This window comes from Elephas maximus, chromosome 11 (genome assembly GCF_024166365.1).
Source record: "Elephas maximus indicus isolate mEleMax1 chromosome 11, mEleMax1 primary haplotype, whole genome shotgun sequence".
Taxonomy (NCBI): Eukaryota; Metazoa; Chordata; class Mammalia; order Proboscidea; family Elephantidae; genus Elephas; species Elephas maximus.
Window position 1 is genome coordinate 93,972,492 of NC_064829.1, and position 72,089 is coordinate 94,044,580.

The following is a 72,089-nucleotide window of genomic DNA, read 5'->3' on the forward strand; positions in this document are numbered from 1 at the left end:
CTGTCCTATAATTTATGGCATGACATGAGGTTGTCCAGTAATTCCTGTGATAGGTGCCATTGTACTTTTGCTTCTGGCATAAAAGCAAATGTGTCTCTCTGTTGTCATCCTAAGGAGCCATTCTTACATTCATTAAGTTGAATTTATTTATGGAGTAGGTTCCTGTAGTATTATTTAATAAGTGCATTTATATTTATTAAAATATCTGAAACTGTATTCATAACTGATATTAGCATGTTGAGTAAATCTTTACATATAATTGAAAACCTATCACAACCAAAATTATGAAATAAAATATCACTCATACAAATGAAAATGATAGGGTGTGAAAACATCTTGATTATGTGGGTTATTTGAAGAACACAGCTAGCTAGACTGTTAGTAAATCATGGTAGTAAAGAGCACTATCTTTGTAACTACCCCAATGAAGGTCAAATCCCCAAAATTCCTCTAACCAGTATGTGAATTTAGACAAGTCACCTAACCCCTCTGTGCCTGTTTTCCTTATCTTTGTAATGAAAGTAATAGTAGTGTCTCTCAGATTTGTGAAGAATAAAGAAGTTATCACATGTACAGTCTTCATAGCAGTGATTCATACGTAACGACTACTCTTTAAAGGTTATGCATTCTACTCTTATAAACCTATTTTTTTTTAATATTACTTTATTGGGTTCCCATTCAACAATTTCTACACACGTTGTTCAGTGTCTTGCAAATGTCTTAGTGAAAGAAAAGCATTAAGGAAGTGTTTCAAAGTAGGAATTAATGATGGGTAGAGAATATTTAGAGAATATTGTTTAGAGAATATTGGATTTCCATTGACATGATTCATGTGGCCCATGTATTATCTTCCCATGCAGGACCTTCTGGCTCTGAAGACAACTATCAGTCATTGGGCACTGAGAGAATGTCCTCTAGGAATTTGACAGTAGCAATGATCTTCTTATCACAGACTACATTGGGATTCATGGGAAGTTTCTTTCTCCTTTACTGTTATGTATTTCTCCACTTCACTGGGTGCAGATTAAGGTCCAGAGACTTGATTCTCAGGCACCTGACTATAGCCAACTCTTTGGTCATCCTTTCTAAAGGAATTCCCCAGACGATGGCTGCCTTTGAATTGAAAGATTTCCTCAATGATTTTGGATGCAAACTTCTTTTCTATCTTCACAGAGTGGCCAGGGGTGTGTCCATTGGCACCACCTGCCACTTGAGTTTCTTCCAGGCCATCACCATCGGTCCCAGGAACTCCAGGAGGGCAGAGCTTAAGGTGAAAACTTCCAAGTACACAGACTTCTCCATATTCCTGTGCTGGATCGTCCATACACTGATTAATATTGTTATTCCTGTGTATGTGACTGGTGAATGGAACAACAAAAACATCACAAAGAAAAAAGATTTTGTATACTGTTATTCTGTACTTAATGAAAAAAATCACAGAATCACTCTATGCAGCATTGCTATCATTCCCTGATGTTGTGTGTTTGGGACTCATGACCTGGGCCAGCGCCTCCATGGTTTTCATTCTGTACAGACACAAGCAGCGGGTCCAACACATTCATGGGAACAACATCTCCCCCAGATCCTCCCCTGAGTCCAGAGCCATCCAAACCATCCTTGTTCTGGTGAGCACCTTTGTATCTCTTTACACCCTCTCTTCCATCTTTCAAGTTTGTTTAACTCTTTTCAGTAATCCTAGTTGGTGGCTGGTGAATATCTCTACACTATTCACTGCATATTTCCCAACTCTTAGTCCCTTTGTTCTCATGAGCTATGATTCTAGTGTCTTCAGACTCTGCTTTGCCTGAATTAGTTAGACAAAATCCCTCAGTTTTATCAGAAATATATAAATTGTACATTTATGCTCCATAATCAGTTTTTTGCGAACTCATCCTCCACAGGGAAAACCTGGTGTCATAGTGGTTAAGAGCTACGGCTCCTAACAAAAAGGTCTGCAATTGGGATCCACTAGGCCCTCCTTGGAAACCCTATGGGGCAGTTCCACTCTGTCCTGTACGGTCCCTATGAGTCGGAATCGACCCAAAAGCAATGGGTTTGGTTTTGGGTTATCCTCCACAGAATAATAAGCACAATTATGAAACATGACATTATAAGAGTGGTATGTACACAGACATACATACATTTGCATATACATAAATGTGTATATGTATACATGTATAAATATATACACATACATATGAATATGTATACTGTATTTTTATGCAAATAACAAGTGCTTTCTTCATTTGTTTGCTGGCCATGCCCTCTCCATGGGAGGAATTTTCCTAAGCGTGCTATGCTATTTTTTTTAAAAAATATGTGGAAAAGAATTGTCACGTTGGTACTTGTGGGAGTGCCTCCTGGGGGGAGGGCGCAGTTGGCAAACAAACGCAGAAGGTGAGCACTGTTTGCATAAAACATGGTATATGTTTATAAGTGTGTTTATAAGTGTGGGTGTGTACATATGCATGTGTGTGTGCAAGTGTGTATACTGTTAATAATTTTTATGGAAGCAAGAGTTAAAATGGCTTGCCTGGACCAAGAGACAAACAAAAATTACTCATAAAGTCATTTATAGGAGCCTGGGTAGTGCAATTTGCTGATAACCCAAAGGTTGGCAGATCGAACCCACCCAGCTGCTCCATGGAAGAAAGGCCTGGTGAACTGCTTCCATAAATATTACTGCCAAGAAAACCCTACGGAGGAGTTCTACTCTGCAACCCAGGAATGGCGTCACCATGAGTTGGAGGCAATGCCAGCTAACAACAACTAGGCCATTTACAAGAAACAGCAACTCTATGCAGAATCAAAACTTAGGCAAGTTTTCCTTATCAGCATGAGTTACCATGAGTTAGCGATACTCATCAGCATGAGTTAGCAACACTCATCCAAACAAGATACACCAGCTTAGCATTCAGTGACCAACTTTTCCAAAACAAAACGAAAGTTAAGTATGCTTAACCAATCAAAGCAAAGAGAAGGATACTTACTCATCTAAGCTTTAAAAAAGGGCATTGTAAGTGTAAACTTCAACCCCTCACCATTCTCAGTTTGGGGTACTCCTTATTCACAAACAGTTTTTTTTGCTCAATAAGCCCTGTTAACTCTAATGGACTTGATAAATTTTTTCTTTCAAAAAATACGTATATATATAGTCAATCAGATTTATGTTTCTTTTCTATCAGGTAATAATATTGGATAATATTATACATTGTTGTTGTTGTTGTTACATGCCATCGAGTAGGTTCCGACTCATAGCAACCCTATGCACAACAGAACGAAACACTGCCCAGTCCTGAGCCATCCTTACAATCCTTGTTATGCTTGAGCTCATTGTTGCAGCCACTGTGTCAATCCGCCTCGTTGAAGGTCTTCCTCTTTTCTGCTGACCCTGTACTTCGACAAACATGATGTCCTTCTCCAGGGACTCATCCCTCCTGACAACATGTCCAAAGTATGTAAGACGCAGTCTCGCCATCCTTGCCTCTTAAGGAGCATTCTGGCTGTACTTCTAAGACAGATTTTTTCGTTCTTTTGGCAGTCCACAGTATATTCAATATTTTTCACCAACACCACAATTCTAAGGCGTCAATTCTTCGGTCTTCCTTATTCATTGTCCAGCTTTCATATGCATATGATGCGATTGAAAATACCATGGCTTGGGTCAGGCGCACCTTACTCTTCAAGGTGACATCTTTGTTCTTCAACACTTTGAAGAGGCCCTTTGCAGCAGATTTACCCAACGCAATGTGTCTTTTGATTTCTTGACTGCTGCTTCCATGGGTGTTGATTGTGGATCCAAGTAAAATGAAATCCTTTACAACTTCAACATTTTCTCCATTTATCATGATGTTACTCATTGGTCCAGTTCTGAGGATTTTTGTTTTCTTTATGTTGAGGTGTAATCCATACTGAAGGCTGTGGTCTTTGATCTTCCTTAGTTAAGTGCTTCAAGTCCTCTTCACTTTCAGCAAGCAAGGTTGTGCATCTGCATAACGCAGGTCATTAATGAGTCTTCCTCCAATCCTAATGCCCCGTTCTTCTTCATATAGTCCAGCTTCTCGTATTATTTGTTCAGCATACAGATTGAATAGGTATGGTCAAAGAATAGAACACTGACACACACCTTTCCTGACTTTAAACCAATCAGTATTCCCTTGTTCTGTCGGAACAACTGCCTCTTCATCTATGTAAAGATTCCTCATGAGCACAATTATGTGTTCTGGAATTCCCATCCTTTGCAATGTTATCCATAGTTTATTATGATCCACACAGTCAAATGCCTTGCATAGTCAATAAAACACAGGGAAACATCCTTCTGGTATTTTCTGCTTTCAGCCAGGATCCATCTGACATCAGAAATGATATCTCTGGTTCCACGTCCTCTTCTGAAACTGGTCTGAATTTCTGGCAGTTCCCTGTCAATATACTGCTGCAGCCAGTTTTGAACGGTCTTCAGCAAAATTTTGCTTGTGTGTGATATTAATGATATTGTTCTATAATTTCCACATTCAGTTGGATCACCTTTCTTGGAAATAGGCATAAATATGGACCTCTTCCAGTCAGTTGGCCAGGAAGCTGTCTTCCATATTTCTTGGCACAGACGAGTGAGCACCTCCACCATTGCATCTATTTGTTGAAACATCTCAATTAATATTCCATTAGTTCCTGGAGTCTTGTTTTTTGCCAATGCCTTCAGAGCAGCTTGGACTTCTTCCTTCAGTACCACCAGTTCCTCATCATATGTCACCTCTTGAAGAAACATTAAAACACTTCTAATTCCAACAAGTACACAGTGCTTTAACCTTAATTTCTATTTTATCTAATATTTATATCACCATGCTAGTTGATGAATTGGTTAAAATTACATGAAAGATGTAGCATTCTGCTTCCATAAAGATTTACAGCCTTGGAAATCCTATGGGGCAGTTCTCCTCTGTCCTAGGGTTACTATGAGTCAGAATCCACTCGACGGCAGTGAGTTTGGTTTGGTTTCTGGTATATATTTGCTTATTTTATGTAAGTTAGATCATACGGTATTTGTCCTTTTGGGACTGATTTATTTCACTCAGCATGATGTTTTCAAGCTTCATCCATGTTGTGGCATGCGTCAGGACTTCTTTCTCTTTCCAGCTGTGTAATATTCCATTGCATGTATTTACCACATTTTGTTTATCCATTCATCTGTTGATTGACATTTTGGTTGTTTCCTCCTTTTGCCTATTTTTAAAAGTACTACAATAAACATTGGTGTACAGGTTTCTGCTTGCATTCTTTCATTTTTTATAGGTATTTATCTAGGATGGGTATTGCTGGGTGATATGGTAGTTCTACGTTCAACTTTTTGAGGAACTGCCAAATTGTTTTCCACAATAACTGTACCATTTTACATTCCCACAAGCAATGGGTGAAGGTTCCAGTTTCTTTTGGGGGAAACTTAATGCTTTTCTTTGTCCCCTGAAGCAAAGTCACTGGCTCTATGGAGTCTGCCACAGAGTGTCCACTAAATGCCTGGCTGTGTCTCATGAATGGTTCAATTAAGCTGAAGCCTATAATATACAGTAGGCTGGTGTGACTACTTTGCCTCATTGTCCTGCAGAACTGAAAGCAGAGATGGTTCCTACACTCAGTGGTAAGAACTTGGGGCTTGGGGTCCTTTTCCATGTTCTAGCTGTTTCATCTGCCATTTTTAATCAGACAATCCTATGGTCTACTATGCCAGGAATGACAAATTGAAGAAGGATGGTGTAGCATTCGTCATCAGAAAGAACATTTCAAGATCTTTCCTGAAGTACAACGCTGTCAGTGATAGGATAATATCCATATGCCTACAAGAAACACCAGTTAATACGACTATTACTCACATTCATGCATGAATTACTAAGGCCAAAGATAAGGGAATAGAGGATTTTTACCAACCTCTACAGTCTGAAATTGATCAAACACGCAATCAAGATGCATTGATAATTACCGGAAATTGGAATGCAAAGTTGGAAACAAAGAAGGCTTGTTAGTTGGAAAATATGGCCTTGGTGATAGAAACGACACCAGAGATTGCATGATAGGATTTTGCAAGACTAATGACTTCTCCGTTGCAAATATTTTTCTTCAACAATATAAACAGCAGCAGATGGGCCTTGCCAGATGGAATACACGGGAATCAAATCAACTACATCTGCAGAAAGAGACGATGAAAAAGTTCAATATCATCAGTCAGAACAAGGCCAGGGGCTGACTGCCGAACTGACCATCAATTGTTCATATGCAAGTTCAAGCCAAAGCATGACTTTGAGTATATCCCACCTGAATTTAGAGACCATCTCAAGAATAGATTTGATGCATTGAACACTGATGACCAAAGACCAGACGAGCCATGGAACAACATCAAGGACACTATACATGAAGAAATCAAGAGGTCATTAAAAAGACAGGAAAGAAAGAAAAGACCAAAATGGGCCACAGAAGAGACTCTGAAAGTTGCACTTGAACATGGAATAGCTAAAGGGAGCAGAACACATGATGAAAAATAGAGCTGAACAGCAGATTCCAAAGGGCATCAGGAGAAGAGAAAGTAATGTATAATGAAATGTGCAAAAACTAAAAGGGAAGAACATTCTCGACGTCTCTCAAGCCTAAAGAGCTGGAGAAAAAATTCAAGCCTCAAGTTACAATATTGAGTGATTCCAGGAGAGAATATTAAACAACACAGGAAGCATCAAAATAAGATGGAAGGATTACACAGAGTCACTGTACCAAAAAGAACTGGTAGACTTCCAACCATTTCAGGAGGCAGCATATGATCAAGAACCAACGGTCCTGAGGGAAGAAGTCCAAAGTGCATTGAAGACACTGGCAAAAAAACAAGACTCCAGGAAGTGACGGAATACCAACTGAGATGTTTCAACAAACAGATGCAGCACTGGAAGCACTCACTCATCTATGCCAAGAAATTTGGAAGACAGCTATCTGGCCAACCAACTGGAAAAAATCTGTATTTATTCCCATTCCCGAGAAAGGTGGTCCAACAAAATGTGTAAATTATCAAACAATATCATTAACACCACACACAAGTAAAATTTTGCTGAAGATCATTCCAAAGCAGCTGCAGCAGTACATTAGAACTGCCAGAAATTCAAGCCAGATTCTGAAGAGGACGTGGAACAAGGGATATCATTGCTGGTGTCAGATGGATCTTGGCAGAAAACATAAAACATCAAAACGATATCTACCTGTGTTTTATTGACCATGCAAAGGCATTCAACGGTGTGGATCATAACAGATCATGGATAACATTGCGAAGAATGGGAATTCCAGAACACTTCATTGTGCTCATGAGGAACCTGTCCTTAGCCCAAGAGGCGGTTGTTCAAACAGAACAATGGGATGCTGTGTGGTTTAAAGTCAAGAATGTGTGCATCAGAGTTGTATCCTTTCACCATATTTGTTCAATCTGTATGCTGAGCAAATAATCTGAGAAATGGGACCATATGAAGAAGAATGGGGCATCAGGATTGGAGGAAGACTCATTAACAACCTGTGTTAGGCAGATGACACAACTTTGCTTACTGAAAGTGAAGAGGACTTGAAGCACTTACTAATGAAGATCAAAGACCACAGCCTTCAGTGTGGATTACATCTCAACATAAAGGAAACAAAAATCCTCACAACTGTACCAATAAGCAACATAGTGGTAAAAGGAGAAGATACTGAAGTTGTAAAGGATTTCATTTTACTTGGATCCACAATCAATGACCACGGAAGCAGCAATCTGGTAATCAAATGACACATGCGTTGGGTAAATCTGTGAAAGTCTTCTTTAAAGTGTTAAACAGCAAAGATGTCACTTTGAGGACTAAGGTGCACCTGACCCAAGCTCTGGTGTTTTCAGTCACCTTATATACATACAAAAGCTGGACAATGAATAAGAAAGACCAAAGAAAACTTGGCTTTGAGTTATGGTGTTGGTGAAGAATATTGAATATATCATGGACTGCCAGAAGAACAAAAAAGTCTTTCTTGGAAGAAATACAGCCAGAGTACTCCTTGGAAGCAAGGATCGTCTCACATACTTTGGACAGGTTATCAGGAGGGACCAGTCCCTGGAGAAGGACATCATGCTTGGTAAAGTAGAGGGTCAGCGAAAAAGAGGAAGACCCTCAAAAAGATGGATTGGCACAGTGGATGCAACAATTGGCTCAAGCATAACAATTGTGAGGATGATGCAGATCTGGGCAGTGTTTTGTTCTGTTGTATATAGGATCTCTATGAGTAGGAACCAACATGATAGCACTTAACAACAACATAGAGGACACCCGTCACTGAGGCTGTAACTGTAGAAACAAATCTCAGCTGCTGATATAACTACCTGGACCACTCATGTAGAAGAGCATGGTGAGGCCCTCTTCTCTGAAGAGACTGACTGGCATCAAGCTGCTGGTTGATTCTGACTCCATTTCTGGTACAGAAGCTACCACTGCCTTCCAGAGCCAAGGTGGGGGTCTCCGTAAACACTTCCAAGTTTCTTATGAGTATCTATGAGGTGCAAATCTGTGTGTATTCAGGAAGGAGATGTGTTAATGAATGGAACCAATAAAAGAAGTACAATCCCAAATGTACAGATACGGCACCTGGAAAAGGGCCTTGTTTGCAATTACTGCTACCTAAAACCTCACTGCCACAGAGTTGATTCTGACTCATAAAGAAGTTTATTATTGTTGTAATTAGTATTATTTTACATTTCTTAATTTATAAACTTCCCAATATTATTGCTTGATGGATAACAAAATCTGACTGGTAGACACACACACATTTATACTGTACAAATTAATGCATTTGTGTGTGCAGGCCACCACCTTCTTGAAAAGTGACTATTTCACAATTGTGTTTCAAATCATGTGGGTTATGAGTAAACAACTAAATACTATGCAAAAATATATATTTTTAAGATTATGGTAACATGCATATTTCTGATAAGATTTGGGGATTTTGTCTTCCTTATTCAGGCAAATCTTAGCATAGATACACTGGAGTCAGAACTCATGAGAACAAAGGGGCTGACTGTTGGGAAACATGCAATGATTAATGCAGAAATATTCAAAAACCAACTGGGAGTATTGACCAAAACCAAGCAAATTCCAAGATGGAGGAAAACCCAAAGGTGTAAAATGATACAAAGGTGCTCACCATGACAAGGATGAACAAGGCACTGGTCTCAGGGGAGGATATAGGGGAGACACATGTCCTATGAATGTGTGGAACCCACTGCTTGTGTCTGTGTACAATGAAAACCATAGAGCTACTGGCTGAGACCATAAGTCCCAAACACAGGACATCAGGGAATTATGACAATGCTGCATAAGAGTGAGTGTGTAGTTTTGTCAAGAAGTACAGAAGAACAGTAACGAAATCCTTTTTTCTTTGTGATGTTTTTGTTGTTTGATCTACCAGTCACATAGATAGGAACTAGGATATTTACCAGCATGTGCAGGATCCACCAGAGAATATTGTAGATGCCAATATACTTGGGAGCTTTTCCTTTAAGCTCTGCCCACCTGGAGTTCCTAGGGCTGGTGGTGATGGCCTAGAAGATACTCAAGAGGAAGGTGGTATAAATGTATGCTCCCCTGCCATTCTGTGAACAAAGAAAATCAATTTGCATCCAAAGTCATTGGAGAAATCATTCAATCCAAAAGCTGCTATTGTCTGGGGGATTCCTATAAAGAGAATGACCAAGGAGTTGGCCACAGTCAGGTGCCTGAGAATCAAGTCTGTGGACTTTATCCTGCACCCAGTGAAGTAGAGGAAGAGATAATGGTAGAGAATACAGAAATTGTAGTCTGTGATAAGATCATCCCTGGAGGACATTCTCTCAGTTTCTGGTGACTGATATTTGTCTTCAGAGTCAGACAGTCCTGCATGGGAAGATGAGACATGGGCCACATGTATCATGTCCACTGAAATTCACTGTGCTCCATCTACCATTAATTCCCACTTAGAAACATTGACTTAAAAGTTTTTCTTTCATTAAGAGGTTTCTAAGAGTTGGATGTACAACTTTTAAAGAGTACTTGTTATGTAGTAATTACTGCCATGAAGACTGTACATGTGGTAACTTTCTTGTTCTTCACAAATCTACGAGGCAGTCACTACTATAATGTTCATTATAAAGATAAGGAGAACTCAAACACAGAGGTTAAGTGATTTGTCTTAATTTACATGCTGATTAGGGGCAGAGTGGGTCTTGAACTTGTTTGAGATGGTTAGAAAAAATAGTTCACTTTTCCACCATAAACCAAAACCAAACCCATTGCTGTCAAGTTGATTCTGGCTCAGGGCCACCATACTATACTAAAAATCTAGTTACCTATGTTCTTCAAAAAATTCAGATCTATTTTTAGTTTTGTTTTTACAGCTTGTCATTTTATTTTGGATGAGTGGTAGTTTATTTCATAATATTGGTTGTACCAACTTTCCACTTATGTGCAAAGATCTATTCAACATGTCAATATCAATTATGAATACAGTTTAAGATACTTTAATAAATGTAGATACACTTACTGCAGATACTACAGGAACCTACTCCATGACCAATTTGGATTTAGTGAGTGCAAGAGTGGCTCGGTGTTAGGATAGCAACAGAAAGACTCAGTTGTTTTTACACCAGAAACAAAAATACAGTGGCATCTATTGGACAATCTTATGTTATGCCCAAATTATGGGTCATGAAACAATACTGAGTGATAAAATAGTGTAGAGCAAAAACTAAATTATTACTCATTTCAGATCACCTATGTGTCTATTTATCAACACCTGAGTCAAGTAACACTATTAGCAATGAGACAAGATTGTGTAAAATATTTATGACACATATGTTAATTGGAATCTGTGAGGCATGAAATCTTGTGCATTTCATGCATTGAAATATTAGACTTTTTTGATTGATATTAGAATATATTTAAGCCACATAATAAATCACAAGACACATTTCATCCAGACAGCTGCTGTCTGAATCTCATAATTATAAAGTTACCTTTTCCTTAAATGCTGCTTCCATAGCTTCAAGAGGGAAAACCATTTCACCATAATCAACAGACCATGGATCTGCCTCCATTAATTGCATCATACCCTCAAAGTTAGAGAAAGCATTTTTATTCTAGCAATCGCCATTTGTATACATTGTTTCTTCACAGAATTAATTCTTATAGATTCACCCTGCTTTTATTTACAAATATGCAGATATTCTAGGCATAACTTTAGTGATCCTGGAAATTTTGTCTATGATTTCTGTAAGGTAGACTGAATAGCAGATTCATTTTAGAACTACATTCTTTAAGTACCTTAAAAATAATGTCTCATTATCACTTGGTTCAACACCAATAATCATTGCCATTGAGGATTATCTAAAATACATTAGGAGCAACCAGGGTCTCTTAATTAGCTCAGCTCATGCCTCAGGTGTTCTCTCTCCTTCTTGTGTGTCTTTGGCACTGGACCAGCTGCAAACCAAGAAGAGTCCTTTTTTCTGATACGTTCTCTTACCTTGAGTCCTGATAAACCTCATTTCCTTATACACTTCCTCCCAGATGGAATTAGAAGATACTCAACCAACTCCTTCCTGGTGCCAAGATGGCGGGCTCAGTGTCATGGTCATGATGGTCAGTACATGAGTGGGAAGGAAAAAGCCAGACCCTGAGATGTGGGTTTGTAATTCCGTGATCTCATCTTCCCAAAGAAATGCAATTATCATTTCAGTTGTAGCAGAAGTGTGACAGCAGACTTGGGGGGGTTGGAATATTTCTGAAAAACTTTTGCTCTAGTTGCTAATTACCAAAAACAATTTCAAGTTTCTCATTAGCATCTCTGTGGAGACCATTGATATATTTGGGAGAGGCTGTTTATTTTCCAGGATCCCTGGAGGCAGACAGAAGTCATGTTACTCAGTTCAAGAGCACTGAATGGCTGCCACAGTCCTACATACTTATTTTTTGTTGAATCAATAATGAACAGTGGTTCCTTTTGTAATTAAATAAATATAAAATTCAAATTAATCCTTTGATTTTTAGTTGGGACATGATTGAGAAAGGTCGTAACTTTGTTCATTGTAAATATACTTGTGGTGTAATATTGATACAAAATATTCATTGTCCAACATTTAACAGGAACTGTATGCTTCTTTATAACTTTCAGATATCCCTGTTAGATATGTGATCAAGGAATTATCACCAAAAGAGGACATTAGTGAAGGAGAATTATTCCAAATGGTGATGTCGGTAAGGCATGAAAGCATGGCATCAAAGTTTTTAACTTCAGAGAAGTATGAAAAAAATATGTAAGTTTGAGAGTCAAGGGGGGATATGATGAAAAAAATTAAAAAGCAGAGACCACAACCCATAACAAAAATCTCACTGGTAGAAAATAACAATCACATAGCATATTCTGGAGTAATCTCTCTCAAATCAGAGTGTTCCTGTGCAAAAAAATACATATCAATATTATAAACATGAAAAGCCATTTATAATGAATTTATTTAAGCTTAAAACTAACATAGAGTACAGAAGAGAGAAGCATATGAAATGTTTTGAAAATAGGATTGGATTATGGTTTTCATGAATTTTTTTCTCAGCCACAAAATTATTACCTCTTAAATGCTGCTCTCTACTCTGAATCTTATCAGTTTGGAAAGTTCTTGTTTCTGAGTGGCAGACCACCTGGAAAATGGTGACTAAAGTATCATCCTCACATAACAGGAAGTCCAGAAGCAGTAAAGAAAAAAATGTGATAAGTATCCTGGGACTTCATTAAAGATAGACTCTTTTTCTCTGCCTACTCTATCTCCATTAGCACGTACCACTCGTTTTCAATGTGGCAAGATGACTGCTTTATATCAAAGAAGAATGATGAGGGCAAATCCTTTTTCCATACTAGGCTTTGTTTACATTACACAGAAGCAAAAAAACCCAAGGACTTCCATATATTATTGGCTAGTTCTATACAAAAGGCTACACTAAATTTAATGAAAGATGACAGGTGTGAAATTACATATAAACACCTCTAGAGCAGAGGAAGGTAAACGAAAGACATCCATAAAACACCATGGAGACTAAACTAAAATAATCCCCATACCATATTTACAGATTATACCAACAGACTTTTTTCTTTATCCTGAGTGTATAATAAACCACATATACCATGGCTGTCTCCTGGGTGTTCAAAGTGAGAGACAAAAATTAGTAATAAAGCAATCCTCAGTATTTTCTAATGTACAGATATATTACTTTGCAGTTCTAGGTAACGGAATCTAAACAAATTAAAACAATTCTCCATGTCTTAATGTACTCAGATTCTATTAGAGGGAAAAAAAAAGAAATCCATTTTGGGATTTTTTTCATTTAATGCCATTCCACCTTAAAGTGGCAGAGATATGCAAAGGGATTTTTGTTGTGCAAAAGTCTCCCATCATATCCAAATGTATTTTCATATTAGACTACAACTGTTAGTAAAGTTACTATCGTAACTCAACGACTTTCATTCCTGGGAACACTACATTAAACACCACCAGTGAAGCAATAAAGATATCAAAAGGGTTTCTCCATGGGCTTGGAATATGTTCAGTTGAATGCATACTTAAAATTGTTAAAATGTTATTTTAGTTCCAAATAACTTGAAATAATTCTCTTGTTATAATTTTGAAATTTTTTTCCTTTTTATTCATTTCATTTTCCAAATGTAAAATATTTAAGTCTTAAAAATCAAAATTACATTAAAAACATACAGCTTTCAAATCTACCTTTTCTCCCTTTGTGTTTTCAAGAGGTAAACACTGGTTTTAGTTTCAGATTTATTCTGATTTATTACACCATATATGGAGTGCCTGAGTGGCACAATCAGTTATACACTAGACTACCAGCTGAAAGGTTGGCAGTTTGAACCCATCTAAAGATGCCTCAGAAGACAGGCCTGGTGATCTGCTTCCAAAAGGTCAGTCTTGAAAATCCGATGAAGCAGTTCTACTCTGCACACATGGGGTCACCATGAGTTGGAATCAACTTGATGGTAACTAAGAACAAGAATGCTTTATACAATATTCTCTACCTTACTTTTTCACATACAGTGGAGAGCAGTCCACATTAGAATGTAATTTCTTCATTCTTTTAACAGCTTCGTTGTACATAACCTTGTGTTAACCTTTTAAGGAAGGCACCTTGAATGATGGCAAGTCCATGTAACTAGTTTTGTCGAATGGGGTATGAGAGAAAGTAATTTCTCACTTACAGGCCAAACCATTTGAAGCCAAAGTGTGACCTCCCACTTTTGAGATGAAGAAACTATTAAAATGTAAGCATGTGCAATCCTGACTTCACATACAAAAAAAAAAAAAAAAACCGTTGCCAATGATTCCAACCCACAGCACCTACAGGACAGGGTAGAACTGCCTCGTAGGGTTTCCAAGGAGTGGCTGGCTGATTCAAACTGCTGACCATTTAGTTAGCAGGGAGCTCTCAACCACTGTACCACCTGGGCTCCAACTTTACTGCATGGTCATTAAACATCCTGCAACGTCACGCAAGTCAGAGTAGGCCAACTGAGAGAAAACAATTCACTTGTGTATAAAGTCTCTAGGATTGTTTTGTTTCCAGACCCCACAGTGCTTACTAGACATAGGTGGGAGGGAGGGGGAAAGGAAGACAGAATGCTTGAGAGACACTGTGCTTCTGTTAAAGGCAATGGAAAAACCTGGGATCAGGTAAGTGTGATGGTGGAACAACATGATGAACATACTTAATGTCACTGAAATGTACATGTGAAGATGGTGGAAATGGCAAATGTTTTGTAACCTGTATTTCTACGATAACAAGTAAATTCCAAATTTTTCTTCTAATAATTATGCTGACCAAAAACACCTTGAGATCCAGGGTACAATTTCCATTGCATTGATGAAAGCAAGAGATCATGATAATGACAATGGCAAGAAGGGGAGGAACTGGACAGATAATATGAAGGTAAAATAAATGCATTTTGCATCCCAAATCCCAGTATGAGATTTAAAGGTCTCCTTTCTCCGCATTACATGTTGTAGTTTATTATAACTCCCCTGTTCTTTAACTACAGATTTAATGGGACTTTCTTCATATTTATAGAACACCTGCTTTGTACCTGTGCTTGCCCTATGTCACAAGACCCAAAACAAGCTCTTATTTGTGTATCCTCTATTTTTCACTGGAGTAACATGGGAAAGAAATGTAAATTAAACATATAAATTGGGTTTAAAATGTGTGAAAAAAAAGTAATGGTGAGGACAATTTTTTTTTTTCAGTTTACTAGTTAAAAGAATGATGTAAACATATTACCATACCTCAAACTGACATTTTTATAGCCTTTGAAAAACTGCACTTCTAGTAAAATTAAATATTTCATCTGATAAACACTTCCACACATTCATTTTTGTGGAACTATTAAAGAATCCTAGGTAATTTATCTAAACATATTTGCCAAGCACTTGGAACAATCATATAGCGCAAAGATTGCTGTGGGGAGTAGGAAAGGCATGTTACTTGCATGAAGAAAAATTGTAATCTTTCTCCCGCACGAAGTCATGAGCTTCAAGACCCCTAAATTCAGTGTTGTGTTTTAAGTCTGTCTCCATTTTTTGACTTTGGGCTACTGGCAGCTTTTAAACCTCATCTCTCTTTCCCTTCTGCCTACATCTATGCAATTTGATTTAAAAAAAAAAAAAAAAAGCCTCCCTTATCACTTGGTAGAAAGTTCAAACCATGCACAAGTGCCCTTCATAGCACCCCACCCCCTACCAACCATAAAACCTCAAGCCATTTTGGTACCTTCTTGGGAAGGCTGCCCTGCTCTCAGTGTGTAATAAACATTCTCATGTCCCTTTGGTGTGTGGCACTACCAATCTCAACATCCAAACCAAATTTTGGCTGTAGGTCTATTAATAGGTTGAAATTGTGTGACCCCAAAAGATGTGCTCAATTTTTAACTGACAGTACCCATGAACATGATCCACTTGGAAAGAGGGTCACTGCAGATGTAATTAATATGGGGTTAAAAAAAAATTTTTTTTTAAATTAGGGTGGGCCCCAATCTTTCTTTGTGTGTCCTTAGGAGAGAGACAAGCAACGAGAGCACTACATGAAGATACAGATTGGAATGATGCATCTAAAAACCAAGGAATGTCAAAGGCCAAAATCAGAAACTTAGGAGTCATTGAACAGACTCTCCTGCAGAGTCCTCCAGAAGGAACCAACCCAGACAACACACCACGACATTTACAGTTTCCACACTGAGAATAAATTCTGCTGAGTTTGTGGTATTTTGTTATGGCAGCTCGAGGAATCTAAGTTCATCCTGTTATTCCACATTGGCAACCAAGGGAATTTAACAAAAAAATGGTTGGGAAGGTATGTTTGTAAAAGTCTGTATTAAAAACAAAAAAAAACTCTATCTTCTTAAGGGGAAACTGATGAACATGATCTTTTCATATTATTTCAGTGAGCACTCCAAGGAGACAAAATATTAATTTGTTATTCTAGGTATTTTCTTTTATTCCTAACAAGTTTCATATGCTTAATACATTTTTCACCTCATATAAATAAAGGCCAATGCAAGCCATGGTTTTATTTAGGCACAATAAAGGGCATATGGAAATATAATCATACAGTAAATATCCATGAATAGTGATGGAGGTTTTAGGAAGTCAGAGTAAGAAATTTTCCATTATGGAATTTGCATTATATCCACATAACTAACCAGAGGCAAAGTGCAGAGAGAATAACTCAAGTGTAAATTTTGGGTATATATTCCCAGAATTGTATGATTTTACCATGGAAATCATTGTTATATATGCCATTTCAACCTTGAGAGCCTAATGGTGCACTGTTAGTGTCTATTATGAAATAACCTACCGAAGTAAGATATGACTGTTGGTAAAAGGAACATAATCCATTCAGGGTAATAAAAAAATGATTAAATTTTATTAAACATGAAATCTATACATTCTGAATAAAACAGTACCAAAATGCAATGTCAGTGGTTAAACTGGAATCCTGCACATGCACAATTTTGGTTCTTTTGATTAAACTTTCCTCTCCGATAACTGTTCCCTCTTCAGTTTCCAAGAATAACATTTTTTCATTAATCTTTGCTATACAACAGCTATTGCAATTCAAGTGAATTCAAAATTCATTTCCCCTCCATTATTTGTACTGCATACAGAACATCCATCAATAGTTAGGGAGGTTTCAGGGAGTCAAGAGTAAGAAATTGCCCTGCTATGGAATTTTCATTATATCCACATAAATATCCAGAGGCAAAATGCAGAATGACTCAAGTGCAAACTCTGAAGATATATTCCCAGAATTGTGTATTGTATGAATTCATCATGGAAAATGTTATATATGTCACTTCAACATTGAAATGTTGTACATAGGGTCACTGTAAGTCAGAACTGACTCGATGGTACCTAACAACATTTCTACCACATAAGCAGTTCTTAGTAACCTATCACTCTCCTCCCATCAAAATCTGTTTCTCAATGTTCTGGTCTGCTCTATTTGTCAGCTGGTAGAGCACTTCTTTCCTATAACTCACAGTAGCCCTCTAGAGGTGTTCTTGGACACATTAATCATGATGAGACAAATCACAGCTTTTCATCTATTCTCCACCCCATTCCACTCTCATACAAACTTCCACCATATTGTATTTTAAAATCCAGTATCCTTGTTCTTCCAGGGAATATAGACATGAGTGAATTTCATCTAATGAAGTAGCCCCTTTCATCTCATTGACCCCTTCCTGAAGAGCATCACGGGTGACGCATGAAGGGTCAGTAGTGACAGCATGATATCAACACATTTCAAACCTCAGGTTGAAAGTCATGAATAATGTAGTCTTTTCAGGAAATCACAAATAGAAATATTTTACAAATTGAAGATAACTGGACCTTTCCACCATGTACTTCTTCCTTTGACACACATAATCTCATGAGTTTTAACAGATTTAGGAATTTAATTACAATGTAGAATGTAACATCTGAGGTTGATTAATCTTTGAGAACTAGAAACTTAGTTCCCCCTAGTATGAATTCATTGTGAAAACTGGTTACATAATTTACCACATTCAGTTGTAAGGTTATTCTCCTTTATGAATTCATGGTGAACCCTGAGGTCAGACCACCGTTTAAAGGCCTTGGCACCTTCATAAATATTCTTAAAGCTTCTCTCTAGTATGAATTTTCTCATTACCCCTAAAGTATGAATAGTCAAGAAAAGCCTTACCACATTCACTATACTTTTAAGATTTCTCTACAATATCAAATCTGTTGTTCCACATTGCCAGAACTTTGGATAAAAGCCAAGCCACACACGTTATTTTCATGTAGTTTCTCTCAAGGATATATGATCTGATACATTCACCGCATTAGTAAGGATTCTATCCACTATGAATTCTCTTATTCCACAGGTATTGATCTCTGGAAAAAAGCCCTGGCACACACCTTACATGTGTGGTTTCTTTCCAAGGTGTATATTCTGATGCCTGGTGAGTTGTAAGCTCCGATTAAATGATTTGCCACAGGCATTACACTTGAAAGGTTTCTCTCCAGTATGAATTCTCTCATGAGACCAAAGCTGAGAGCCTGTAAAAAAAGTCTGCCCACACTCATTACACTTGTAAGGTTTTTCTCCAGTATGAATTCTCAGATGATTTGCAAGTTGTGATTTCTGAATAAAGCCCTTGCCACATACATTACATTTATATGGTTTCTCTCCTGTATGGATTCTCTGATGTGTATTGAGAGTTGAGCCAAGGTTAAAGGCTTTGCCACACTCATTACATTTGTAAGGTTTCTCTCCAGTATGAATTATCTCATGATACCAAAGTTGATAGTGTGTAAAAAACATCTGGCCACATTCATTACATTTGTATGGTTTCTCCCCAGTATGAATTCTCTGATGCTGCACAAGGCTGGAACTATGTATAAAATCCTTACCACATTCATTACATTTGTAAGGTTTCTCCCCAGTATGAACTCTCTGATGTCGCACAAGTTTTGATTTTTGGATAAAAGCCTTGCCACACACACTACATTTGTGTGGTTTCTCTCCAGTATGGACCCTCTGATGTCTAGTGAGGTGCTGGCCACAGGTAAAGGCTTTGCCACATTCATTACATCTGTAAGGTTTCTCTCCAGTATGAATTCTCTGATGTTTGACAAAGCTTGATCTATAAATAAATGCCTTACCACATTCATTACATTTGTAAGGTTTCTCTCCAGTATGAATTCTCTGATGAATCACAAGGTGTGAATTTTGATTAAAGACTTTACCACATACATGACATTTATATGGTTTCTCACCAGTGTGAATTCTCTGATGTGTAGTGAGGTTTGGGCCACGATTAAAGGCTTTGCCACATTCATTACATTTGTAAGGTTTCTCCCCGGTATGAAGTCTCTCATGATCCCAAAGTTGTGAACGTCTGATAAAAGCCTGGCCACACTCATTACATTTGAAAGGTTTCTCTCCAGTATGAATTCTCTGATGATCCACAAGGCTCGAATTATGTATAAAAGCCTTACCACATTCATTACATTTGTAAGGTTTCTCTGCAGTATGGGTTCTCAGATGAAATGCAATATTTGAATTTTGTGTAAAGACCTTGCCACATACATTACATTCATATGGTTTATCTCCAGTATGAATTCTCTGATGGTTAACAAGAGTTGACCTTTGGCTAAAAGCCTTCCCACACTCATTACAATTATAAGGTTTCTCTCTAATGTGTGTTTTCTGGTGTTGTGTAAGCAATGAAGGATGCATAAAAACTTCCCCATATTTATTACAAATGTTGGTTTTGACACTGGGAGAAATTGTTTGAAGTGGTGAGACTGAAGAACCATTACTGATAGACTGCTCATCTTGATTAGATTCATGCATTTCCTCTTCAGTTTGACAACTCTGTATTTCATCCAGATGTAACTGAAACCTTAATCCAATCGTATTTTCAAAACATTTCATATACTTGCTTCCCAAATCTGTTTTATCACATTGATCTTTTCTACAAGTGAAATTCTTGTTAAAGGTCCTAGTCACTCCTTTGTAATTTCTTTCAATATCTCCCCATTGACTCTCAAACTCATGCATATTTTCCCTGACCTTCCTGAAGTCAAAATCCTCAATGCCATTCACCATTGCTTCGAGTAATTCTCCTTTATTAACGTTCTCTTTTGCAGATAATGCCTTACTCACACACATAGGAGGAGCATCTAAAAGACATAAAGAAACACAGGTTTCTTATTAATGGCCACTGGAAAACAAATATTTTATATTGAAAGACACAATGTTACACCAAAAGTAATATTTATACTGCAAAGAGTTATGAAACTTCTCAAGCATTGTTTTCAAATATTTAGGAATACAAAGGGAACAGAATCTTTCAATAAAGACAGAATGACTACATGAAATTATTTTCAGAAAGCCTAGGTTCAAACACCCTCTAATCAAACAATTCACAATACATAATGTTATGTTAGCACTGAAATAAGGGGGTATCTTTGGATCATCACCTCAAAGTATACACCAACTATCAGTAGCCATGCACCTTTCTCATGTTTGAAGAGAAACAAATATTGTACATATTTACTGTATACAAACAAATGCTAAAGCACAACACTATATAATGAAATGGTAAATAATGCACAACAAACTTATCAAATGAATGAGATAAATGGCAATTCAGAGTTGTAAAATCAAAACAGCACTGAGAAAATCAGGAAAAATTATAATACCATTGTAAGAATAACAAAATATACTTCTGAATTGGTGTTATCCTTGTTAGCTGTACCCATTATAAAACTATTTCTACCCATGCAGTCAGCTTTTTGCAACATTAATCATTGGTGCATGGCAGTTATATTCCATAACAGATTACTGAAAAATCATCATCTGGAAATTAATGAATAAAACATTCCCTTAACTCTTGATAAATCCAGCTGGTACACAATAATTAACTACAATTATACAAAATCACAGTCTGTGGAGTTATGAGAAATTTTCCCTTAAGAACAAAAGAAAGAAATTCTGTTCAAGAAGAAGCACAGTATGAGCAATGGAAAATACGTCAAAACCCCCTCACTTTTCAAATACCACATTCACGTAAACACCTAATGCTATAAAGAGTAGGGACTGGCGCACAAAGAATTCAGTTTGGCCTTTTGTCTCTGATTCCTGAAAATAGCCTGAGTGATTAAGGTACATTTTATCTTTGTAAAACAGGCAGGCACATTTAAACATGTGTTAAGTGAACTGGGAGAGCCCAATGCATCACCTTGACAATAAGCCTCAGGAAGGGAGGAGGCAAAATGAGGCTTCCACTGCCCCAGGCCCTCTGAGGTAGGGTACGAGGTGGAAGTACATGTACAGTCCACCTAAATAGGCCTACCTGGCCAGGGAGGGCGGGCAGAAGATAGGCATCCCCTTTTTAAGTCCATCACCCACGGCACAGAGTACAGCGCAGGTGCAAGAGTTGTCACCGCCACCTGGACAGCTTTTCACCCAAGGAGGACTGCTTGTCTTGTGTGCTGTGTCTCGTTCTAACTGTAAAAGCTACATTCCATGTGTGCTAACATGTGTTCAGGCTCTGATCCAAAGGGAATGATATTTGGGGTAATCAAGTTTAGCAACTGGTGTCATTTTTTAATGGCCTCCTCGCTATCAGGTACAAGCTGAGAGAATTTGGCTTCTTGTCTCATGATCACAATTGATTTTGATGATTTTGTGTCTACAGTTACATAAAAAAAAACCCAGTGCCATCGCGTCAATTCCGACTTATAGCGACCCTACAGGACAGAGTAGAACTGCCCCATAGAGTTTCCAGTTACATAATAGCCAGTAAATAGAGCAACTCCCTGATTATGAAATGCCCTCTAATTATCTAGTTCTTTGTCCAGAAAATAAATGTAATACAGAATGTGTGCTTTGAAAGTTTATAATCTAAGGTCAAAGCTAACATTGATATGGATCAAACTGCAAAATAAAAACCCAAGATAAAAGCAGGCAAAGGTCATTGTCATAATAAATGTAACACAAGTTGATATACCTTATTTTAAGAAGGTGCCATTTGAGCCCTAATAAAACATGGATTTACTAAGCCAGCTAACAGCATTAACTTGTTTAAAAAATCTTTCAGGTAAATTATCACTACTTTATAACAGTAGGCTCACATAGGTTATCTATCTAACTCCACTTCATGCAGACTGCCAGTGAGAGAAGCAGGATTTGAACCATGGTCAGCAGGCTCAGACATGTTCTTAAGCACTAAGCGCCACTGTCCAACCAGGCAGTACAGATTATCACAGGTCACAGCAAATCCCAAGAAATTAGAAAGAAATACTTTAAGGGGAACACAGGGCCTGAGTTGTCTGATAGTGTTACTCAGTCATCCCCTCTGGATGACATGAGGCATCACTTCCTGAATGTGTTGATTTAGACAGTGACCACACTATGATGCTGTTCTGAGCCAGATGTCCTGTGGAAGAATAGTCCTTATACGGTGTGTGCAGTGTGGCGCGGTTGAGAGGGTCCTATGGCAACTGGAGTGCTCAGGGGTTCAAAACTAATAAGCTGGACCCAAAAGACCTGAAAACAGAGACTCAAACAGATGCTTGTACACCAAAGTTCACTGTAGCACTATTCATAATAGCCATAAGATGGAAACAGCCTAAATGTCCATCAATGGATGAACGGTTAAACAAAATGTGGTAAACACATATGATGGACTATTACTCAGAAGGAGAAATGAAGTCTTGATACATGCTACAGTATGGCTGGAGCTTGAAGGCATACTGGGTGAAATAAATCAACCACAAAAGGACAAACACTGTATGTTTTCACTTATATAAAAAGATAAGAACAGGCAAATGATAAGGACCAAAGTTTCTTAGAGGTTACCAGGGGCAGGAGGGAAGGGGAAGAAGGGAGTTTTTGCTTATGGAGTACTGAGTTTCAGTTTATGATGATGGAAAAACTGCACTGATTAAAGATATGGCTGTACAGCCAATTAAAGTAATTGCTATCAGTAAGTTGCATCTCAGTAAAAAGTTGAATTGGCAAAAGTTGTGTGATATATTTATTACAACAAAGAGTAGCTGCTAAGGCTGCTTATGTACAACCAAACACCTTATGAGATTTGGTTCCTTGGTTTGGAGGGTTAGGATCATGGTTTCATTGGACATCCCAGTTAGCTGGCCTAATAACGTTGTTTATTGCTTCTGTTCTACCTCCTAGTTCACTGCATAATGCCTGGGGTCTTAAGAGCTTGCAAGCTGCCATCTAAGGCACGACAACTGGTCTCAATACACCTGGACCAAGAGAGGAAGGAGGAGAGTCAGGAACAGGAGGAGGATATGAAATGTGAGGCTAACTGCCTCCATAAACAACCACCTCTTTTGCAATGAGACCAGAACTGGATGGTCCCCAGCTACCGTCACTGAATATCACAATAAAAGATTCCATAGAAGAATCCTGAACAAAAGGGAGAAAATGTAGAACAGAATTTCAAATTCTCACAGACTCTAGGCTTTCTGGAGCCATGGAGGGTGGATGAACTGAAACTACTGCCCTGAGATAATCTTTAAACCTTAAAGAAAAACATCCCCTGAAGTCATCTTAAAAACCAAACGACAGTTTAGCTTAACTAGTAAGGAAGGTCTGCCTTGAGCACCGTGCTCTTTAAAGATCTACTTACACGGGATCATACTGACAACAGCAACTCAAAAGATGAGACAAGAAACTGAGAGGGCTGTGAGTTCATGTTAATGCGGAAGGAACAACTCAGAAAAGGAGGGTGAGAATGGCTGTACAAGTCACAATTTAATTAACATCACTGAATTGTACATGTAGAAATTGTTGAATTGGTGTTGTGCTGCTGTGTGTATTTTCAACGAAAACAAAGATAAAATACATTACACCCACTCCTCACTTATTGACATGGTTAGGTCCCAAAGACCAGGTTGTAACACGAAAATCAACATTATGTGAAAATGGAGAATTGTTTCGGTTTTCAGACCATTCATTTGTTTGATTTTTTTATTTAGAAAACAACGATCATAGAAATAATAAGCTAAGATTTACTGATGTGCATATCACTGTCACAAGTTCAGTTAGAGATTATATCTGCGAAAAAGTAGGCTTGAAGGAGACAAAGTTGGATAAAGCCAGACTGTGTGACTGGAGGGCCCATGGCTTAACCACCTCACCTTCCTCCTGTGCTGGGTCAGACAACCCCTCACGGAGCTGCCTCCAGGACTCCAACTTCACCCCTGCAAGCCCTACATTCATGATCCCCAGAGCCTGCTTTGTGCTCCAGGCCTGGCAAGTCACGGAAGCTCAGGGCTTCCAGCAAGGGTGCTGGGAGCCTGGCCACATGCCCAGCCCCACCAAGGCAGAGGCTTCAGACCCATTTTGGCTCACTTTGGGATGTCATTAAACTCGTACATATTTCTTCCAAACACCCTCTCTGATGCCTCTTTCTTCCCTTCCCACCCCACAGCAATTTTAAGCTGCAGGGCCTCAGCCCACATACGAGCTGAGAACCCAGAACAGGCACCCGCTAGCTCAGTGCGGTCTGTGCATCCGCCTGGAGGCCGTGGCCATGGGGATGGCCGGCCCTGTGCGACAGCTGGACGTGGCGTCCCTGTCAGCAGGAAGGAGCAGAGGATGCAGAGCACTGCGGCCCAGCTTCCTGGAGGCCGGCCGGAGACCCTCCTTGAGGGAAGGGGCGCTCCGCAGTCATTGCCACCTTGCCCACAGCCTCATTAATGCACAAGATAGATAGCAGTTTTTTACTACTGTCATAAATGTGAAATGTCAAATAATTAGATAGTCAATAAGTGAGGAGTAGGTGTATTTAAAAAGTTAATATGCTGGGAACCCAAAAACCCCAGTGCCATTGAGTCGATTCTGACTCATAGCGAAGGGACAGTGTAACTCCTCCTGACCAAGTACAATCTGGACTAGTATTCAGAAAGGCAAGAATGGAGGGTAGGAAGTAATGGGCAATGTCAGAGCAGAGCTTGAGGCCTGGAAATCTATGTGAACATGACTGTGCTAGGGCAGCTAAAATTCTAACTTTGGAAAACAGAAGAACTGACTTAACTCTGTAAAAAAAAAAAAACCCAGTGCCGTCGAGTCGATTCCGACTCATAGCGACCCCATAGGCAGAGTAGAACTGCCCCACAGAATTTCCAAGGAGCGCCTGGCAGATTTGAACTGCTGACTCTTTGGTTAGCAGCCATAACACTTAACCACTACGCCACCAGGGTTTCCAAACTCCGTAACAGGATATAATTAAAGCTGGGATGGTGACACAAACATAAATTTTTTATACAATAACTCTACGTGGAACGTAGACCGAGGCTTATGATAAAAGCCTGTGAGCATCATTCAGCCACAACCCCTGGGATTTTGGACCAGGAGATTTCCATTTGAAAGACAATTACCAGTTGGGTATTGGACTCTGATTGAGACTGCCATTGTAATTAAAGGACATAAAATAATCTTGAAAGCTGAACTTCCCAGGATATCTTGGGCAATGCCAGAGAAACGCTCTACTGGGGAGGCAATGCCCAGGAGAATTCCATAGTAAGACAGAAATGGTTTATACAGGAACATGTTACCAGGGAGCCTTTTTTCCCTAGAGGGCCAACTTTGGAATCACCAGAGGAGCTGCCAGACCCTATTTCCACTTGAGTGGTGCCCTGTAAACAGCTCTTCACTGACCAAAGAGTTGCATAGTTTATAGACGACAGCTCCAAGGTAAACAGACAGACTCCAGTTTGGAAGGCTGCCACTCTAAAGAAAGTAAAAACTATCAACTCAATAGGCTGAATTGTATGCTGTTTGTCCCTGTATTTGAGTTTTTACTGATACATGGGCAGTGATCAATGGGCTGGCCACAGGGTCAGGCAAGTGGGCAATGGAAAACTGGCCTATTAAAGGGATGCCCGGATGGGACATGGCCCTATGGAGAACTGTGGGAATTTGAGGGGTGCATTAAAGTAGGCCATGTCAATGTCCACCAGAAGAACCCCCTTCCAGGAGCGGAAGTTAACTGAAGCCGGCTAGTCAATACCCTGGTATGTCCACTTGAAGTGACCACCTGGGTCCGTGAGATGAATACAAATGGGTAAGGTGCGACAATGCAGAGATGAACTGAACCTGGATATACTCCTCTTGTACACTCTGAGGCACAAAATGCAAGTCAGAACAGTTCTGTCTGCCAACAAGAGAGACACTGCAGACAGTTATAGTGCAGATTCTCCCTGGGGAAGGGCCTGCACATAGCTGGCAAATCAGGTTGAAGTCCATAGCCTAAGAGACTACAAACAGGCTTTGACAGAACAGACACTTAGTCTGGACTGGGCTTTGCTTACCCAGTGGAAGATGCAAATTTAACAAACTTCAACAAAATCAGAACAGAAAGTTTCTGCATCAATTTAGACTCCCAAGTCATTATTTCTCCAGACTAAGGAACATACTTTTATCCTCAGAGTAACAGTTTGATAGAGAATAGGAATGGGCAGTGGAAATATTGCTGTCTAAAACAGGGGGCAGATAAATACATGAAAGGCTGGCTTACCTGTTGTATGGCTTATATTAACTGTACCCAAATAATTTTCTCTTTCTCCTTGGCTCCCGAAAGATAACCTCTAAAATCTTGGGACTTCCCCAGTGACTGATATGTCTTTGGTGAGGTTTCCAGACCACACCTATGCTAGGTGTTTATGCAATAAGATACCTCCTGGGTGGGGGCTGGACAGGCCAGAAAGACTCACCACTTGATATTAGCTGGCCTCAAGGAGTGGAAGGCATAATACAATCAAACATGCCTATATAAGGAAGCTCCAATAAAGGCTCTGGACACGACAGCTCCATGGGCTTTCTGGTCATTTACAGACATCAACCCACACTGGAGGGTAGTGAGTCCTTTCTTTGGGACATGAAAGCTCCATGTTGGGAATCCTCCTAGGCCTCATCCTATTTGTTTCCTTTTTGCTATAATGAAAATCGTAAACACAGCACTGAGTTCTGTGAGTCATTCTAGCAAATTACTGAACCCAAGGCAGTGGTAGGAGACAGCAGATCGGAAGTGAGAGTGACCGGGGACCCTTGAGCTTATGGCTGGTAGCCTGTGGGAGCACAGGGAACCCTTGACTCTGTAGCCAGCAGGTCAGAAGTGTCGTGGGGACTCCCAAGCCTGTGGCTAGTGTCTGCAGTCTTGGGCAGACTTGGCAGTCTGGAGGACCATGTCCTTTAACTTGTGAGATCTGGCCTAGCTCTGGGTGGTTAGGGTCAGAGGAAGAACTGCTGCATATGCAGCTGGTGCTGGAACAGAAGTGTAACAGAACTGAATTGGACTGACTTGACCTTACAGTCTGCTGTGAGAAGTGGGATTTGTTTGAATTCCAATATGAATCTTCACCAGTGTACTCACACTCAACAGGAAGGGGAAGGGGGAGGCAAGGGAGAATCCCCAGTGGATAGAGCCCTCCCATTTTCTGGTGGAAGTGGGGAAGAGGGGGTGGGTAAGATTTTTCCCCGTATCACCTTTTTTTTTTTTTTTCCCTCCATCCCCTCAACTTTCTTTTCTCCTACCTAATGCAACAGTTCCAGGGCAAGTGCTGTAACTGAGTAACGAAAGCAGAGATGATTCGTAAGCAATAAACTATAACGGTGAATGTGGACTGAAAGGAGGCACTTACTAGATTCGTATTGCTGTCAGCACTCTACTCCAGTAGAGTGGCTAAGTGTAACGTCCCTTTCAAAGGTGGAATATTTGTGTGTAAATGGAGAGGAGGAATAGTAGCTGATGGCAAAGGAATGAATACATGGATTACACAATGAGGGAAATCCAAAAATTACATTAACACCTCAAAAGAGACTCAGAGCAATAGATGGTATTGTCTCTTAGCTCAATTATACTAGATGCTTAAAAGGGTGAAGCCATATATTGCTGAAACAACTCCAACTTTTGGAACCTCACAAGATAGAATGAAGTCGGTAATAAATCTCAGTGGCCTCACCCTGGGAGATGTTTTATTCATACGACATGATGGACTGGACTAATTGCGGATCACTGTTCGAGGTTCAAATAAAATTCCAGTATCTTCTGATTCTTATTTTTCAGGTAATGGAATAACACTGGCATTGCTGATGAGATTATAATACTGATAATGTTAGTCGAATGTGTTAGGAAACAGAGTTAAAGCCTCCTCGGGATGTGATATGACTGGCCTAAGGAAGAAGTTGCTCTAGATAACCAAACAGTGGTAAATTAAGGGGGAAAGAGTAATGCTCCAAATGCTGGCATATGAGAACTATGGCCAAAGACCAAGGAGCCTTGCCTGGAAAATGGTTAAAGTGTTAATTGAAAGGCCAGTAGTTCGAACCCACCAGTCACTCCATGGGAGAAAGACCTGGTAACATGCTCCTGTAAAGATTACACCCTAGGAGACCCTACAAGGCAGTTCTACTCTGTCCTATAGAGTCGCTATGAGTCAGAATCAACTCGACAGCAATGGGTTCCTTTTCCCCTCAAAGCCAAGGCACCAAAGAGGCCGCGGGGACTAGAAAACAGCTGTTCTAAGTGTCACACTAAGACTCTGCCTTTGTCTTTCCTTGAGTTTGAGCACCACTGGAGGACGGGAGGATGAACCTTTATACATCTGAAGAAGTGAGTGATATCTGAGGGTGCAGAGGAGGAGAAAAATTCCCTTTGGGAGCTCACAAGAAATCAACTTTTCTTTTCCCAGACCCCCTCCCATTTGGGGAGAATTTCCCAAAGAATATTTAATGGTGTGGCTTCCTCTCTGCCTTACAGCAGACTTCCTTTCATACAGCATTAATGGTATGTTTACAAAAGGGATTGAAACAGAAAACTTGAAACAAGTTAAACAACTTGAAACTAGATAAAAAGTCATTCAGTACGCATACACACGTGCACACGCACATACCCATGTATAAACATGACCTGTTACTTAGTAGTATTAACTCATTAACATTATAGTGTAGGAAAAAAACGTAACGCCAAGAAAAAAAGACATTTGGAGGGTTAAAAAATACAATTTATGCCATCTAACTAGGAAACCCTGGTGGTGTAGTGGTTAAGTGCTACGGCTGCTAACCAATAGGTCGGCAGTTCGAATCCACCAGGCGCTCCTTGGAAACTCTACTGGGCAGTTCTACTCTGTCCTATAGGGTCGCTATGAGTCGGAATCGACTCGACGGCACTGGGTTTTTGGTTTAAGAGACAACTATAGATCTCTACTCGTTTGGAGCAAAACAGAAAGAAGGAAACCAAAGACTCAGACAAGAATATAGCCCACAGGACTAACAGCCTACGTGAACCACGGCCTCATCTATCCAGAGACCAGGAGAACTAGACGGCGCCTGGCTTCCAGTACCAAACGTTCTAACCAGGGACACAATAGATGGTCCCAATAGAATGGGAGAAAACTGTAGAACAAAACTCTAATTCTGATTTTTTAAAAAGTCAGAATTACTGGACCAGTAGAGACTACAGGAACCCCCAGACTACCGCCCTGAGAAATTCTTTAAATTCTGTACTGAAACACCCATATTTTTACAGTAACGTGTGCCTTTTATGTTTGTTTGCCAACTGCTCCCTCCCTGGATGAGGTATTTTCATAAGCGCACTATGCTAATTTTTTTTACCAGCACACTTACGAAAATACCTCGCAGGGGGAGGGATCAGCTGGCAAACAACACTGGAAGATGTGCGTTATTTGTGTAAAAATACAGTACAACTAAGTAACAGATTGGCTCATAAAATGAACAATATCATCTGTGAGTCCTGTGCTCCTTTTAAATAAATAAATAAATAATCATCTACATGAGACCAAATGGTCAACATTTACCCTAGAGCACAGATGCGAAGGTCAGGGGACACAGGGAAGCTGGATTAATGGAAGCAGAACAACCAGAATGGAAATACGGAGAATGTTGACACAATGTGGAAAATGTAACCAATGTCACTGAGCAATATATACAGAAATTATTAAATGGGAACCTAATTTACTATGTAAACTTTCACCAAAAAATTAATATTTATTAAAAAAAAAATACAACTTATGAAATGATGGGTCTTTTCATAAGCTCTTATATCTGAGCTCTTACCTCATTCATATTTCAGCACAGTCACACCTACCTGGATGTTTTGTTATTTTCTCCTTCTCCTCCACAGTCCATGGCTCTGTTCCTTGTTCCAAAACAGAGATTATATTCAGCTCAGGAACTGAGATTCCTATTTAAAAAAAAAGGAGGGGGGGGCATGACGGGCTTTAGCTTTTCCAGAATAATATCCAAGCTGTTAGTTCAGCTAAGAGAGGAGAACATCATAGATGGGTCTAGAAAAATATTTCAAAACCTCACCCACTGACTGCCTCCTTCAGAATGCTTAGGGAATATTTTAAATATGCATATATGTAGCACTCTTCCATGGTGCTGCACATGGCAGTGTTTCATTCTGTTGTACACAGGGTTGCTACAAATTGGAACTGACTCGACGGCACCTAACAACAACAACAACAGCTCTCTTCCAAGAACTACTGAATCAAAACCAAAGGAGAAAAACCAGAGAATTAGGTATTTTAAAAGTTTGCCATTAGGTTTTTTCTTTATTCAAGCTCTGAAATCATCACTGATAATGGGTGAAGCAGGAAGGTCATCTGAACAAAGGGGAAGGTTAAAGTCCAGAAGCCACATTAGGAGGTTTTTCACGTCTGAATCAACTTCAGTCCCTGCCTTATGAACAGGGATGTGAAACTCCAGCAAGGGGGGCAGGAGCTTTCAGGAGACTCACAAGGGAAAACGCCAAGATACACAAAGGAAGATCTCAATTTCTGGAGCGAAATTATCCTCACCCACGGAGACCAGGTTCCTGTAGTTCTCCAACATCACGTCCTTATACAAAGCCCTCTGACCAGTGTCCAGGCATGCCCACTCCTCCTGAGAGAATTCTATGGCCACGTCCCTGAATGTCAACAGCTCCTGTAATGAAAAACACATCTCATCAAGTAGATTTGGAAAGAGTTCACCTTTTCACACAAAATGAGAGGAAGAAAGAGGTATAAGAATAAACTTGAGACATGAATTATTATAAGAATTATTAAACGGAGTCCTTCGGTTCGAGAACAAACGACATTAGACAACAGCCTGAATCCAGGACACAAGACCACATCAGCCAGATACCAACCTAGGTAATGAACTCTCAAAGATTCATCAAAACTAAAAAAGATCTACAACAGGGAACCAGAAAGGTTAATCTGTAAATGACAACAACATCAGAACAATAAAAGAGGGAATAAACAGTGTACACATAGAACTTTCAAATGGAGAGGAAGGCAAGGCAGTACCAAGTTATAAAAGGCTGGTTCAAACTTAGGAAGTATAAGGGTAAATTTCAAGTTAACTAAAAAGAAAGTTAACAAACCTACTCATCAAAATAAAGAAGAAAAACATAAAGTCTCGGGAAAGATTACAGCCTTAGAAACCCTATATGACTGTTCTACCCTGTCCTATGTGTCACTGAGAATTAGAATAGACTCTACGGCAATGGATTTCAGGTTTTTTTGGTTAAGACCTGGTGACACAACGGTTAAGCACTCAGCTGCTAGCCAAAAGGTCAGCAGTTCAGACCCACCAGCCACTCTGTGGGAGAAAAGACCTGGCAATCTGCTCCCATAAAGATTTACAGCCTAGAAAACCCTATGGGGAAGTTCTACTCTTGTCATATAGGGACGCTATGAGTCAGAATTGACTCAACAGCACGCAACAACAAGAATTATTCTAAAGGCTTGATGTGTATCGACACATGGAACAACAATAGTCCATTAAAGAGAGATCTATTCCCATCTTACAGAGGCAAAAATTATGTTACAAAGACTAAAAAACTCACCACAGGTCAAACAGTTAATAAATGATAGTGCCAGTACCTGAACACAGGTGGTCAGGCTTTAAAATTGAACCTAAAGAATGAAATAGTTAATAAACAGGTACATTAAGGGTTAAGCATTAAGGGTACACTGACAGAAGAATCTGAAACAGAAAACTTGGAACAGGACAAAAAGTCTTTAAAATACACACACACGCACACACACATAAACGTGACCTGTTACTTATAGGTAGTTGTATTAACTTATTAACATTAGAGAATAAAAAAACATAACAAGTAAAATAAGACATATTTTCAAGGGTTAAAAAAATACAACTTATGAAATAAGGGGTCTGTTATAAAAGTACAGTCTTACACATACATGCATATAGGCACACACACACACACATTGAAATTAACTGAAATAAAAGTGGTTGTCTGTAAATGACAGTTTCTTTGAACGAACTTTTCATTATCATGTTTACCCATGTGCATTTTAGCATTTTTGGTACAAAGAAAATGTATAAACTGTACTTAATCTAAATTTGTTTGTCTACATCATTCTATACTAGACTCTTAAAAGACCTGTACATCCCCAAACTACAGCCCTAAGATAATATTTAAACCTTAAACCAAAAACATCCCCTAAAGTCTTTTTAAAACCAAACAATGGTTTAGCTTAATAAGTAAAGAATGTCTGCCTTGAGCCCTGAGCTCTTTTAAGATCTATCTACACAGGATCAAACTGACAACGGGTTAGGGGTCCTGCCATTTACCAATGCACGGGACACCTGGTGGGGCCAGGGAAATAGAAAAAAGGAGAAGAGCCAGAACTATTTTACTATTCACAGATAACGTGGCTGCAACCTTGAAGAAGAATGTATTTTAACTATGAAAACTAATAACAATATTCTGAAAACAATCTTTTCTCTTTACTTATAATAAATAATCACGCGCACACGCACACACACGAAAAAGTCTCCGTTTTCATTAGCAAACATACCATGCTACCTATTCACGTTTCCAGACCTATGTGAATAAATTATAAAACTTTACTGAAGGCCATAACGAAGACATGATCAAAGACTGACAAACCTAATTCTTATTGGATTATGTGGTGACATAGAGGCTTCAGTGACTTCAGAAACGCAAGGGCAATTCACACTCAAAGGAAACGTGGCATTTCAATAAAAACCTGCAAAGTGTCAAAGAGCCAATAAAATTGTGAAAAGAAAAAACCAAATGAAGGGGCTTTTCAAACTACATATAAACCTATTATTACATACATTACGTGGAAAATTCATGGAGCAGTTCTTCTCCATCTCCATAGCAATCATAAGGTTGCTATGAGTCAGAATCAATTCAAAGGCAACAGGTTTGAGTTTTCTTGGGTTTTTTCTCCTCTAATGAGCCCTGGTGACACAGCGGCTAAGCATTCAGCTACTAAGTGAAAGGTTGGCAGTTTGAACCCACCAGCTGCTCCACAGCAGAAAGAAGTGGAGGTCTGCATCTGTAAAGATGACAGCCTTGGAAACCCTATGGGGCAGTCCCACCCCTGTCCTGGGGTTGCTATGAGTCGGAATCTACTTGACAGCAATGGCTTTTTTTTAAGTCTGGAACTTTAAAATTAATAAAATAGCTACAACGAGATATACATGAAAAATATGAAATAAAGAGAAATATAAACATCATTTTATTAAAATAATGAAACATAAAAACTAAATGGAACATAATATTTTATAATCAGGCCAATAGGTAAGGCCTTCCAAAGCAAGGTAAAAAAGCAAAGACAATGAAGGAAAAATGATTTATGCTTCCCTGTAAAAACATTAGAAATTAAAATAAATACCAGAGAATATAGTTTTGTGTCCATAGCGTCAACTCTGACTCATAGCAACTGTACAAGACAGAACTGCCCATAATGTTTCCAAGGCTGCAAATCTTTACAGGAGCAGATTCCCAGGTATTCTCTCCCATGGAGAGCAGTGGGTTTGAACCGCTGACCTTTTGGTTAGCAGCCGAAAGCTTAACCACTGCATCAATATATACATATACATACAGTGCAGTGGATCACTTTTGTGTGGCCTTTCTCACCATGGTCTTCTAACTCTCACCCAAATGAATGGGCAGGGCTGGGCAGATAGGGTAACTGTGGCCTACCAAGGGGACTGGTCAGTTTTGCCATCCCACTGGGCTTGAAGTGAGCCACCCCAGAGGTGGAAAGGAGACAGTCCCACTACCACGAAGGAAGAATAGCCAGGAGCAGACAGAATGTCCTTTGGACCTGGGATCCCTGTGCTGAGATACAGAGAGAGCTCTTGATAAGCGCTGGCAAAGAAACGACACCAGGAGATGGCATGGTGGGATTCCCAGCCCATGGAGCAAGAAAGCTGAGTGCCTTTGGGCAGGAAACTTATGGCAGAGTAGAGTGCCTCTGAGTACTTATGGGCAGGGGCTAAAAGAACTTTGTAACACTTGCCTGAGCAGGGCAGAGCCTGAGGGCCAGAGAGGCATGCCTGTGAGCATGGCTGAGAAGAGGCTGTCCCAATGGAAGAACTGTATCCTGAACCTGAATTGTAACCCGTTACAATCCCTAATAAACCCCATAATCATGGGTATTGGCTGTGAGTTCTGTGAGGCCACTGCAATGAATTATCAAACCCATCAGAGAAGTAGAGAATGCGGTGGGAAGGACAGCTGGCATCAGAATTGGTAAAGATGGCAGAGAGAGGAGGCATGTCTGATCTCTACCTCACAACAATCAGCCTTGGGCTGTTGATCTTGATTCTCCTTCGTCCTTGTGAAGTTATAGAAGTCAGACACTGCCCCCACGCCATTTTTACAGGTTAACTAGAAAGGCAGCTACTAAACATTCTTTGTAACAGGGAGAAGCTGTAAATGCCCCATCTGTCTTCATTATGAGAATGCTCTATTGAGAATCTAAAAGAGCAAGTCAGCTCTATACTGGCAGTGCAGTGGTTAAGCGCTCAGCTGCTAAATGAAAGGTTAGTGGTTCGAATCCACCAGTGACTCCAAAAGGAGAAGATGTGGCAATCTGCTTCTGTAAAGATTACAGTCTTGGAAACCCTATGGGGCAATTCTACTATGTCCTATAGGGTCACAGAGTCAGAATCAACTAGACGGCAACAGGTAGTTCTACTTTTATTAACATGAAAACAACTCCAAGACATATGGTGTTTAAATGGTCACAAGTTGAAGGACAACTGTTATGGTTCAAATTGTGTCTCCCAAAAACATGTGTTATAAATCCTAACCCCTATACCTGTGGTTATGATCCCACTGGGGATGAGTTTTCTTTGTCATATTAATAAGACAGTATCATCTTAGGGTATGTCTTAAGTCAATCTCTTTCGAAATACAAAACAGGTTAAACAAGCAAGCAAGCAGAGATGGGGGAAGAGAGATGCCAGGCCACACGAAGATCACCCAAGTGCAGATGCTGAAAAGAGACAAGGATTTTCCTCCAGAGCCCAGAGAGAGAGAAAGTTTTCCCCTAGAGCTGGTGCCCTGAATTGGGACTTCTGGCCTCCTGAACTGTGAGAAAATTAATTTGTTTAAGTCACCCACTTGTGCCATTTCTGCTATAGCAGCACTAGATAACTAAGACAATAACTCGACGTAACAACTCATTCACTGAGGAGTCTTTCTAAAATCGCGTTAACGGTTCATTTTAACAAGGCCTGCACTGACTCCTGCCACAGAGCTGACACAAGTGGTTCCCAGTGGAGGCAGCACGTGATGGTGAAGGACGTGGCGGGGAAGAATATTTACCCCTTAGTCCCTGTGCTGTGCCACTGTTTGGAGTTTTACCACAAAACAAATATACCCAGCATGTGATGTTTAAAATAAAATAAATTTAATAACAAAGGTGGAACCAGAATTTGGCTCTATCCTCTTTGACGATGAAGTTCTGTTCCTTTAACCAGTTTTACTGAAAATACCTGCTGCGCTGGAGGCCCTGAGGGAACACCACCGTGTCCATGAAATAGATGTGCTGCGCGTGATTTAAATAACCGTCTACTTTCAGGAATTTAGGTTAATTCCCTAGCTTAGAATCAATTATGAAATAAAGCATCTTTTATTACTAATGTCTGTTACTGAACTTTCCATTCCATTCCAAATCATTAGTATTCTAGGACTGCAGTAGAGTGAATTATTCAACACAGCCCTTTTAGCCATGCGTGGTCTTGTAACTCCCACACACTGATTGGGTAGGACTAAGCAAATAAAGAGTGTGTGGCCAACCAAGTGAATTGGACAGCCTGCTAAGAATGCAAATAAGATGCATGGAAAACCTGTGGGGGTGGGACCATGCAAATGAGGTGTATGGAACCCTAACAAGGGGATTGGTCAATTTTGCCACCCTACTAGGCTTAAAAAGACAGCCAATCCCACAGCAGAGGGTGGACCTTACTGCCATCAAAAAAGAAGAGACAGTAGTGGAGTACATCCTTTGGACCCATGGTCTCTGCACTGAGAACCTCCTAGACTCAGGAGACAGACAGAACTGTAATACCAGAGGCAGCACAATACAGTAAGAAGCCACAGCAAGCCCGGCAAAGAAATGGCAGCAGCAGAACCAGGGGCCCAGCACAAGAAGGTGCAGTGGGCTTCCCATCCAACGAAGCAAGGCAGCTATAGTGGGAGTGCCGACCCATGGAGTGAGAGAGCAGAGCACTTTTTGGCAAGAGGCTTCCTGAAGGAGTGAGATGCCTCTGGGCTCTTACTGGCAGAGCTGAAGATCTCTTGTAACATTTGACCGAGCAGGGCAGAGGACAGGCCCAAGCTGGGAGCAAGGACCAAGAGAGGAGGCCTGTCCTGAAGGGGCTGAGAGGAAACCTGCACAACCAAGAAGAGCTGAGAGAACTGTTGCGCACTGACGAAGAGTGACTTTGCCTACATGCTTCCTGATCCTTATCCCAAGTAGTAACCTGTTACTTCTGCAATAAACCCTGTAACTGTGAGTACAGTTTGTGAGTTCTTTGTAGCCATTGCAAAGAATTATCGAACCCAGCAGTGAAATACAGAGTGCTGTGGGAGGGAAGGCTGGTGTCATAATTCATAAAAAGGTTGGAGGCTGGAGGTATGTTTGACCTCTACCTCATAGGGATCAGCCTCAGGCTGCTGATTGATGGTAATTCCTCCCCCTAGAGAGGAACCAATGACACAATGATTCACTTGTTTAGCTCTGAATGCATTTATAATCAGGCAGAGCAGGTTTCCCCTTATCAGTCTCTTTTTGCAGAATTTTCCAGATGCTACTGTACATTAATGGGACATACAAATGTGCAGTTTATTTCAAGTTGGTCCACAGAGAGCTGATACAGCATCCAGATGTGGCCCCTAAACCTTCCCTGCTGCCCACCCTCATTGTCCCCACAGGGCCCATTCCCATCTCCCACCTAGGCCTGGTGTGAAGTCCTTTCCAGAATGCCCCTCAAACAGAGCCACTTCACAAGTTCCATGTTATCGGGTTATACCATGAGATGGAATCTCTGTGAAGGTGAGACAAGATGAGGGAGCCCCTGGTGAGTTCGAGTGAACACGTTGGGCAGGACACATCAGTCACACGAGATGAGCAAATCCTCAGGACAGCATTTCAGGAAGGAGAGGACAGAGCCACCAACCACAAAAATGACTGTTACCTGGCAATGAGCCATTTCGGACACCTCTTTCTTTCTTCTTCCTCCTGGCTTCATTCTCAGGCAAGACCGGTCTTGAGAAGTCAATCCTGAGTGTTGAAAATATGCTGTTAAGTTCTTAGAATCAGCATCTGTGCCATAACCACACACACAGGGAGGACCTCACTTGGGGAAAGGCAGTTCCTGCTGCCCACTGTCCCAGGAGGGACTCAGAGACAATAACCTCCTACACAGAGACCAACGGGTGAGTTTACTGCCCTCCCCACTGGTGAACCTCACACTAAGCTGCAGCAGGGGGATCTGGGATGGACCGGCCCTGACGACACACCCCATGCAGAGGAGAGTTCCCTCACCTCCCGCCAGACTGCAAACTGGTCTCAGTCTTCAGAAAAAAATTGACCCAGAGCCTTAAGCCCAAAGCTAGATGCAGTTTAGAACCAACCAAGCCAATTAAACTTATAGAGGCTGGGCCCTCAACTTAAGAATCTCTGGGGAGGGAGCACATGAGGCGTTAGCAAAATGCCTCGACAATTCAGTGTGGAGCCAGGGCTGAGCCAGCTCAGAGTAGGCAAGCCCAGTACACCTCCCACCTGTGGCTCTACTCTCCCCTTGGGCTGAGCTATCACCTGGATCCAGAGAGTGGAAGGGGCAGGAGCAGAGAGAAATATGCCGAGCAGGCATTAAGGGCTGGGGTGGGCGAGGGTATGGCTGGAATGCTAAATGGGGTTCAGAGAAGGGTCCCTTGAGAACAAAGAGGTGAGGAAGGAAGGGTGTTTGCCACGTGTACATGAGGGACTGGAGAGTTCCAGGCAGAGGGACCACCCATGTGAAGGCTCTGAGACAGTACTGTCCCTGCCCGAGGAAAGATAAGGAGGCCTGAGCAAACGGAGAGGCCAAAAGGAGATGAGGCCACGGAGGCCCTGGGGGAGCAGTTCAGGAAAAGGGGGAGTCTTCAAACCTTTTCTCCTATACCCCAAAAGAACTTTGAAAACCATGTATTCCCCCACATATCTAATTATTTATCATAATTTAAAACACTTACAAATGATGTAGTATCTTGTACAGTTGAAAAGCTTACCGAGATGTTCACCAGAGCCCCAGGAGGTTCAGGGCCGCCCTTCACAGAGCCATGGACACCTTTAGTGAAACTCAGGAGGTCAGTGTTGCTCGGTTTAAGGTAGAGATGCCTGTGAGAGGCCACAGCAGAGATGTCGAGGAGCTGGCTGGATACATGAGTTTGGAGTTCAGGGGAGAGGTCTGGCTGGAGGTGAAATTGGGAGATGTCAGGGTATTTAAAACCGTGAGATGAGACGACATGGGAAGGCCCTGGGTGTAGACAGAGAAGAAGTACAAGGGCTGCACCCTGGGGCCCTCCCTCCTTCAGAGACCAGGAGAAACCAGAGGAAACTGACACGTGATCTAGAAGAAAAGTGAAAAATGAAAGAAATACACAGACAGGCAGATATTTAAAGAACACTGTGATCTGCTGGAAAGTATGAAAAACATTTTTCCAAAAAAAAAAAAAAAAGGTGTGATCAAGTATGCAACACGCTGCTGACCGAATGAGAGTTCAGCTTAGGAAAGAAGCTCTGAGCAAATTTCTTCACTGTGAATAGATGGGCTCCGTTGGAAGAAGGTTCCAAGTCAATTCTGCCCAACTATGGGACAAAGAATTAGATTTGACTTTTGTATCCGGTTTCTGAAAACAGCCCAAGCAATTAAGGTACTCTTTGTAAAAAGCCAAGCTACACAGACCCCACACCTGGGACATTAACTTCAGGAAAGAAGGGGGCCCGGTGCAGTCACACATATTCGCTGATTAGATCGATCATAACTATGCATGAAGGCTTCTCTAGTCATGCATATTCATTGGGATCCCAACGACTAGGGCACCTTGGAGTACACTCGTTGGGACCTCCTGGATACGTGAGAACTTCCATCCATGGGAGACAGAGCAGCATGTCCCTAGGGACAAGGGAGGCCCCATGCCAGGAACTCTCCCAGACCTTGCCTGACGTGTCTTTTTACTTGTATCCTTTCTGATTATAATACACGAATAGCTGTAACGACAGGTTACAGTCTCCATGAATTTTGTGAGCCATTCTAGAGAATTAACAAACCCACAGCGGCAGTGAGCCAGCAGGGCAAGGCAGAACAGAGTCAATTTGTGTAGGCCCAGATCTGGGTGGCTCATGGTTAAGGAAAGGCTGCATGGGCGGTTGATGAAGGAGGATAGAGTCCTTCTAGCTTGTGACCTTGTCCCATGGGGCTAGAGAGAAAGGGAGAGGGGAATTGCCACAAAAGTGGCTAATGAGGTATAGAGAAGTGGGAAGGTATGGCTTGAATCCATCTTCAAACAGGAATTACATTCATGCTGATCCTTGCCACGCAGTTAGTGATAAAGGCAGGGCTTGCCTACCTTACCCCTTTTTTAGTACAGCAGTTTGCACAGTCCAAGTACCACCCTTCAACATTTGCAGAGAAAGGACAAGCGGGACTTGAAGACAACATCTACTTAGCGGCTTACAGCTCAAAACATTAACAGATCACATAAGGGAAGAAAACTGAATATCAGACTAACTGGTTAATAAGTTTTGACACCCACATCCCTACAAATCACACATTGCAATAGTCTTAAAAATATTTACTGGGTAACAAAGAATGTTTCCAACATAGGAGAAAGAGTAAAAAGCATGCAGACCTCAAATGTGAACCAGAAACAGATATATGAAAAGACAATTTGCAAATTAAAATTTAAAAAATTTAATAATTGTTTTTGGGTAAAATTGAAAAAAAACTGAGTATATATATTTAGAAAAGAATGCCATGGGCTGATTATGGGATGCCACCAAAGCTTGTTTCAAAAGTTGGTTATTTAGAGAAAAACTAAATTCAATAAATGAAGATTTATCTCAATAAGCTTGAAAAGAAGAATGAATTAAGAGAAGTAATCCACTAAAAAAAAAAAATCACACTTCTAATCTTCCTTTAAAAAGGCAGCATGTAATAACAGAAAGTCAGTAATTTCTTGCCCCATTTTATCCCTCTACCCACCTGTCCCAGGAAAAGGGTAGATGGTGACCCAAAATGGACTGTGACAAGTCACTGTCCTCTGGCTGTATAGCAGTTGCCATGGAAGTTATCTTCTGATGCAAATAATGATAAAATGTACAAGCCTAATACACAGGAGATTTGCAATTCTCATTCTCACCTGTATGATTTTTTTTTAATGTTAAATTAATTATAGAGTATAAAGGCACCAATCAATACATCACAATTTAATCATCTGTACCCCCTCAACTCCCAACTCATCTGGATCTGGGTCCCAATCTTTCTGCACCACTATGTGTTTCCCTCTCTCACTGTCTTTCTTTCCTCTAGCTCTCTCCTCTTTTGATTCTTGTTCCTTTCCCACCTCAGTTTCTGCTCATTTCCTTCTCCATTCTCTCCTTCCCAGCTGCTTCTCACCTTCTCCAACACCTGTTCAGCCCCACTCCTGCAACCTGTTTCACCTCTTGTTACCCTTGCTCTCCCATCTGATTGCCCTCCATCTCCCTATTATTCCTGCTTCTCTCTCCCTCATCTTTGCTCTCCCTCTTCTCTCCGTTACACCTCCTCAGCCCCACTCTCTGGCAACCACAGTCCTGTGTTCCCTCCCTACTGTTTGTCCCTCTGATCTCCATGTCCGTTTCACCCCTTGCACCCCTGTCTGTTCCTGCACCAAGTCACTCTGTCTGCCATGGTGCCAACTCTTCCATCTTCTTCCCCCAACTCTCTGTCCGATATGCTCCCCCCCGCCAGCCCCCACCGTCTTACTGCAGACTAAAGGGCCTCTCTCCCTATTTTGCTCCCCTTTTCTCTCTGGAGAGGCCCCTTTTCTCTCGATTTCTCTATTTTCTACTCTGCTGCTCTCTCGGTTTATTCTCTTTCACTCTGATGGTCTCTTTGCAGGCCCCTCTATCCTCTATTTAGCCATTTCTTAATGGCTCTCCCTCAGTCTTCTCTCAGTATTTCTACTTCTCAGTTGCTCCTGTCTCTTTCCCCCATACCCTCGCCCACGTACACAGAAATCAGATGTCCATTGTCCGGAAAGAGAAGCTTCCAGAGGTGTGGGACTGGGGACAGAAGAACACGGGGTGTCACAGGGCAGACCCAGATCCCCTCTCCCGACACGGGGCGGGGGCGGGATCAGGGAGTAAGTGGGGACTGCGAAGAGGAGGCCAGGGAAAGACGCGAGGACGGGGTCTCAGGAAAGAGGTGGGTTCTCAGAGTCCCAGGACCAGGGAGAGAACCAGGGCTTCCTATGGAGCAGCGGCGCCGGGGTTACCCTAAAAGGGTGACAGTGGCGGGGGGCAGGGGGGAAAGGCCGTGAATCCATCTCGGGGTGAGGACACTTAACCCGGGGCAGGGGGGGCGGGGGTCGAGGAAGAGTTATAGGCAGGAAAACGACGCAGCAGGAGGCGTCTGCACGGCCCGGGGGTAGACAAGCCGGGGCTGGAACCCGCCTCAGTGCTATACTGCACCGAAACGGACTCGGATGCCCGGCCAGCGGCGGAGCCCGAGGGCCGGAACGTCTCACGGGATTTGTCGGATGTATAACGAAAAGCAGGTGCGGGGATTCTAACGTCCGGAGAGACCCCGAACCTCTAGTGTGGAAGACCGGGGGCCGCGATGCGCAGATTTAAACCAGAAAGACGGAAACTCACCTCACTACGAATTTCGCTCCGCGTAAACCGCTTCCGCGTCTGTAATAAACTGCGCAGGCGCGCGGCGAGAAGCGACGTGGCGACGTGGGGGCGGGGCCTGGGCGGGACGCACAGCCAATGAGAGGGGCCAATAGACGGGCCAAGCAACGGAAAGGTGGGTCGGGGCTGGGGTGGGACTACCTTTCGAGTCCCTCCCAGGATGTTTTCTTACTCTAGGTATGCGAGCAATTGAATCCTTTGTAGGAGGGTTGTTTTCTGCCTGTTTTAAATTAGTGTATCAGACAGTTTAAGGTAAAAGTTAAAGTTGTGTGGGAAGCATATGTTGGCATCTGCGATGCTTTCCTCATAACAACTTGAAGACAGTTTCAGTCAAAAGCTATTTTTGACTCAGTATAATAACTTAATTGGCCTTTTGTCTCCAGTTTCTGAAAACAGCACTTGAAATGTGCCAGAAAAACAACGGACCTTTATTTTATAAAATAGCTCAGGCAGGGACATCTAGCTCAATTGGCATAACATAGTTTATAAAGAACATTTCTACATCCTATTTATGTGAGTTGTGTCTGGGGTCTTAAAAGTGTGTGAGCAGCTAAGATACTCCCCTGGTCCCACCCCATCTGGAGCAAGGGAGAATGAAGAAAACCAAAGACACAAGGGAAAAACCACAACTACCACCGCTTCTGTCAGACTGAGTCCAGCACGACTAGATGGTGTCTGGCTACCACCACTCACTGCTCTGATGAGGATCACGATAGAGGCCCAGGACAGAGCTGGAGAAAAATGTAGAACAAAATTTAAACTCACAAAAAAAGATCAGATTTACTGGTCTGACAGATACTGGAGAAACCTGGAGAATATGACTCCCAAATACCATTTTAACTCAGTAGTGAGGTCACTCCTGAGGGTCGCTCTTCAGCCAAAGATTAGACAGGCCCATAAAACAAACAATAATACATGTAGCTCAACCACGTATAATGGGCACACCAGCCCCGGGGCAGAAGGGGACAGGAAAGGTGGACAAATGGAAATGGGGAACCCAAGTTCACATGTGCCGACATGTAAACCTTCATCTAAAGCACAATAAAAAAAAAAATGTGTACTAAAAAAAAAGTTAACTGGGAAAAAAAAATAGCCCACTCAATACTTGCTGGGGGCTGTTGAGTTGATTCTGACTCATAGCTATCCCATGTGACAGAGTAGAACTGCCCCCATAGGGTCTGATTGGCTGTAATCTTTACGGAAGCATATATTTCTCCCACGGAGCCACTGGGTGGGTTCAAATCGCCAGTCTTAGAGTTAGCAGCTGAGTGAACACTTAAACATGTAAATGAGTAGGGGCTGCACAGGCCCCACATTGGCAGCAAACTTAAGAAAGAGGGGAGGCATGACGGAATCAATCGTACATATTCATTGATTCATGCATGTGTATTGAGGTCCCAGTCATGCATATACATTGAGTTCTCAATGACTCATAAGGGACCCTGGACCTTGGAGCTCTTTTTTAGGGCTTGCTAGAGTGGCAAGAACATCCACACATGGGAGAGCCACAACCTCTCCCAGACCTTGCTTAATGTGTCTATTCACTTGTATCCTTTCTGGTTATAATAAATGGGTAATAGAAAGTATAGGTAGGCTCCATAAGTTCTGTGAGTCATTCCAGCGGATTATTGAACCCACAAGGAGCAGAGAGAGAAGATGCCATGTGGGTGGCTGGTGTAAGAGATGGAGAAGTGGGAAAGTGGGGATATGAGTTATCTTTGCATTTTGGAAATTAGCCTTATGTTACATGCACTCACCAACTACTTTCTGCTGCTATGATGACAAGCTCAGGATGACAGACAGTGCATGTATGGGAGGAAACCAGCTAGACCCTGAGACACAAAAAGAGACACTGGGGCCCCAGTGATTGATTTTTCCCCATGTAATAGCACTGGAGGAGCTCTGGTGGCACAGTGGTTAAGCTCTTAGCTATAACCAAAGGGTCGGTGGTTCCAATTCACCAGCCGCTCCTTGAGAGAAGGATGTGGCAGTCTGCTTCCATAAAGATTTAGCCTTGGATAGGGCAAGGATGAGAAGGCAGGAGGGGACAGGAAAGATGATAACAGGAACCCAAGGTTGAGAAGGGGGGAGTGTTGACATATCGTGGGGGGTGGCAGCCAATGACACAAAACAATGTGTGTATTAATTGTTTAATGAGAAACTAATTTGCTCTGTAAACCCTCATCTAAAATACGATTTTAAAAATTAGCCTTGAAAACCCTATGGGGCCAATCTAATCTGTCTTAAGAGGTCACTATGAGTCAGAATCGACTCAATGGCAATGGGTTTGGTTTTTGGTTTTTTAAGAGCGCTGGGTGATTTTTTAGATCACCAGGCCTTTCTTCCAAGACACCTTTGGGTAGACTAGAATCTCCAACCTTTCAGTTAGCAACCAAGCATGTTAACTGCTTGCACTACACAGGGACCCCAAAATAACCCTTGCACCACCACTATTTAAATGTTAGAGTAGTTTAGCATAATTACGGAAAGAGACAGGTGTCAACAGAGTTTGTTGTTTATCATGAGAGTCTAACTAACATTCCAAGTATCACTGTGGTGAAATGAGTTCCTTTATGTGGCCTTTTGTATTGTTCTTTGGAAAAACATTTTTTTTTAATTTCCCCCCTAATCCCTGAGGATCTACCTTTGCCCTAGGTTCTACCCCAGAAGTTTTGTTACTTCTGTCCAGGTTAATAGGCATTTCCTGAGTAAGCGGCACACAACTTGGTTTGATACTTTTTTATCTGGTCCTGGGCTGCAGCCTGCCCTATGATTGGTATGCACCTTGGAAGGATTGGTCAATAGTCTGTGAAAATGAAGTGTCTGTAGCCTACTACGCAAATGAAGTGTTGTGGCCTACCGAGCGGGGATTGGTCAGCTCGTGGCCCCCTGCTGGGAGGGGCTGTACATTGACAAGGAGTTATGTACATAAGCAACCACACCCTCAGAGGTTTTTCAGACAGAAAGAAGCAGGAAGAGAAGCAGCAGAAGGAAGAAAGGAGAGAGAAGAAGCAGAGAGAGAGACAAGGCCAGGAACCTCCTACAAGAGCTATAACACAGGTCAAGGGCTGTAACACTGAAGATAGCAAGAGGCCCAGAAGAGGTTCTGCAGCAGAGTCAGTGGTGAGGGATGCAGGATCAAGAGGAGTCTGTCCTGAGGGGGCCAAACGGAACCTGTCCTGAGGGCACCTAGAGGAGCCTGCCCTCAGGGGCCGAGAGGAGCCTATCCTCAGGGGTCGAGAGGAGCTGAGAGAGCTGTCCTGCACTGAAGAAGGGCAACTTTGCCTACATGCCTCCTGGTGCTAACCTGTAGCCTGTCAGTCCTGATCCTGAGTTGTACCCTGTTACTTCCTTAAGAAACCACTTAACTGTAAGTATGGTCTGTGAGTTCTGTGCCATTGCAATGGATTATTGAACCCGGAAGAGAAATAGAGAATTTCCGAGGTGTGTATATAAGCAGCCAGCCCCATCTGAGGTTTTTTAGACAGGAAAAGAGGCAGCAGGGACAGCTCGTGTCAGAATTGATACAAAGGTTGGAGAGTGGAGATATGTCTGACTTCCATCTCCTGGGAATTAGCTTTGTGCTAATGGTGGTTTGAATTATCCTCAGGTTCTAAAGCTACTATTACTAGTCCCATTTCACAGTCACAGAGTCAGTCTCCTGGGTGTCCCAAATGAGAGAAAAATTACTAATGAAGCAATCCTTAGTGTTTCCTATTTTACAGATTTATTTCCTCAGAGCTCTGGGATTCAAGGCCATGAATCCAAATAAGTGAGAAAATCCTAGTGGACTTAATTCAGAAAGTCAGATTCTATTAGCAGGGAAGGAAAAAAGGAATCCATTTTGAGCTGTTTTTCATTCAACACCATCCTACCTTAAAGTGGCTGATAAATGCAAAAGGATTGTAGATTATGAAATATTCTAATATCATTTCTAAGTGTGTTTTAGTATTAAAGCCAAGACAATAAAATACCTGTAATGTTCCTATCATAACTCAAAGACTTTTATAACAAGAAACATTTGACATTTCTGGTGAAGCAAGAGACTTCAATAAGGTTTCTTCATGGACTTAGAATATACTCAATTTAGGATGTACATTTAGATTTGTTATCTTAATGCTGTGTTTGTTCCCAAAAAAACTTGAAATGATTCTTTGTCATAATTTTCAATTTGGAGATCTTTCTTATTCTGAGCAGTGCCTGGGAAGAAAGGCCTGGAAATCTGCTTCCTAAACACACGGGGTCGTCATGAGTCCGAATCAACTTGATGACAACTCTTTTTTTTGTTTGTTTTATTTGTTTTCCACATATAAAATATTTATGACTGTCAAAACTTACAATTATTTTTAAAGTATATACTCAGAGAATCTCTATTCCAATCTCCTATTTTTCTTTTTTGTTTCTTTTCCTCAATAGGTAAACATTTGTATTACTATGGATTTATTCCAACATTTTTATTAGCAGCGGAGGGCATAATTATTGAGCTACCCAGGGACCCTATAATGACCATACGAGATCATTTTTTAGACAGAGAAACCATGATATAAAGCACCTGCCTCGCTGATTTACCACTTGGGTCTCAGAAGCCCTACAGGCTCAACCAACCCAGAGCGGGGAAACTGAGAGAAAACAATATTTATATGTATTAAACCTCTGGGTTTTTTGTTGTTGTTTTTTGTTTTTGTTGTTTTGACTTTGTGTTTCCAGACACCATAGAATATACCTGCCTCTATCACATTCTTCCCATGGACTTGTGAAAGCAAAACCCACAAAGCTTGCTTTATCACTACCTTCTCTCACTTCATACCGCCACAGATAGAGGCCCTGTTACAGATTGAATTGTGTACCCCCAAAAATACGTTGTAAATCCTAACCACTATCTGGATGTAAGAAGCCCTGGTGGTGCAGTGGTTAAAGCACTTGGATGCTAACTGAAAGGTCAGTGGTTCAAACCCACCAGCCACTCCATGGGAGAAAGATGTGGCAGCCTATTTCCAAAAACATTTACAGCCTTGGAAAACCAATAGTGCAGTTCCACTCTGTCCTGTACGTTTGCTATGAGTCAGAATCGACTAACAGGCAGCGGGTTTGGTTGGTTTTTTTTGTTGTTTTGTTTTGATCTGTGGATGTAATCCCATTTGGGAATAGGTTTTTATGTGTGTGTATGTGTGCTTTAGATGAAAGTTTACAGCTCAAGTCAATTTCTCATACAAAAATTTACACATATATTGTTATGTGACACTAGTTGCAATCCCTATAATGTGACAGCACACTCCTTTCCACCCTGTATTTCCCGTGTCCATCCGACCAGCTCATGTCACTTCCTGCCTTCTCATTCTGCCTCCAGACAAGAGCTGCCCACCGGGTCTCATGTATCTGCTTGAGCTAAGAAGCACACTCTTCACGAGCATTAGTTTGTTTCATACCCAGTGCTGTCGAGTCGATTCCAACTCATAGCGACCCTACAGGACAGAGTAGAACTGCCCCATAGAGTTTCCAAGGAGCAGCTGGTGGATTTGAACTGCTGACCCTTTGGTCAGCAGCCATAGCACTTAACCACTATGCCACCAGGGTTTCCTTTATGTTTCATAGTCCACTCTAATCTTTGAAGAGTGGGTTTAGGGAATGGTTTTAGTTCTGTGTTAACAGAGTGTCCAGGGGCCATGGCTTCGAGGGTTCCTCCATTCTCAGGCAGACAACATTAAGTCTGGCCTTTTTATGTGAATATGAGTCCTGTACCACACTCTTCTGCTCTGTCAGGGACTCTGTGTTGTGTTCCCTGTCAGAGCAGGCATTGGTGGTAGCCGGGCATCATCTAGTTTTTCTGGTCTTAGGCCAATGGAGTCTCTGGTTTATGTGGCCCTTTTGTTTCTTAGGCTAATATTTTCCTTGTATCTTTGGTGTTCTTCATTCTCCTTTGCTCCAGGTGGGTTGGGACCAATTGATGCATCTTAGACGGCCACACCTAAGCTTTTAAGACCCCAGACGCCACTCACCAAAGTGAACATAAACTTTGTTATGCCAGTTGACCTAGATGTCCCCCCAAACCATGGTCCCCAGACCCTGCTACTCTGCCCCTCAATGTGTTTGGTTGTGTTCAGGAAACTTCTTAGATTTTGTTTTAGTCCAGTTGTGCTGACTTCTCCTGTATTGTGTGTTGCCCTTTCCTTCATCTAAGATGATTCTTGTCTACTATCTAGTTAGTGAATTCCCCTCTCCCTCCCTCACTGCCCTCAAAACCATCAAAGAATGTTTTCTTCTGTTTTTAAATCTTTTCTTGTGTTCTTATAATAGAGGTCTCATACAATATTTGTCCTTTTGCAACTAATTTCACTCAGCATAATGCCTTCCAGATTCATCCATATTATGACATGTTTTGCAGATTCATCATTGTTCTTTATCATTGCCTAGTATTCCACTGGAAACGCTGGTGGCGTAGTGGTTAAGAGCTACAGCTGCTAACCAAAAGGTCGGCAGTTCAAATCTACCAGGTGCTCTTTGGCAACTGTATGGAGTAGTTCTACTCTGTCCTATAGGATCACTATGAGTTGGAATCGACTCAACAGCAATGGGTTTTTTTTTTTTTTTTCAGTATTCCGTTATGTGTATGTACCATAATTTGTTTATCCATTCTTCTGTTAATGGGCACCTAGATTGTTTCCATCTTTTTTGCTATTGTGAACAGTGCTGCAATAAACATGGGTGTGCATATATCTATTCGGGTGACGGCGCTTACATCTCTAGGGTATATTCCAAGGAGTGGGAGTGCTGGATCATATAGTACTTCTATTTCTAGCTCTTTAAGGAAGCACCAAATCGATTTCCAAAGTGGTTGTACTATTTTACATTCCCACCAGCAGTGTATAAGTGTTCCAGTCTCTCCACAGCCTCTCCAACATTTATTATTTTGTGTTTTTTGGATTACTGCTAGCCTTGTTGGGGTAAGATGGTACCTCTTTGTAGTCATGATTTGCATTTCACTAATGGCTAATGATCATGAGCATTTCTTTATGTATCTATTTAACCACCGGAATGTCTTCTTTAGTGAAGTGTCTTTTCAAATCTTTTGTCCATTTTTTTCATTCAGTTATGTCATGGATTGAATTGTGTCCCCCCAAAATATATGTCAACCTGGCTAGGTCATGATTCCCAGTATTGTATGATTGTCTACCATTTTGTCATCTGATGTGATTTCGCTACGTGTTGTAAATCCTATCACTATGATGTTAATGAGTTGGATTAGCAGCAGTTATATTGATGAGATCCACAAGATTAGATAGTATTCCAAACCAAAATCTTTTGCGATATAAAAGAGAGAAGCAAGCAGAGAGACATGGGGACATCATACCACCAAGAAAGCAGTGCTGGGAGTATCCTTTGGACCTGGGGTTTCTGCTTAGAGAAGCTCCTAGTCCAGGGGAAGATTGATGACAAGGACCTTCCTTCAGAGCCGACCAAGCGAGAAAGCCTTCCGCTGGAGCTGACTCCCGGAATTTGGATTTCTAGCCTACTAGACTGTGAGAAAGTAAATTTCGCTTTGTTAAAGCCATCTATTTGTGTTATTTCTGTTATAGCAGCTCTGGATGATTAAAACAGTTGTCTTTTTGTTGTTGAGGTTTTACAGTATCTTGTAGATTTTAGAGATTAGACCCTGCTCGGATATGTTGTAGTCAAAAAATTTTCCCAGTCTATAGGTTGTCTTTTTACTCTTTTTGTGAAGTCTTTTGATGAGCATAAGTATTTGATTTTTAGGAGCTCCCAGTTATCTAGTTTTTCTTCTAGTGTTTGTGCATTGCTGGTAATGTTTTGTATTCTGTTTATGCCATGTATTAGGGCTTCTAGCGTTGTCCCTATTTTTTCCTTTCCTGATCTTTATCATTTTAGATTTTATATTTAGGTCTTTGATCCATTGTGAGTTAGTTTTTGTACATGGAGTGAGGTACGGGTCTTGTTTCATATCTTTTGTAGATGGATATTCAGTTATGCCAGCACCATTTGTTAAAGCACTGTCTTTTCCTCATTTAACAGACTTTGGGCCTTTGTCAAATATCAGCTGCCCGATGAATTTTTGTCTGGATACTCAATTCTGTTCCATTGGTCTATGTATCTGTTGTTGTACCAGTACCAGGCTGTTTTGACTACTGTGGCAGTATAATAAGTTCTAAAATCAGGTAGCGTGAGGCTTCCCACTTTGGTCTTCTTCTTCAGTAACACTTTACTTATCCAGGGCCTCTTCCCATTCCATATGAAGTTGGTGATTTGTTTCTCCATCTTGTTAAAAAAATGTCATTGGAATTTGAATCAGGATTGCATTGTATCTGTAGATTGCCTTGGATAGAATGGACATTTGCACAATGTTGAGTCTTTCTGTCCATGAGCAAGGTATGTTTTTCCGCTTATGTATGTCTCTTTTGGTTTCTTGCACTGTCTTGTAGTTTTCTTTGTATAGGTCTTTTACATCTCCGGTTAGATTTATTCCTAAGTATAGGGTCGCTATTTTATCTTCTTGGGGGCTACTATAAATGGTATTGATTTGGTGATTTCCTTTTCGAAGTTCTCTTTGTTGGTGTAGAGGAATCCAACCGATTTTTGTATATTTATCTCATATCCTGATCCTTTGCTGAAATCATCTATTATTTTCAACAGTTTTCTTGTGGATTCTTTGGGGTTTTCTGTGTGTAAGATTATGTCAACTGCAAATAGGGATACTTTCCCTTCTTCCTTACCAATTTGGATGCCCTTTATTTCTTTTTCTTATTGCTCTCGCTAGGACCTCCAGCACAATGATAAATAAGAGTGGTGATACAGCACTGGGAATAGATTTTTTATTCTTATTTTAGTAGGGGCATATTAGTGTAGGGTGTGTCTTAAGTCAGTCTCTTTTGAAAGAGCAGGTTAGAATAGAAGCAAGGAAGCCCAGATGAGAGAAGAAAGATGCCACGTGGAGATCACCAAGGAACTGAGGAACAGTAACTGAAAAGAGACTAGGAACTTCCCCAAGAGCTGAGAAAGAGAGAAAGCCTTCACCTATAGTGGGTGCCCTGAATTCAGACTTCTAGCCTCCTAAACTGTGAGAAAATTAATTTCTGTTCATTAAGGCTACCCACTTATGGTATTTTTATTACAGCCACACTAGATTAACTGCAGTGCAATGGATCACTTTTATATGGCCTTTCTTGCCATGGTTTTCTTAACTCCCACCAAATGACTGGATGGGATTATGCAAATGAGGTGCTCGTGGCCCACCAAGGGGATTAGATAGCTTGCTAACAATGCAAATAAGATATATGGAACCCTAACAAGGGGCTCAGTCATTTTTGTCATCCTGTTAGGCTTAAAAGGAGACACACACAGAGAGCAACTGTAACATGGGAGACAGAGAGGCTGCAGAGGCAGCAGAACTAGAGCAGAGAGGGAGAGCTGTAGCACCAGAGATGGCAAGAAGCAGAGGCAGAGAAACAGTGGCAGCAGAACCAGGAAACAGGAGACCATGTGGGGGGCTTCCCAGCCCACAGAGGGAGAAGGCTGAGTGCTTTTGGGCAGGAGGCTTGCTGGTGGAGTGGAGTGCCTCTGGACACTTGTCAGTGGAACTAGGCATAGTGATCCACAGAGCTAGAAAGCTGAGTGCCTTCAAGCAGGAGGCTTCCTGGCAGAATGGGATGACCCTGGGCACTTACTGGAGGAGCTAAAGACTTTTGTAACACTTGCTCAAGCAGGGCAGAGGCTGAGGGTTAGAGAGATGCCAGCCTGTGGGCATATCTGAGAAGAAGCTGTCCTGACCAAAGAATTGTATCCTAAGTAATTCCTGATCCTGAATTGTAACCTATCACTTCCCTAATAAACTCTATAACTGTGAGTATGGTCTGTGAGTTCTGTGTGGCCACTGCAATGAACTATTTGAACCCAGCAGAAGAGTAGAGTGTGTGGGAGGGATGAGTGGTGTCAAAATTGGTAAAAAGGTTGGAAAGAGGAGGTACGTCTGACCTCCACCTCATAGGAATCAGCTTTGGGCTTATGCTGATGGTGACTCCCAATCCTCCCAAGAAGTTAGAGGTCAGACACCATGCAAATCTTACAATAACTAAGATGGGCTTGAAGTAAAGGGCAATAAGTGGTCTTCCAACATTATCAGTTCCTCAGTGCCACTCAGTAATTGCTCTAAACCACTGTCAAGTTTCCACTGCCGATCTCTTTAGACATTCACTGTATACCTCAAGACTCCAGTCTATTCTTGTCACTGCCGTCTTAAAAAAGGATAATACCTGTCTTAGTTATCTAGTGCTGCCATAACAGAAATACCACAAGTGGATGGCTTTAACAAAGAGAAATTTATTTCCTCACTGTAAAGTAGGCTAAAAGTCTAAATTCAAGGTGTCGGCTCCAGGGGGAAGGCTTCCTCTCCCTGTCAGCTCTAAAAGAAGGTCCTTGTCCTCAATCTTCCCATGATCGAGGAGTTTCTCAGGCGTAGGGACCCTGGGTCTAAAGGACACACTACTCCTGTGCTGCTTTCTTGGTGGTATGAGGTCCCCAACTCTCTGCTTGCTTCCCTTTCATCTCTTGAAAGATAAAAGGTGGTGCAAGCCACACCCCAGGGAAACTCCCTTTCCCTTGGATCAGGGAGGTGACCTGAGTAAGGGTGGTATTACAGTCCCACCCTAATTCTCTTTAGCATAAAATTACAATCACGAAATAGAGGACAACCACACAATACTGGGTATCATGGCCTAACCAAATTGACACATATTTTGGGGGACACAATTCAATGCATAACAATACCATAGTTACTTGAACAAATAAATTGGGGTCTGTCATAGTTATCTAGTACTGTTATACCAGAAATATCACAAGTGGGTGGCTTTAACAAAGAGAAATTTATTTTCTCACAGTTTAGGAGACTAGATGTCTGAATTCAGAGTGATGACTCTAGGGGAAGGCTTTCTTTCTGTCAGCTCTGGAGGAAGGTCCTCATATATTCTGCTTTTGCTTCCTGGCTCACTGGAGAGCTCCATGTGTCTTGGCATCTATCTCACCCCATCTATGCTTCCTTAAACTCCTCCTTTTATTTTTCGTAAGAGATTATTTCAAGACACACCCTACACTAATCCTGTCTCATTAACATAACAAAGACAATCCATTCCCACGTGAGATTATTACCACAGGCATAGAAGTTAGAATTTACAACACATATTTTTGGGGATCACAATTCAGTCCATAACAGGGCCACATTCTAATTCTCTGTTTCAAAAACCCTCTCCAACTTTGATATCAATATTTCTCTGCGACCTTTTGGAGCTGCGTTTTCCTTTATTCACTTGGCACTACGACCAGTGAATTTGAATAGTGGGAGTTGTTTTCCAGAAGACCCTTCTCTGTATGGCTCTAGCTAAAGTTTGCCAGTGAGAGAAACCTGTATGGAATTTAGAAGGCAGAAATGAAGAAGAAGCCATTAATCTCAGAACACAGTGACCAGATACAGAATTCCCAGGCCTTAATCCTTAATGTCAAGGCAACCAGGAGCAGTAACTTCTCAGACATCTCTATGAGCTCTGGTTTCTCTACCTTCTTGGAGATTCAGGATGTAGTTACCAGTGACTATTTCTGTGATCCTTCAGCTGCAGGCTTTCATGTTTCATTGCTCACATTCCTCCCAAATTCTTGCCTTAATTTATATACATTCTTATACTCAAAGTAACTGTATGTATGTTTTCCTGATCAAACACAGACTGGTACAGTCCCTCAGAATGTTCTTTCTCTGTTTTCAAAGGCTAATAATCCCAACAGCATTAATGTATTAGTCCAGTGGTCCATTTGATTTCAATGGGAGAATTCTTTTAATGATTTCCATGCAGGAGACCTGGGTTCTATTCCTGGACATTGCACCTCATGTGCAGCCACCACCTATCAGTGGAGGCTTGCATGGTGCCATGATGCTGAACAGGTTTCAGCAGAGCTTCCAGACTAAGATGGACTGCAAAGAAAGGCCTGGAGATTGGCTTCTGAAAATCAGCCTATGAAAACCCTAAGGATCACAATAGTCTGATTGCCACTGATCATGGGAGTGGCATTTTGTTCCATCATGCACGGGGTCATACTTATGTCAGGCCAACTCAATAACAGCTAACAAGAACAAATCGAAGTAATTCTGATGCTTAATAGCTGGGAGAACTGGGTACCTGCATATAAAAGAATAAAGTTGGACCTCTACCTCGTAAGAAAAAAAAAATAGAAAATTAGCTCAAAATGAATCAAAGAATTAAAATGTAAGAGCTAAAACTGTAAAACTTTTAGAAGAAAAAAGACCAGAAAACCCGCTGTCGTCGAGTTGATTACAACTCATAGTGACCCTACAGGAGAGGGTAGAACTGCCCCATAGAATTTCCAAGGCATGCCTGGTGGATTTGAACTGCCGACCTCTTGGTTAGCAGCCGTAGCACTTAACCACTACACCACCAGGGATTCCTACAGAAGAAAACATAGGTATAAATCTCCATTACCTTGGGTTAGGCAATGGTCTTTTAGCTAAGACACCAAAACAGCAAAAAACCAAAGCAATAATAAATTGCATTTCATGAAAATTAAAAATCTGTGCTTCACTTTTTGGGCTTTCCCTATCAGAAAGTGAAAAGACTTCCACAGAATGGGAGAAAATATTTGTAGATAATGTACGTGATAAAGACCTAATACCCAGAATACATATATAATATATAACCAAACTTTTTTAAAATTTTTATTGCATTTTTCTTTTAAATTTTTATTGTGCTTTAAGTGAAAGTTTATGAATCGTTAGTCTCTCATACAAAAATTTATATACACCTTGCTATATACTCCTAATTCCTCCCCCTAATGAGACAGGCTGCTCTTTCCCTCCGTTCTCTTTTCATGTCCATTCCACCAGCTTCTAACCCCATCTGCCCTCTCATCTCCTCTCCAGATAGGAGATGCCAACATAGTCTCATGTCTACTTGATCCAAGAACCTCATTCTTCACCAGCATCTTTTTCTACCCCATTGTCCAATCCAGTCCCTGTCTAAAAAAGTTGGCTTTGGCAATGGTTCTTGTCTTGGGCTAACAGAAGGTCTGAGGGCCGTGACCACCAGGGTCCTTCTAGTCTGAGTCATACCATTAAGTCTGGTCTTTTTATGAGAATTTGGGGTCTGTATCCACTGCACTCCTGCCCCATCAGGGGGTGCTCTGTTGTGTTCCCTGTCAGGGCAGTCATCAGTTGTAGCTGGGCACCATCTAGTTTTTCTGGTCTCAGGCTGATGTAGTCTCTGGTTTATGTGGCCTTTTCTGTCTCTTGGGCTTCTAATTACCTTGTGTCCTTGGTGTTCTTCATTTGGTCCAGGTGGGTTAAGAGCAATTGATGCATCTTAGATGTCCACTTGCTAGCATTTAAGACCCCAGACGTCGCTCTCCAAAGTGGGATGCAGAATGTTTTCTTAATACATTTTATTATGCCAGTTGATTTAGATGTCCCCTGAAACCATGGCCCACAAACGCCCGCCCCTGCTATGCTGGCCTTCGAAGCATTCAGTTTATTCAGGAAACGTCTTTGCTTTTGGTTTAGTCCAGTTGTGCTGACCTCGCCTGTGTTGTGTGTTGTCTTTCCCTTCACTTAAAGTAGTTCTTATCTACTATCTAATTAGTGAATACCCTTTTCCCTCCGTCCCTCCCCCTCTCGTACCCATCAAGGAATATTTTCTTCTCTGTTATAAACTATTTCTCGAGGTCCATTAATACTGGTCTTATACAATATTTGTCCTTTTGCAACTAATTTCACTCAATATAATGCCTTCCAGATTCCTCCATATTATGAAATGTTCCATAGATTCATCACTGTTCTTTATCGATGCATAGTATTCCATTGTATGAATATAAACAAACCATAGTTTATTTATCCATTCATCCATTGATGGGCACCTTGGTTGCTTCCATCTTTTTGCTATTGTAAACAGTGCTGCAGTGAACGTGGGTGTGCTATATCTGTTCATGTAAAGGCTCTTATTTCTCTAGGATATATTCCAAGGAGTGGGATTGCTGGATCGTATGCTAGTTCTATTTCTAGCTTTTTAAGGAAGCGCCAAATCAATTTCCAAAGTGGTTGTACCATTTGACATTCCCGCCAGCAGTGCGTAAGTGTTCCAGTCTCTCCACAACCTCTCCAACATTTATTATTTTGTGTGCTTTGGATTAATGCCAGCCTTGTTGGAGTGAGATGGATTCTCACAGTAGTTTCAATTTGCATTTCTCTAATGGCTAATGATCCTGAGCATTTCCTCATGTATGTTAGCTACCTGAATGTCTTCTTTAGTGAAGTGTCTATTCATATCTTTTGCCCATTTTTTAATTGGATTATTTGTCTTTTTGTAGTTGAGTTTTTGCAGTATCGTGTAGATTTTAGAGATCAGGAGCTGATCGGAAATATCATAGCTAAAATCTTTTTCCCAGTCTTTAGGTAATCTTTTTACCCTTTTGGTGAAGTCTTTGGATGAGCATAGGTGTTTGATTTTTAGGAGCTCCCAGTTATCTAGTTTTTATTCTGCATTATTAGTAATGTTTTGTATGCTGTTTATGCCACCTATTGGGGCACCTAACGCTGTCCCTATTTCTTCTTCCATGATCTTTATTGTTTTAAATTTTATATTTAGGTCTTTGATCCATTTTGAGTTAGTTTTTGTGCATGCTGTGAGGTATGGGTCTTGTTTCATTTTTTTACAGAAGGATATCCCGTTATGCCAGGACCATTTGTTAAAAAGACTGCCTTTTCCCCATTTAACTGATTTTGGGCCTTTGTCAAGTATCTGCTGCTCTTAGGTGGATGATTTTATGTCTGGATTCTCAAATCTGTTCCATTGGTCTATGTATCTGTTGCTGTACCAGTACCAGGCTGTTTTGACTACTGTGGCGGTATAATAGGTTCTAAAATCAGGTAGAGTGAGGCCTCCCACTTTCTTCTTCTTCTTTTTCAGAAATGCTTTACTTACCCGGGGACTCTTTCCCTTCCATATGAAGTTTGTAATTTGTTTCTCCATCTCATTAAAAAATGTCGTTGGGATTTGGATCAGAATTGCATTAAATGTATACATCGCTTTTGGTAGAATAGACATTTTTACAATGTTAAGTCTTTCTATCCATAAGCAAGGTATGTTTTTCCACTTATGTAGGTCTCTTTTGATTTCTTGCAGAAGTGTTTTGTAGTTTTCTTTGTATAAGTCTTTTACATCTCTGGTAAAATTTATTCCTAGTATTTTCTCTTCTTTGGGGCTACTGTAAATGCTATGGATTTGGTGATATCCTCCTCGATGTTCTTTTTGTAGGTGTAGAGGAATCCAACTGATTTTTGTATGTTTCTCTTGTATCCTGATACTCTGCTGAACTCTTCTATTAGCTTCAGTAGTTTTCTGAAGGATTCCTTAGGGTTTTCTGTGTATAAGATCATGTCATCTGCAAACAGAGATACTTTGAATTCTTCCTTACCAATCTGGATGCCCTTTATTTCTTTATGTAGCATAATTGCTCTGGCTAGGACCTCCAGCACAATGTAGAATAAGAGTGGTGATAAATGGCATCCTCGTCTGGTTCCCAATCTCAAGGGGAATGCTTTCAGGCTCTCTTCATTTAGAATGATGTTCGCTGTGGGCTTTGTATAAATGCCCTTTAGTATGTTGAGGAATTTTCCTTCTATTTCTATTTTCTCTATTTGCTGAGAGTTTTTATCATGAATGGGTGTTGGACTTTGTCAAATGCCTTTTCTGCATCAAGTGATAGAGTCATGTGATTCTTGTCTTTTATATATATGGTGGATTACATTAATGGTTTTTCTAATATTGAACCAACCTTGCATACCTGGTATAAATCCCACTTGGTCATGGTGGATTATTTTTTTGATATGTTGTTGAATTTTTTTTAGAATTTTGTTGAGGATTTTTGCATCTATGTTCGTGAGGGATACAGGTCTGTAATTTTCTTTTTTTGTGGTGTCTTTACCTCATTTTGGTATCAGGGATATGCTGGCTTCATAGAATGAGTTAGGTAGTATTCCCTCATTTTCTATGCTTTGAAATACCTTTAGTAGTAGTGGTGTTAACTCTTCTCTGAAAGTTTTGTAGAACTCTGCAGTGAAGCTGTCCCGGCCAGGGTTTTTTTTTTGTTGGGAGTTTTTTGATTACCTTTTCAATCTCTTTTTTTGTTATGGGTCTATTTAGTTGTTCTACTTCTGATTGTGTTAGTTTAGGTAGGTAGTGTGTTTCTAGGAATTCATCCATTTCTTCTAGGTTTGCAAATTTGTTAGAGTACAATTTTTCATAGCAATCTAATATGATTCTCTTAATTTCAGTTGGGTCTTTTGTAATATCGCCCATCTCATTTCTTATTCAGGTTATTTGCTTCCTCTCCTGTTTTTATCAGATTGGCCAATGGCTTATCAATTTTGTTGATTTTTTTCTAAGAACCAGCTTTTGTTCTTGTTAATTCAACTGTTTTTCTGTTTTCTATTTCATTTAGTTCTGCTCTAATTTTTATTGTTTTCTTCTGGTGGCTGAGGGTTTCTTTTGTTGCTGTCTTTCCATTTGTTCAAGTTGTAGGGATAATTCTTTGATTTTGGCCCTTTCTTCTTTTTGTATGTGTTTATTGATATAAATTGACCTCTGAGCACTGCTTTCACTGTGTCCCAAAGGTTCTGATAGGAAGTGTTTTCATTATCATTGGATTCTATGAATTTCGTTATCCCAACATTAATGTCTTCTATAACCCAGTCTTTTTGAGCAGGGTATTGTTCAGTTTCCAAGTGTTTGATTTCTTTTGCCTCCTTTTTCTGTTACTGATTTCTACTTTTATGGCCTTATGGTCAGAGAAGATGCTTGGTAATATTTCAATGTTTTGGATTCTGCTAAGGCTTCCTTTATGACCTAATATGTGGTCTATTCTAGAGAATGTTCCGTATGCACTAGAAAAGAAAGTAAACTTGGCTGCCGTTGGGTGGACTGTTCTGTATATCTCTATGAGGTCAAGTTGGTTGACTGTGGCATTTGATCTTCCATGTCTTTTTTTTTTTTTTTTTTTGGTCTTTATTGAGCTTCTTTCTGGATGTCCTGTCCTTCACCAAAAGTGGTGTGTTGAAGTCTCCTGTTATTGTGGAGCTGTCTATCTTTCTTTTCAATGCTGATAGAGTTTATGTATCATGCAGCCCTATCATTGAGTGCATAAATATTTAATATGGTTATATCCTCCTGGTAAATTGTCCCTTTAATCATTATATAGTGTCCTTCCTCATCCTTTATGATGGATTTAACTTTAAAGTCTATTTTATCAGAAATATTGCCACTCCTGCTCTTTTTTGATTGTTGTTTGCTTGATATATTTTTTTCCATCCTTTGAGTTTTAGTTTGTTTGTGTCTCTAAGTCTAAGGTGTGTCTCTTGTAGGCAGCATGTGGACGGATCTTGTTTTTTAATCCATTCTGCCACTCTCTGTCTCTTTATTGGTGCATTTAGTCCATTTACATTCAGCATAATCATGGATAGGTATGAATTTAGTGCCATCATTTTGATGTCTTTTTTTGTGTTGACACTTTCTTTTTCCCACTTAATTTTTCTTGCTTAGATTATATTCATATATTGACTTTTCCTCATATTCATTGTTGTTGATTTTCTTTCTGCTGAGTCTCTTTTTTTCTTGTATTTTATTTTGATGTGTTGGCCATTTTGTTTCCTTTTTGATTACCTTATCATTTACCCCTATTTTTCTAAATTTAAACCTAAGTTTTATTTCTTTGTATTGCCTTGTCTTCCTCTCCATATGAAAGATCTATGACTACATTTCTTAGTCCCTCTTTATTGTTTTAATGTTGTCTTCTTTTACATAGCATCGCTGTTTCCCTGTTTTGAACTTTTTTTATCTTCATTTATTTTTGTGATTTCCCTGCCTGGGTTGACATCTGATTGCTCTGCCCAGTGTACTAGTCTTGGGTTGATACCTGATATTTATTTTCTAACCAAAGAACTTCCTTTAGTATTTCTTGTAGTTTTGGTTTGGTTTTTACAAATTCCCTAAACTTCTGTTTATCTGGAATGTCCTAATTAAACCTTCATATTTGAGAGATAGTTTTGCTGGAGATATGATTCTTGGCTGGCAATTTTTTTCCTTCAGTTTGTTATATAAGTCATCCCATTGCCTTCTTGCCTGCATGGTTTATGCTGAGTAGTCCAAGATTATTCTTATTGACTCTCCTTTGTAGGTGACTTTTCGTTTATCCCTAGCTGCTCTTAAAATTCTCTATCTTCCGTTCTGGCACGTTTGATTATAATATGTCTTGGTGACTTTCTTTTAAAATCTACCTTATGTGGAGTTCAGTGAGCATCTTGGATAGATATCTTTCATGATATCAGGGAACTTTTCTGCTAAGAAATCTTCAACAATTCTCTCTGTATTTTCTGTTATCCCTCTCTGTTCTGGTATTCCAATCGTAGGTTATTTCTCTTGATAGGGTCCCACACGATTCTTAAGGTTTCTTCATTTTTTTTAATTCTTTTATCAGATTTTTCTTCAAATATATTGGTGCCAAGTGCTTTATCTTCAAGTTCACAAATTCTGCCTTCCACTTGCTCAATTCTACTCCTCTGACTTTCTATTGAGTTGTCTAATCCTGTAATTTTATTGTTAACCTTCTGAATTCTTGATTGCTGTCTATGGATTTTTCCAGCTTATTAAATTTTTCATTATGTTCCTGAATAACCTTTTGAATTTCTTCAACTGCTTTATCTATGTGTTCCTTGGCTTGTTCTGTGCATTGCTTGTTTTCCTTCCTATTGTCTTGAAGGGTTCTGTATAGTAATCTTTTGTATTCTGCCTCTGGTAATTCCAGAAGGGCACTTTCATCTAGAAGATCCCTTGATTCTTTGTTTTGAGAGCTTGTTGAAGCAATCATGGTCTGTTTATGTGACTTGATACTGTTGTCTCTGAGCCATCTATAAGTTATTCTATTAGTTTATATTTGCTTACTGTATCGTAGGTTCTTGCTTTGTTTTGTTTTGATATGCCCAAATGGGTTGTTTGAGTGAGCTACCCTGATTATTTTTGCCTTTGGAGCTCTGACGTTCTGTCCCCAGGTGTCTAGAGCTGTTATCAGGTATATCAGTCTAGGAGTCCATTCACTTTTCTTGTATGAATTCAGCTCGGGTGTCCAGGTATCTCATCATCAAGTGTGTGATACAGGCTCTGTCCTACATTCTTAGAGGGGCAGGGGTGATTGGTGTAGGTACCAGTATCTGGTTGCAGCAGGGGGTCACGCTCTGAACAAGGCAGGGAGCTGAAAATTGTCCCCCAAGTGTCTCTGAGGAAAGCGTATCCCTATTCCCTAGAGCATACAGGTGGGTGGGTTCTGCAGACGGATGATGGGCACCCAATGTTTTTGGTTGTAAGGACTGGGAGGTACCAGTTATCCTTGGACCCCTCTCTTGGGTGGCTGGTGACCTGAGTGGAGCCATCAGTCCTTAGGCCCCTGATATGGTAGGTGAGGACCCTGTTTAATAGGCAAAGCGGTATCAAACATCAAACACCCACCTCTCCACTGCATAACTGAAACAGTTGTAGTCTGCTAACAAGGGTCTATTCTCCTGAAATAGACCCACACAAGTCCATGCAGAGGGGAAAGGTACTCAAAGTGCACAGAGTGTTCATGGCTGGACAGAATCCACTTCTGTCCTGAGCTCCCCTGGTTAGTGGAGCTGGCAAATTATCTGTTCCCACCAGTTTCAAATTTATTCCTTCTCCAGGGCCTGGAGGATGGCTGTAGGCACTCAACAGGGCCTCTCTCAGGCCCAGGGAAATCAACAGCTGCTGAAGCCTGCTTGGGGGTGGGGGGCATGATAAAATATACGCAAGTACTTAGCTTTGGCTGAGAGCGCAGTTCTTCTCTGGTTCCGGAGGTGTGCGTAGGCTGTGTGGCTGGCTGCTTCTGAGGAAACTGCTGCGGAATGCTAGTACCACTCAGGCACAGCCGCTCCCAGGAATGGTGCCTGAGGGGTCCCAGCAATTCAAGTCTGGTAACTCCTCTCCGCCTCTGAACCATCTCTTTCTGCCCCTCCCCTCAGTTCATTTTCTAACCTTTCCTTTGATGTTGAGGGCTCCTAGCCTGTCATAAATATACACGTTTCACTTGTTTTTTCGGGTCTTTGTTGTAAGAGGGCTCGCCGGAAGCATCTATTTCACCATCTCGGCCCCGCCTCCCCAAACAGTTTTTATATACTTAAATGTATTTGTATTTTGAACCTCACGTAAATCAAGGCCAGTGCAAACCATAAGTCTCATTTAGGCACAAAAGAGAGCATGTGGGAATATAGTCAAAGAGTGACACAGGTGTTAGGAAGGCAGTCTAAAGTTGCACTAGTATAGTATTTTAAGAAGTCCTGGTGGTAGAGATGGTTAAGTGCTAGGCTACTAGCTGAAAGGTTGGCAGTTTAGATTACCAAGAGGTACTCTGGAAGAAAGGCCTGGTGATTTTCTTCTGAAATGTCACAGCCATGAAAACTCTATGGAGAGCTTTTCTACTCTGACACACATGGGGTCACCATGAGTCAGATTGAATGCAACAGCACTAATTTTATAGTATTTTAATTATAACAAAAAAAATTATAGCTACATAAATACCCAAAGGGGCAGAATGAACAGAGAATAATTTAAGTGCAAATTATTAGTCTACATTCCTCAAACTGTATGTTATTTGATTCCACAACACAAAGAAGTGGTTACGGATGCCATTCAACTTTTGAGAGCCTGAAGATGTATTGTTGGTGTCTGTTATAGGATCCCTGGTGACACAATGGTTAAGCAGTCGGCTGCTAAGTGAGAGGTTGGAGGTTCAAACCCACCCAGCAGCTCTCATAGGAGAAAGACCTGGCAATCTGCTGTCCTGAAGATTACAGCCTAGAAAACCCTGTGCAGCTGTTATACTCTGACACATAGGGTCACTATGAGTCAAAATTGACTTGCTGGTACCTAACAACAACAGTGTGATGAAGTACCCCAATGAGATAGGATAGAGTTGAACTGATAGAAGAAACATGATTCATTTGGTTATAAAAATATGATTACATTTTATTAAAACATGATTAACTATGATTCATTCCATATAAGAATACACCCAAGTGCATATTTATCTGTGACAAAATGTGAATTCTACAAATGTACACTGTATCCTGGTTCTTTTGATTAAGCTCTCCTTTCTGATGATTGTTTTTTCTTCAGTTTCCAAATATAAGACTAAGTTATTATTAATCTTTGATATACAAAGCTATTTTCTTTTAAAGGAGATTATGAACATTTCTGTTATTTCTACCACACAAGCAGTCCCAGACAAATTATCATTCTGCTTCCATCAAAATCTCAATTTCTTAATGTCCTGGCCTTTCCACTCTTTCATGGTCAGCTGGTAGAGCAATCTGTTTATCAGTAATCTATTGGCTTTCTGTCAAATGAGTAGAAGGACCCTGAATGCATTCATTATCATGATTTACATCTTAGTTTTACATATACTTTCTGCGTTTCCCCATGCCCTCATTCAAACTCATACAATATTGCACCTTAAAATTCAGTGTCCCTGTTCTTCTAGCAAACATGGATATCACTGAACCTCACATAATGAAGTAGGCCCTTTCATCTCATTGATCCCTAAACAGAGACCATCAGGGTGACATATGAAAGGCTTGTGATACAGGCATAACATCAACAGATTTCAAACCTCAGGCTGAAAGTCATCAATAGTAATGTAGCCTTTTTAAGAAATATCAAATAACAGAAAAAAATACATTATAAAATGCAGGAATTGTATCTTTCCAGGGATCTTGTTCCATTGACACCCATCATTTATGAGTTTTAAATGATTTTGACTTTTAATTGCTGTGTAGGATTTAACATTTGAGGCTGATTAAACTTTGAGAAGTAGACTTAGTTCTCCCTAGTACGAATTCTGAAGTGTAGTCCATTGGAGACTTGGTTAAATGATTTGCCACACTCCATACATTCTAAAGTTTCTCTCCAATATGAATTCTTTGGTGAATCCTGAAGTCAGACCTTTGCCTAAAGACCTTGTCACATTTAATACAATTGTAGGTTTTCTCTCCAGTATGAATTTTCTCATGACCCCAAAGGTGTGAACGTTTGATAAAAGCCTTACTACACACATTACATTTGTAAGGTTTCTCCCCAGGATGTATATTCTGATGCCTAGTGAGGCTTGAGTACTGCTTAAAGGCTTTGTCACATTCATTACATTTGTATGGTTTCTCTCCAGTATGAATTCTCTGATGAGTTGTAAGGTTTGAGTTTTGACTAAAGGCCTTGCCACATACATTACATTTATATGGTTTCTCCCCAGTATGGATTCTCTGATGTCGAGTAAGGCGTGAAGACCAGTTAAAGGATTTGCCACACTCATTACATTTGTAAGGTTTCTCTCTTCTATGTACTCTCTGATGACCCCCAAGGCTTGAGCTTTGGATGAAAGTATTGCCACATACATCTGATTCACAATGGTTTTTTTCAGAATGTATTTTCTGATGTCTAGTAAGATGTGCAAATTGAGTATAGGTTTTGCCACATTCATTACATTTATAAGGTTTCTCTCCAGTATGATTTCTCTTATGTTTTGTAAGGCTTGAATGTACAGTAAAAGTTTTGCCACACTCATTACATTTGTAAGGTGTCTCACCAGTATGAATTCTCTGATGTTCCACAAGGCTTGAACTTTGCATATAAGCTTTACTACATTCACTACATTTGTGTGGCTTCTCTCCAGTATGAATTCTCTGATGTTTTACAAGATTTGAACTGTGAATAAAAGATTTGCCACACACATTGCATTTGTGTGGTTTCTCTCCAGGATGTATATTCTGATGCTTAGTGAGGTGTGAGCACTGCTTAAAGGCTTTGCCACATTCATTACATTTGTAAGGTTTCTCTCCAGTATGAATTCTTCGGTGAATCCTGAGGCTAGACCACTGCCTAAAGGCCTTGCCACATTCAGTACAGTTGTACGGTTTCTCTCCACTATGAATTCTCTCATGATCCCAAAGGTATGAACGTTTGTTAAATGCCTTACCGCATTTCATACATTTGTAAGGTTTCTCTCCAGTATGAATTCTACAATGACTTGCAAGGTGGGAATTTTGATTAAAGACCTTGCCACACACGTTACATTTGTGTGGTTTCTCCCCGGTATGAATTCTACAATGACTTACAAGGTGGGAATTCTGATTAAAAACTTTACCACATATATTACATTTATATGGTCTCTCTCCGGTATGGATTCTCTGATGTCTCCTGAGGTTGGAGAACTGCTTAAAGGCTTTGCCACACTCATTACATTTGTAAGGCCTGTGCTCAGAATGAATTCTCTCATGCTTAGTGAGCACTGAGCATTGGCTAAAAGTCTTCCCACATTCACTACATTTGTAAGGTTTTTCTCTAATGTGTGTCATCTGGAGTTGTGTAAGCAATGGAGACATAAAACCATTCCCATTTTTATTACAAATGTTTGTTTCAACACTAGAAGGAAATTTTTGAAGTGATGAAACTGAGGAACAATTTTTGATGGACTTTTCAACTTGACTGCATTCATAAAATTTCTCTTCAGATTGAAATCTCTGCAGTTCAGCCAAATGTGATGGAAAGTTTAATTCAAGCCTATTTTCAAAATGTTTTATAGACTTGTTTCCTGCATAGCCTATGTTATATTTCAGCTTTAACAGATTTCTTATAAATGATTTGTCATGTTTCAAATATTGGTATGTACTTTTTCTTACAGAAATACCCTGTTTTAGATGTAAATTATTCCAGGATTTGTAATGTTGTTCTTTCCTACCAGTGAGATTTTTCTTTTCAGTTGTAGTCATTCCTTTATAGTTCCTTTCATCATATTCCCACTGACTTTCAAATTCATGCATATTTTCCCAGACATCCCTGAAGTCAAAATCCTCAATACTATGGATTTCATGTCTTTCTAAGACCACTGGATGATATAATTTTCCTTTGTTATTGTCCTGTCTTGGTAATAATTTCTTTACAACATTTCTAGCAAAGATACCTGAAAGATATAAAGAAGCATAACTTTCTATTAACTAGAGTTAGAAGATGAATATTTTATACTGAAAAACAATATTATACCAAAAGTAATACTCATAATGAACAAGTTTATAAAACTTCTCGACCACGGCCTTCAAATGTTTGGGAACACCAAAGAAATAGGATTCTTTAATAAAGGGTGAGTACATGTAATTCATATTATTTTAAGAAAAACTTGGTTTCAAAGACTCTATGACTAAACCATTCACACTGCTTAGACACACGTAAGCCTTGAAAGAAGGAAGATTTTTCCACCACCAGCCCAAACCCAAAAACCAAACCCGCTGCCATCGAGTCAATTCCAACTCAGTGATCCTAAAGGACACAGTGAAACTGCCCCACAGGGTTTCCAAGGCTGTAATCTTTACAGAAGCAGACTGCCACATCTTTTTCCCACATAGTGGCTCGTGGGTTTAAACCACCAAACTTTCAATTAGCAGCCAAGTGCTTTAACCACTGTGCCACCAGGGATCCTTCCACCACCCCAAAGCACACTCTAATTGGCAGTACACAAATGGATGCTTCATATTTGAAGAGATATTAACACGTATTTACTGTATAATTTTCGTACATAAATGCTAAAGCACAGCACTATATGATGTAATGGTAAATAACCCACAAAGAAATTTCTCTAATGAATAAGATAAATGGCAATTCAGAATTGTAAAGCTAAAATTCTAATAGGAAAGTCAAGAAGAATTTAACACTATTGGAAAAATAGCAAAATATTCTTCTAAATATGTTAGAAATCCACCTATACCCATGCAGTTTAGACATTTTACAACACTAACAATTGGTGCTTTGCAGTTCTATTCCATAATAACCAAAAAAAAGAAAAAAACCAAACCCATTGCAGTCAACTCAGATACTGAAAAACCTATCCACATGTAAATCATAAAAATTAATAAATATAACACTTTAGTAACTGGAAATGAATCCAACAGGTAAATAATAAGTAACCAAATTATTCAAAATTACAGCCTGTAAAATTCTAAATAATTCTTCCTTAAGTACAAAAGACTTACATTCCAGAAGGAGCACACAAAATTAGAATTGGGAAATATGTTCAGAATCACTGATTTTTTAAATAACAATTTCAGGTAAATATATAGTATTATTGTTGTTCCTGCTGTAAGCTGCCATCAGGTCAGCCCCCAACTCATGGCGACCCCATGGGTTACAGAGTAGAACTGCGCCATAGAGTTTTCTTGGCTGTAGCCCTTACAGAAGCAGATCACGAGGTCTCTGTTCCACAGAGCCACTGGGTGGGTTTAAACCACGAACTTTTAGGTTAGCAGCTGACAGCAAACTGCTTGCACCATCCAGACTCCTCCATAGTATTATAAAAAGTATTATAAAGATTAAGAATTGAGGAAAGGTTACATCAGCAAAAATTGCAGAGTAGGAAAACTCCTAAAATACATCCTTCCACAAAAATAGTGAATAAACTAGTCCAAAAAAAGTCAAAATCAACTTCTTTAATACTGGAAACTAATAAATGGTTTACAGACTAGGACGAAAGTCCTGGTGATCTACTTCCAAAAGGTCATTCCATGAAAACAGTCTGACCCCATTGTACATGGGGTTGCCATGAGTCGGGGGATGACTCAACAGGAGCTAACAACAATAACAAAAAATGTATTAAGTGCCACTAAATTGTACACTTAAAATGGTAAATTAAACAGGTGTATATAGGCTATAAAGCACTTAAGAAAAATTAATAAAGGGAATGATCAACCCAGAATTGAGGAGGGTGGTTATGACTGGGTTGGAAGCAAAGAGCACACTGTGGTACAATGAATCATTTAATATAGCCCTTCTAGCCATAATCTTCATGACTCACACACAGTGATTGAGTGGGACTATGCAAATAAGGTGTATGGAACCCTAACGAAGGGATTGGTCAGTTTTGCCATCCCGCTAGGCTTCAAATGAGCCATCCCAGAGGCAGGAGGAGAGGATCTCATCACTATCAAGAAAGAAGAACCAGGAGTGGAGCACGTCCTTTGGACGCAAGATCCCTGCACTGAGAAGCTCCTAGAGCCAGGAGACCGATAGAGAGAGCTGCAATACCAAACAGCAGCAGAGAAACCGCAACTGCAGAGGCAGGAAACCGGCTCAAGGCGGTGCAGTGGGCTTCTGAGCCCAAGGAGCGAGAAAGCTGAGTGCCTTCGGGCAAGAGGCTTGCTGGCAGAGTAGGGTGCCTCAGCGCACTTGGTGGATCTAGGTTTGCCAACCCACAGAACTAGAGCTAAGCATCTTTGGGCCAAGGATTACTGTCGGAGTAAGGTGCCTCTGGGTACTAATTGGCAGAGCTAAAAGAGTTTTGTAACACCAGGCCAAGGAGCCAAGGGCCAGAGAGAGGCATGCCTGTGGCCAAGGTTAGAAAAGGCTGTCCTGATCAAAGAACTGTATTCTGAGCGTTACTCAACCTGAAGTCTAACTTGTTACTTCCCTAATGAACCCCATAATCATGAGTATTGCCTGTGAGCCCTCCGTGGCCATTGCAGTGAATTACTGAACTCAGCAGAGTAGTAGAAGGTGCTGTGGGAGGGACCACTGGTGTCTGAATTGGTAAAATGGTTGGAGGGTATCTGTCATGGATTGAATTATGTCCCCCAAAAATATGTGTATCAATTTGGCTAGGCCATGAGTCCCAGTATTGTGTGATTTTCTTATGTGTTATAAGTCCTGTCTCTATGATGTTAATGAGGTAGGATAGGCGGCAGTTATGTTAATGAGGCAGGACTCAATCTACAAGATTGGATTGTGTCTTCAGCCGATCTCTTTTGAGACAGAAAAGAGAGAAGAGAGCAGAGATGCCAGGGGACCTCATACCACCAAGAAGGGAGCACTGAGAGCAGAGCACATCCTTTGGACCTGAGGTTCCTGCTCAGAGAAGCTCCTAGACCCAAGGAAGACTGACGACAAGCACCTTCCCCCAGCGCCAACAGAGAGAGAAAACTTTCCCCTGAACTGGCACCCTGAATTTGGACTTCCACCCTACCCTACTAGACTGTGATAAAATAAATTTCTCTTTGTTAAAGCCATCCACTTGTGGTATTTCTGTTATAGCAGCACTAGATAACTAAGACAGCGTCTGGCCTTCACCTTATAGGAATCAGCTTTGGGCTATAGATCTTGAGTCTCCTTTCCCCTCATGAAATTAGAGGAGGTCAGATGCCCCTGCATGCCATTTTTACACACATAGATATATGCAAGATTTAGTGATATTATACCCTTGTGTCAGGTCCAGGTTCAAGGGTGTTCATTATATTCTTGGGCTGTACTGCGTGGATATTACACTTTTTAAAAAAATTTTATTACATACCGTATTAAAAAAGAGAAAAGGAAAAAAATTAATAGTTAAGCAATTGACTACTAGCCAAAAGACTGCCAATTCAAACCCACCCAGAAGCACCCTGAAGACAGGTCTGGCAATCTGCTTCCAAAAGGTCACAGTCTTGGAAATTCTATGGAACATTTCCACTGTGCACACACAGGGTCGCCATGAGTCAGCACTGAGTCAATGGTAACTAACAACAGTAACAACCTTTGCTGGCTCCTCTAATTATCTGAAATCATGTCTTTGGAACTCTTAACACAATCCCTGACATAAAAGAGATAAGAGGGGAAGGGTGTTCTGACTATATGTATTAGTAAATCAACAGTTACTATGAATAAATGGGAATTACTGTGCATTTTTCCAAAATTAATAAATTCTGACTTCACAAAGATCATAAGGAGAATGTAAATAAACTTCAGGGGCAGGTAAATGACCCAGAGTGCAAAATGGCTTGTTTTTGAAGGGCAGTGTTAGCAGCAGCAGTGAAGTGTGGAAACAATTGCAGGCGGTTCCACAGAGATCCATGGAAGAGTTTGTTACGCAGAGAGGTGGTCAGCCACGTAAGGAGCCGATAACAGTCAGAGCAAAACGGGAGAGCACTGAGATCTAAATCAGTAAGGATCAGGAGAATTTTTACAGTATCCAGTTTAAAAGGAAGACAGGAACAAAACAGCCTTCATGGGTTAATTGAAGAATGCTATTTGCAGAACTTATAAAGTACAAGAAACTAGTTAAGTGTCCTATTAATTACAGTAAGATATTTAAATATTAATTTAGTATACCTAAACAGGGAGAATATCAGAATAAAACATTTGTACCAAAACATAAAAAGTCAGTGAAATTTAAGTAAAACCCAACAAGTTATGTTGGTTGTTGTTAACTGCTGTCGACTTAGCCCAGACTCATGGCAACCCCAAGTGTTACAGAGTAGGACTGCTCCATAGGGTTTTCTTGGCTGTAATCTTAACAGAAGTAGATCGCCCGGACTACTGCGGTACCACTGACTGGGTTTGAACCACTGACCTTTAGGTCAGCAGGCGGGTACAAACCATTTACACCACCTAGGGACCTTAAGGAAACCCTGGTGGCATAGTGCTTAAGAGTTATGGCTACTAACCAAAAGGTCAGCAGTTCAAATCTACCAGGCACTCCTTGGAAATGCTGTGGGGCAGTTCTACTCTGTCCTATAGGGTCACTATGAGTCGGAATTGACTCAAAGGCAATGGGTTTGGGTTTTTTTGTTTTTTTGGTACAGACCTTAAAACTCAACAAGTTATGTTTAGAAAACTTAAAAAACACTATAGAAAAAGCACTGTGTTTTACATAAATTATAGCAAAAATGGTATTCCTGGAATAAAGACAGTAACTTAATAAGTATATATTCTCAAAAATCCAAAATTCCCAACTTAAAAAAAACTCAATTTAATGAGAAAAGTGTAGTTTAACTAAGTGAGATGAAACATAAGTGAAAGGAATAACTAAGATGTTATTTCACAGAATTCTGGAGATTGTATACGTTTTAGGGAAACTACTCCTGAGCTGTAACACTCAACTTGAGAAGGACATCTTCTTGTATAATATATAAAACAACACATATTCCACATTCCAAAAGCCCCCACACACTACAGATATCCAAAATATGTAACTGATGATTAAAAAAAAAAAGTTCATTTACAGTAGATGGAAACGTGCCAGATGGAAGTAGCAGTGGCTTAAACAAAACAAATTAAGGTACAGTTAAAAAATGTAGGCTTCATTCAACTTCCTAAGCTCCCTCAATAAGATGCCTCAAAATTATATTTGTTGAAGGAGAACAAACGATGGCACACACGTAACATGAACAATAGTTTGGTCAAAACCCTCAGATATGAGGTTGTGAACTTGGAAAATATTCTCTCTGAGACAAATTCCTACCACTGTAACTGCCAGCTCAAAGGGGATGATCATTAGTATCTTTAAGCAGCACTGTCACAATGCCTCCGAGTGACATTTTTTTGATATACACAAAAACCAGGAAGATCCCTGAATGATGTATCAGTCAGGATCTCATGATATTTTCTATCTCAGCATCCAGGGACATGCTAACCACACTATTCTATGACTTCAAGGGGCACTTCTGTAAGTAGCATGAAAACATTATAACATACTAATCAAAGTGTTCTCCTTCAAGAACTTCCTAATACCCAATAAACCCCCTTCCTTGGGAGAACCCACCAGAAGTTGTCCATCATGTGAAGGGTAGGATGTCACACCAGAA

The 72,089-nt window shown here is 40.5% G+C and overlaps 2 protein-coding genes and 1 pseudogene across 2 annotated transcripts in view; 1 reads left to right on the forward strand and 2 right to left on the reverse strand.

Annotated features, from left to right (window-relative positions):
* The first annotated feature begins 907 nt into the window (after window positions 1-907).
* Window positions 908-1,808, forward strand: LOC126085842 (vomeronasal type-1 receptor 4-like; annotated as a pseudogene).
* Window positions 1,809-16,971: 15,163 nt separating this feature from the next.
* On the reverse strand, window positions 16,972-42,381 carry LOC126085839 (zinc finger protein 160-like). The gene is made up of 6 exons (XM_049901574.1): window positions 42,332-42,381; window positions 38,704-38,886; window positions 37,629-37,714; window positions 30,953-31,079; window positions 30,238-30,333; window positions 16,972-20,278 (listed from the first exon to the last, which is right to left on the reverse strand). Exons 3-6 carry the CDS (start codon window positions 37,680-37,682, stop codon window positions 18,510-18,512), a joined length of 2,046 nt encoding a protein of 681 aa, XP_049757531.1. The 5' UTR covers window positions 37,683-37,714; window positions 38,704-38,886; window positions 42,332-42,381; the 3' UTR covers window positions 16,972-18,509.
* A 20,626-nt stretch (window positions 42,382-63,007) lies between these two features.
* The window catches only part of LOC126085837 (zinc finger protein 677-like), a 17,519-nt gene continuing 8,437 nt past the window's right edge, over window positions 63,008-72,089 (reverse strand). The window contains 2 exon segments of the mRNA XM_049901571.1: window positions 63,008-64,394; window positions 64,397-66,448. Coding sequence (XP_049757528.1) covers window positions 64,312-64,394; window positions 64,397-66,448 — 2,135 coding nt within the window. The 3' untranslated portion in view covers window positions 63,008-64,311.

Excerpts from the sequence above, each read along its gene's own strand:
- LOC126085839 (XM_049901574.1), bottom strand. The coding sequence starts at position 37,682 with ATGAAGCCAGGAGGAAGAAGAAAGAAAGAGGTGTCCGAAATGGCTCAT. Across the intron at positions 31,080-37,628 it reads CCGAAATGGCTCATTGCCAG|GAGCTGTTGACATTCAGGGA; the intron begins GTAACAGTCATT and ends TTTTCATTACAG. Across the intron at positions 20,279-30,237 it reads GAAAATAACAAAACATCCAG|ATGCTCCTCCTATGTGTGTG; the intron begins GTAGGTGTGACT and ends TATGTCTTTTAG.